Raw genomic sequence first — 72089 nt, 5'->3', positions numbered from 1 at the left:
CATTAGGTTTAAGATGAGTTGATATTATAAAAGCATCGATCCTCAATAACACACACACACACACACACACACACACACACACACACACACACACACATATATTATATATACATATATATCTACATATATATACATACATACATATACATATACATATACATATATATATATTATAATGACATAACATAAATAAATATATTATTTAATATATATAATAATTTACAATTCTTCTTAAATTTAAGTATACTATTCATATAAAGAAATAATATAATAAAGAGATAATGTATAACACATTCCCTAAGCCAATAATTAATTATATTACTACTAACTATTACTTACATGATCCTAATAATAACTTCATAACCATATGTGATTTCAACTTATATCTACCAAATGCAAAAATAACTAACTACCACTAATCTCTACTCACTAACCACCAACTACCCTCATCCTTTCCTAACTTAAATCACAACAAATTAATCTAACCCAACTTTCCACTACCACCTTAAAATCATGTGACCGCTAACACACCTCCTCTCATGCAACTTTTTCTTAGACCAAGGGTTTCACTTTCCCACAAAGAGGGCACTTTCCCCAAGCCTATCACTATGCAAGTGCAAGTGGGGACCTCTTAGAACACCACCCCCCCTCCCCCCTAGCCCCCCCCCCCCCCCCCCCCCCATCCCCCATGCATGAGGCACTCATCTTTGTAGTGGAACATAGCATGTTGGGGACTGGTTGGGACCATCTCCCTCCCTCCAATGTATGCTTGCACTTGGAGTTGACGCCACATCAAATAGAGAACTTAATTAAAGTCCCCCCTCATTTTTTTAAAAATTAATTTTTGTTTTTGTTTATATGAAGAAAGTACTTCCTACTCACAAGTCTTCTCTTAAGGTATATTATTTTATAGCATTTTAATGTGAGGTAGACATGCTTTAGTTTCTTGCGTAGTTATTTGTGTTAATTTGTTTCTTGTCTCTTAGGTAGGAGTGATTATTTTATTAGTACCCTATAAAGAATATCCTAGGCATATTCCTTCTGAATATTATATTAGTCTGTAATAGACAGGGATTAATTTCTCATTCTCATACAATTTCTAGAGATGTAAAATATGCACCTAAATCATACTTTCTCATATGGATTTTAGACTATGTATTACATTGAAGTTAATTTCTTCTATTACTACTATGAAATTTAGAGGATTGGGTTTGTGATAAGTTGATGTTAGTCTAGTGATTTATTGGTATTAGCTAATTCAAATTTTAACACACTGATGTACAAGATCAATTATAAATGTTTTCTATAGATGACTTGAATTACATATAGAAATATTTATTATTGAAAACAAAATAAATAATTTCCCATTCATACATATGAACTATTGCAATGCAAGAACTTTTATTTCCATTACATCAAATACATAATAGAGAACCTTACAATGAAATCATTCAAGTTTACAATGAATAGTTATTACAATGACTGTCTTATATGAGAACTTCATAGGGTTTAGCTTTAAACTAAATGCATAAATCTTCATATGTACAAAACCTTGATCACCTAACTTCAACATGACTTTCCACAATAATGGATATTTCTTTACATGAACTATTCCTTTCCTTCCTAAGAAACAAAGAATGATACAATATTTCTCTTATAATGCCAACTACATGCATAGAATCAATCTCATTTTACATATTCATAATGGTATACACTCACATTTTAGAGAACATAAAAGTGGGGATTTGGCTATCATAACACATTACAAAATGACATGAAACGGGATGATATCTTCACAACACTTGATTCTTCAACAATGTCAAGGGAAAAAACCTAACTTCTTCATAGGGTGCATGCTCACAAAACTTGAAAAATAACATAAAACTAGTAACCATGGAGGCTCATCTCCCATCCTAGGTCTCCAAAAAGAACACCCATCGAGATGGGTAAACAAGGCCCAAATGGGATACACAAAAACATCTATTAATACATACAACCACACAACACAACACATTACAATCCCTCCCATGGCTTGCACATTGATTCACCATTGAAATCATGAATATATCAAGTGAAGGTGGACTCTTCAAAGAGGAGAATGACATATCCATAATACAAATATCAAATTACAATTGCATTTTTGTCTCTTCAAGGCTATCATAATTTCTCCTTCTCCTTACACAATCCCTTATACATCCCAAAAAACAAAAGGCATATGGCTTCAATGGAGCCCATACTCCATGAAAGAAAGAACAACTCCTCATCATGAGCTAAATTTTCTCAACTACAATGTTCAACCCAACTAACCCCTTCACCCAAGGCTTCTCTTCCCTCCCAAGGGTGAGTGAATCCTTCACACCCATGAATAATTTAAAATTCCCAAAAGAAAAAAATAATCAAGGAAGGATATGAAAGAAAATGCATGCAACAAAAATTATAATCACACCATCACTACACAAAACATGAATTCAAAATAATAATACATGCTTGCAACACCATTATACAAATGCAAAAGATGGTCATGGGTTAAGCACCAACCTTGGTCCAAGATAAAGGAAATGATAGTTGATGAAGAGCTCCCTTTTCCTAGGCCTCCTTTCCAAAACACTAATTGTCTCTAAACTTAGAGAGTGGGTGGATACTCCACTAGTTTGTCCAAGTCTCCTTAAAAAGGCTCTCTCACTATCTATTTTGGCAAAAACATCAAGCCATGATTTCTTACAACCTTGTCCCTTCCAAGTTGGCTATTTTTGAATTTGTGGAAATATGGGGGAGAACTCGTGGGACAACTCAATTTTTGAATTGGTGTAAGGATGCATTGGTTAAGGGCTCTATGGTCAAATTTAGGCACCTAAGATGTTATGCTAACATATGAGTGGCTCTTTTTCACATAAAAGGCACTTTGGGATCACATAATGTCCCTTTAAAATCATTATCAAGACTAAATTCGAATTTACCTTTGATGATGACTCATCCTATCCTCTATCAAGTGGGTTCTGCTTTATCTTTAGAAAGGTGATTAGTTTAAAGGTTAAATTGTACTATAACCAAAACCTTAGGTGACATGTCATTACTACACAACTACTACAATTATCAGGTGACACATTAAAACACATTACACATCACCATGACATGTCCCTAATTCATTTTTGAGATTAAATTTGCCACACACATGCAACCTTACATTTACGAAATAAAACACATCACAATGAGGCTTTTGAATCTTCCAAAGATTCACCTTGGCTAAAGCGCGTTCACATGAGTTTGGACTTTATTTCCCCAATAAATTTCCATGGTTCCACTTCCTACATGCTAAACTTGAACATTAGTAGTCCAATGAAAAGTCATATAAAATACATATTATAAGTGCATATAAATTACAATGTTGCTTAAACCACATTAACACATTCAATTAACTTTCCTTTCTTGATCATTTCATATGAAGCATTCAAAACATTAAAATATCAAAAATTTGAACTTCACATTTAATCTTAAATCAACATGATCAAATTAACATTCTTAATCACATCATAATCCATTTTCTATCCTAACATGGTGAAATGTTGCATTCGTACTTGTTAGATTATCCCATATGAAAAATTGGTTCTTAATACATATCATAGGTGAAAATCGCTACTATGAATACCAAAATAAAATAGATAATATAAGCCATTGTCTATATAAATCATGAATATATGTCAAAATATCCAAATCCAAATTATCAAAATGCAAGTAAAATATTTATGCTATGATGGGTTGCAGTGAGGCCTCACAATCATCCACATAGTCCTTCATGGCCTTATGCATCATATCATGAAAGATAGTCATCATAGCTCACTAATACATTGCTTTTGTGTTATTTTTACCAAAGGGCATAACATTCCAACATAATATCCCCCAAGAATAGGTAAACATTATTTTCTCTTGACCATCTAGTGTTATCTTTATCTAATTATATCTAAAGATCCCATCCATTAGTGAGTATGTCACATATCTAATGATCATATCAATTATCATGTCTATGTAAGGAATTGGAAAATCATCTTCAGGACACATCTGTTAGGAACCTGTGTGTTCCTTCTGTTTATTTTGTTAGAGTAGAGTTGTTGGACGCATATGCTTTGTAAGTCGTCCCGTGAGTTTATTTTATTATCCCACATGCATAGGTAGTATTACTTTTCTAGATCGTACCCAGTATATAAGAATAGGTTGAGGCCCTTGATGGGCACGGACGAATTTATTGTATTGAGCTTGCTCAAAGGAGGTTACCCCCTCGAAGTGGCCTGCGATCAGTAGATTTATTCTGAGTTCTGCTATCACTTTGTATTCTGTTATTTCGAGCATTCTCACGACATTGCTATAAGGAGGTTCTTCTCATCTGGTATCAGAGCACTCTCTTGGGCTCGCTGGGTGGAAATTACATCAAAAAAATTTTTCTGTTGTGGCCTTCAGGTTCCTCTCACTTCTAATATCTCTTGTTATTGCAATAACTCTTTTCAGTTGTTCTGTCTGTGAGTGAATTTTTCTAAGTCGACTGTTCAGAAAAAAAAAAAAAAAAAAAAAAAAAAAAAAAAAGTAAAAATTTTTCTATTTTTTAGTCGTAGCTTCCTTGTTTGCTTTCTGTTTCTGCTCATACTTCCGCAGAACGTCTGCAATATCATTTCGCATACTTCCTTCCTTGGCGACCCAACCCCAAATTTTACATATCAAAGCCCTAAATCCCTCATTTATCTAATTTTAGGGTTTGCCCTATCTTTTTCACCTCTCATCCAATCGCCACCAAACTGAGCCACAAGATTCAATTCCTCATTTTGCTCCCTTATCCCTCTTGGACTGTTCGCCTCATTTCGCCTCCCTACCCTTGAAACCCTCATTTTTCTTTTTCCCTTGTCCCTAGATAGTCTCCCACCACCCGTCGAACACCCATTTCCTATATGAGTTTTAACCAAATCCAAGTTTGCCGTAACTAAAAAAGTTTTTGTTTCTCATCTTCTACCCATTCCAAAAAAAAAAAAAAAAAAAAAAAAAAAAAAAAAAAAAAACCTTGTTTTATGGTTGTTACGCGTACAGGAGCAAAAATCATGGAAGAGGAAATTGCATCCCTCAAAACCAGACTTCAAGATCTGGATGACAAAATTCTGGGTCTTAACTTTCAGCAGTCAGCCATGAGCCGAAACCATTCAGGAGATACTGGGTCCTCTTCTGGCAATTTCCGTGGACCAAAGCTTGATTTTCCACGCTTCGATGGTTCTGATCCGACTGGATGGATCTATAGGGCAGAGCAGTATTTCAGCTTGCATAATACTTTGGATAACCACAAAGTCTCCCTTGCATCTTTTCATTTGGAACATGAAGCTCTTCAATGGTTCCGTTGGTACATCAAGGCTAATGTAGGCCCAACGTGGAGCGAATTGTGCACCCTCATTTTGGAGCGCTTTGGCCCTAGTTCCTTTGATGATTTCACAGGAGCACTCACTAAACTGCGTCAAACAGGCACTGTAAGAGAATACCAGACAGAGTTTGAAAAATTAGCTAATCACACAGAGGGCTTGTCTGATGAATTCTTCCGTAGTTGTTTTGTCAGTGGTCTGAAGGATGCACTTCGCTCAGAAGTCAAAATGTTTCGACCTACTACAATGATGGAAGCCCTTGGGTTGGCTAAGTTAGCGGAAGACAAGATTAGTGCTCTACAACGCTCCAGATCTAATTTTGTTCCATTCAGAAATACAGGTTCTCACAACCCTCCAGTCATACCAGCTCCCAGAACTACTCCGATCAAGCACTTGTCTGAAACAGAGATGCGAGTTAGGCGAGACAAAGGGCTTTGTTATAATTGTGATGAGAAATGGTCTCGGGGCCATAGATGTGTTCAGCAAAAGCTCTATCTCTTGGATGTGGATTCTCCACCGGAACTGGAAGAATATGTAGATGCTCAGGAAACAGTGGATGCTGAGGTTGAGCCTCACCAGCCTGAACCTCCTTCCCCAGAAGCTCCACCAGAGATATCTGTCCATGCTTTGGCAGGAGTCACTACTCCACAAACCATGCGGGTCCAGGGTTTCTTCAAGAAGATCCCTCTTACTATACTCATTGATTCTGGTAGCACTCATAACTTCATTGATCCACGAATAGCCAAACAGGCTGATTGCTTTATCCATCCCTACTCTAGCTTTGAAGTCATGATTGCCAATGGGGGCACTTTACCTTGTAAAGGGAAATGTCGCAATGTGCGTCTCTCTATTGGATATTATAACATGCGCTCTGACATGTTTGCCTTACCCTTAGGTGGCTATGATGTGGTTTTGGGTGCCCAATGGTTACGCACTCTTGGCCCCATTCTCTGGGATTTTGCTGAACTTTGGATGCAGTTTTCAGCCGAGGGGCACCAACACACTTTGAAAGGCTTACAACCAGGGTCTCTCAGCATCATCAGTTCACACCGTATGGAAAAACTTCTTAAGAAGAATTCACATGGTGTCATCGCTCAGCTCCATTCCATTCAGATGCAGCCATCAGCAGTCTCTAGCACTCCTGCCGATCTCCAACACATTTTGGACAAGTATTCTGGTATATTTGCTGAACCTGTGGGATTACCTCCTTCTCGTCCAGAGGACCACCGTATTTAGCTCCTTCCTGGCAGTGTTCCGCCCAACATCAGGCCCTACCGCTACCCATTTCATCAGAAGACCGAAATCGAGATACTTGTCCGTGACTTACTGAAGCAAGGTATTATTCGCCCTAGTACCAGTTCCTTTTCTTCTCCAGTTCTGCTTGTTCGCAAAAAAGATGGGTCATGGCGACTCTGCATTGATTTCCGAGCACTTAATCATCTCACTATAAAGGACAAGTTTCCCATTCCAGTTGTTGATGAACTTCTTGATGAACTTCATGGGGCTCATTTTTTCTCCAAGTTAGATCTTCGTTCTGGGTATCATCAAATTCGGGTTAATGAGGAGGATATACCTAAAACTGCCTTCCGCACACATGATGGTCACTATGAATTTTTAGTTATGCCCTTTGGCCTCACGAATGCTCCTTCAACATTTCAGGCAGTGATGAATAACATATTTCGACCATACCTCCGGAAATTCATTCTAGTCTTCTTTGATGATATCCTCATATATAGCAAAACTTGGGCTGAGCATCTCCATCATCTGGAGCTTGTCTTGCAACTTCTCTCTGATCATCAACTCTGTGCAAAACTATCTAAATGTGTGTTTGGCCAAGAGGAAGTGGAGTATCTCGGGCATATTGTTGCACACCATGGAGTGCGGGTGGATCCTACAAAAATAGATGCCATGAAAACTTGGCCGCATCCTAAAACTCTCAAGAGCCTTCGGGGTTTTTTGGGGTTGACTGGCTACTACCGCAAGTTTGTCAAAGATTACGGGAAAATTGCAGCACCATTGACAGCTCTGTTAAAAAAGGATGCCTTCTCCTGGACCCCTGTTGCTGAGACTGCATTTGAACAACTGAAACAGGCTATGTGCAGTACACCGGTTCTCGCGATGCCAGATTTTTCCAAACCCTTCACTATTGAGAGTGATGCTTGCGGCAATGGATTGGGTGCTGTTCTCCTGCAAGATGACCATCCTATTGCGTTCACTAGCAAAGCCCTCTCTGGTAAGAATCTAGCCCTCTCTACTTATGAAAAAGAAATGATGGCTATTTTGCATGCTGTACAGAAGTGGCGGCCATACCTCTTAGGGAGTCATTTTTGCATCAGAACCGATCACCAAAGTCTGAAATACTTCCTGGAACAACGGGTATCCTCTCCTACACAACAGAAATGGGTCAGCAAACTCATGGGGTATGATTATGAGATCACCTACAAGAAGGGTAAGGAGAATATTGTGGCAGATGCTCTTTCTCGCACATTTGATAATCAAGCTTCCCTTTCCGCTATTTCTAAGCCCATTCCCAATTGGTTAGCGTCTGTTCAGCAGGGCTATGATAGTGACTCTTCTTTATCTCAAATCATTCACCAGCTAGCCAATAATCCTTCTGCTATACCACATTACTCTTGGGATGGTGCTTCTCTTCGATACAAGGGTCGGCTAGTGCTTCCTCAGAACCCAGCTCTACATCAGGCTATTTTTTATGAACTCCATGCTTCTCCTTCAGCAGGGCACTCAGGCTTCCTCAAAACTTATGAGCGAGCAAGGAGAAACTTCTTTTGGAAAGGAATGAAACAGACGATTCAACAGATGGTGGCTGAATGTGATACTTGCCAACGCCACAAGGGTGAAACGACCCTCCTTCCTGGCTTGCTCGAACCATTGCCCATCCCTACACGGATTTGGACTGATATTTCTATGGATTTCATTGAAGGGCTTCCTAAATCCGGTGGCAAGACAGTGATCTTGGTTGTGGTTGATCGTCTCTCGAAATATAGTCATTTTTGTGCCCTCAGCCACCCCTATACTGCCTCCTCTGTTGCACAAATCTTCATGGACCAGATATTTCGTCTTCATGGACTCCCTTCTTCCATTGTCTCTGATCGTGATGCAACTTTTACCAGTCATTTTTGGACTGAACTGTTTCAGAAAACTGGCACCAAACTGAAGATGAGTTCGGGCTATCACCCACAAACTGATGGTCAAACGGAAATTGTCAATAAATGCTTGGAAACTTATCTTCGTTGCTTCACTTCTGAACAGCAACATCAGTGGGCCAAGTGGCTCCCTTTAGCTGAATGGTGGTACAATACCTCTTACCACACTGCCTCTAAAATGACTCCATATGAAGCAGTCTATGGTCAGGCACCTCCAGTGCTCCTTCCCTACACTCCCAACAGCTCACCAGTCCAGGCAGTTGACATAGTTCTCCGCAGCAGGGATCAGATTCTTCGTACCTTACAGGATAATCTTCACATGGCCCGTAATCGGATGAAACAACAAGCAGATCAACACCGTTCTGAGTGCTCATTTCAAGTTGGGGATATGGTTTTTCTTCGTCTACAGCCATACAAACAATCCTCCCTAAAGCTGAAAGGGCGTCATAAGCTGGCCCCAAAATTTTATGGGCCTTATCAGGTTCTGCAGAAGATTGGTTCAGTTGCTTATAAACTGGAACTTCCTCCTTCTTCCCGCATTCATCCAGTCTTTCATGTTTCTTGTCTAAAGAAAGTTCTGGGTACCACTGTCAGAGCACAAACTACTCTCCCTGAAATGGATATGGAAGGATCCATTCTCCTGGAGCCGGTGGCAATCATTGACCAGCGCACTCGCCAGCTTCACTCTCGCTCCATCTCTGAGGTCTTGATTCAGTGGCATGGCATGCAACCAGAGGATGCTACCTGGGAACCCCTTCTTCAGATTCAACAACAATTTCCACACCTTAAGCTTTGAGGACAAAGCTTTTTTTCTAAGGGAGAGGGGATGTTAGGAACCTGTGTGTTCCTTCTGTTTATTTTGTTAGAGTAGAGTTGTTGGACGCATATGCTTTGTAAGTCGTCCCGTGAGTTTATTTTATTATCCCACATGCATAGGTAGTATTACTTTTCTAGATCGTACCCAGTATATAAGAATAGGTTGAGGCCCTTGATGGGCACGGACGAATTTATTGTATTGAGCTTGCTCAAAGGAGGTTACCCCCTCGAAGTGGCCTGCGATCAGTAGATTTATTCTGAGTTCTGCTATCACTTTGTATTCTGTTATTTCGAGCATTCTCACGACATTGCTATAAGGAGGTTCTTCTCAACATCTTATTCACATCTCATAAATCTATGTAGACCCATATTGATTTTTGGGTTTAGATATAAACACTAATTAGATATCCACTCACCATAGTTAATTGCTTTAATGAAAAATACATTTAGTAATTGTAGATTTTTCCATCACACCAAAAGTATGTACTAATGGTGGAAAGGCATCTCATCGGGGATATAGTTGCTATGCCAACAACCCCCACTTGATGGAGTCAGATACAACCATTTATCATGTGGGATTTGCACCCACTACATACCATGTTGATAATCCAAGTCTATGCAGGAAAAAGGGTCAAAGGGCTTTAGGGACTCAAACCGATGATGTGTGCTCTGATACCATGAAGGATTTGAGCAATAAAAATCCATAAAACTCAAAGAACACCTGCATGCAAGAACCTATCACAGAGAAGAAAAGACAAAGAAGAGGTAAGGGTTTGGCTCTGAAAATATGGAAAAATATATTATCAAACTGAAAATAATAAATGAAATTTACAATTGATCAATGCTTATAGAAGGAGATCATAAAACCTAAAAGGGAAACCCTAAGAGGTAAATGACATTTAATTATTAATATTTAATAATTAAATGGAAATACATGTGAATAAAGTGTAATATTAAGAAGGGAGTAAAGGTAATTTAATAAATAAAACTAAATTAACCCTTTACTCTAACAATAACTTTTCTAATTTATCTTTGATCAATAATGCTACATGAGGGTATATCTTCCTTATCTTTTGTGTCACAAGTTTTACTTGAGATTCAATAGATAAATTATGCATGATTAGATCATGGTCAAGAATTGACATATTAGAATATGTCCATGAAAAATTAATATTCTTTTCTTTAAAGAAAACTATGAATTCTTTCTTTTCTTCCTCTAAAAGGGATTGAGCTAAGTGTATGATTTGTGGATTCTCTTTAGTCCCAAGATTTACTAGTTGTGTTTATTCTATCAAAACTCATGAGAGCTCTTGGAAGTGACTTAGGATAACATCAAATATCCCATCTTCATGTGACTCAATAAGATTTGCACCCTTAGTTGTGTCCTTTGTTTTTACTATTTTCAATTTTGACATTGCCACCATGTAGTTTTTCTCATCAAAATGCTTACTATTTTTCTTTTATATTTTGAGATAGATATATTTGATGTTCACCTCTATGATATTCACACTTGATTCACTAGTGGAAGACATTATAGGTTTGACAATATTAAGGTAATAGGATAGAGCATGATCATCTTGGAACATAGGGACTTCAATGGATGTTTCATTTGAGTTCAATCAATTAGCTCAGGATGCATGATGGGAAGTGAATCAACTAGTTTAAATGTGTTCACAATAAGATCATAAAAAAGAACAGACTAAAAAGTGATATCATCCAAAGGTGTGTTAAAATCACTATAAGAACTAACATCATTAGAGATGGACATGTTAACCTAAGTTGAATAAAACTCATTTTCCCTAACACCAGACCCTTCTCCTACTTTTATTTGGTTTTCATAGCTATGAACCATGTCTATATCCTTTTCTATAGTAGTTTTATATGCCATATGTACCCATTCTTATGGGGTGTATGTTAAAATACTCTCCTACAATCATAGGTACCCATTCTCTACTTTCAATATCTTCTTGATCTTGTTTAATTCCTTTCATTGTTTGAGATTGACTAGATTTACCTTTTTAAAATTATGGAGGCATATAAAATTCTCAATGATACTCTCGATTAATCATCTATATAGTCCTTAGTTGTTCATAGGTCATTTGATTTATTAGAGTTGATTAATTAGAATCACAATCCCTTTTAGTTGTGTTTACTTGTAGAGCTTTCTCCTCATGAGTATGAAGCATATTTGATATTGATTCTAGGAAGGCAAAAATATATTTTTCTTCCTCTTCATCCTCAAGAGAGATAGTTGATTTTATAAAGGTACCATCATGAATAATGTTTCCTTGAAGTTTAGATGTTTTAGATCCTTGGAAGCTCTACCGTAATAACAAGAAGATGGAGGAAGTGATGTCAATGGCAACACTGGTTCTAGTTTGTACTACCCCATTCCTATCTATATCTTTTATCTTTAGAGACTTTTCAATGTCCTTAATTTTAGTAGTATGATTCTCAATAGCTTACCTATTGTGTGTCACAAACATGTTAGCAAATTGTTTCAATGCATTATAAGCATAACTTGAGTTTGTAGGTACAAACACATCTACTCTATTATAGGGAAATTTTATGCATTGATAGTGCATAAAAGGTACATCTTTCATCTCATACATCCAAGGCCTACTCCATAGGATATTTTATTATAGTGGTAGATCTATCACTTGTAAAATTACATCTCTCTCTATAGGTCCAACTTTGATAGGGAGCACAACTAGTCCTTTTGAAGAGCTCTTTTCTTCATCATGATCTTTGATAGTGATTTTATTTTGAGGGTCAATAGAATGTTTATAAAAACCAAGTTGTGTTATAAGATTGTAGGTACAAATATTAAGACCATCTCCTCTATCTATCAATATACATTTAACATGTGACTTATGGATCATGACCTTAATATGCAATGCTTGATTATGTAGGTGACTCAGGGAGTTATCATCTTCTTTAAAAAAGGATATGTAGTGTAGTGAGGTGAAGTGGCCTATTATAGATTGAAATTGGTCAAAGTCTAAGTATATATGTGTGTTTTCTTTAGTAAGAGCTTTGTTTAATATTTCTCTATATTTAGTGATATTTTGAGTAGTTCAAAGGTCGTATTTTGAGCATTGGTACATTGTAGTTGTCCAAGAATATTATACTGGGTTGAAGTAGATAAAGATGTTTACTTCTTAGTTATAACCACTATGGTCTATTTAGCATGGGTTATTGTTGATCAATTGATGAAGGTTTGATTCATTTAAGAATAATCTTAGCTTGTGATTCGGTTATAGCATTTGTTGATCAAAGTCCTCGTCTTTCATCTTCACAATGATTATGTTACAATATTCTATCTCACCTAGTTCTATCATATTAATCACATTATCATCATTGGAGTACATGTAGTTCACTTTATTTTTTTTCTTAGATTTAGATATTTCCCCATTTTCATAATTGGGAAATTGTTTTTTGAATCTAGAATCTATGAGATCTTGGATTTTCTGTTTAATTTTCATGTAATTTCTTGCTTTATGACCTTTATTCTAATAGATATCATAGTAATCATTATCTTTCCATCACTTCATTTTTACTACTGGTTCATATCCAGTAAGGTGATGATGTTATTTTGCAATAAATTTTTAAAACCTATTTCAAGAGGCTCTCTAAAGGGTGTAAGTTTACGTTTAGGTCTTGATACCCAAGGCTCATCTTTGAATATTTTTCCATTTGTTTTGGATGTCGATGTGTTCGTCTTAGTAACTTGCCTTTCTTATATGTTACCCATTAGATTGAAAATGGTTTTGGAAGTCTTAGGAGTCAAATTTTCTACCACTCCATCATTTACAATATCACGACCCTTATTCTAATAGTTATTCTTATCTTTTCTCAAATTAGATCCATGTTTAGTCTCTTGGTACAAGTACATCTCTCCTTTATTTTTTATGTCATCCTCTATCCTAATAGCACTTTTAACCATTTCATGGAATGAAGATGGTCCTTGTAGTTAGAGATTATAATTCAACATAGGACTAAGTTTGTTTACGAAGATATCCAATCTGTCAATTTTAGGGATCTATCAGGAGCATTTAGAATATACCCTTCTCCATCTCTAAAGGAAGGTCAAGAAAGGTCCTCCCATTTTCTATTTAATAGTGAAAAAATACATCATACTTTATGGATGTTGTATTTTATAGAAAAATTACAAGAATATATTAGAAAGGTTGGCAAATGTTTTTATTTCAGTATGTAACTTGTAAAACCATTCCATAGCTTGTCTACCCAAACTCTATAGAAACAAACACATAAGGTATGATTGATCATGCATGAAATCCATGGATAAAACACAAAACTATCTAATGTGGTATTGGGGATCAAAGGTACCTAATTACTTGTCATATTTTGACACTTCCATTCCTTTACACAAAGGAGGCATGTAGATGTTGTCAAAAGGGAATAGACAAATGGTTCCAAATGAATGCTTCACAAATGATTTGTCTTTCTCTTTTATTGTTTGTTGCATTTGTGTTTGCATATCTTGCATCTATTTTGTAAGAAGAGATATAAAAGTTTCTTCCTCCTTAGTAAGAATTGTTCCATGTGAAAAAGGGGTGGTAGTTTAGATCATTCAAGAGAAAGTTCAAGGAAGTACTTTTCCTTCTCTTATTTGATTAATAAGTCCATCCCTTTTTGTAAATCTTTTCTATTCTAACACTTTTCAATTTCAACAGGGTCAATCTCAAAGTTTCTCAATGAACCTCCAAGGATAGTATTGTCATTTTGATCCCTAGAGTTCCATTGACAATGATCTTCATGTTCTTTGTTGTATTCAGACATATTTTTATTTGGTTTTTGTACTGGTATATTAGTGTTGTTTCTAATTGTCCTTAGGTGTTTTTCTCCTAGCACTAAAGTCAAGTTCAAGAAATGAGTTTTCAAAGACTTTATCTATAGATTTTTCTTGGAACAACGGGTTTAAACCTCTCTTAAAGTTCTAGGAAAATATTTGTATCATGTAAGGATATTTTTTAGGTGATCAAGATTGTGACAAATCATCACTAGATGATGAGAAAGCTAAAATCTAAGTAGGAATATTACCCTTTCTAGATCTCTCAATAGATAGTTTTATGTTGCTTTTTGTCTCAATAGGCATCAAGATTTATGAAAATAGTATGATAAGTTTTGATCAAGATCATGTTCAAGTTTTTTCATTTTTGCATAAAGATGATAGTGGGGTGAAGCACAATAAGGTACAAGCCATCAAAGTAATGGCTAAATAGCCTAGATGGTGATTCTCACAGCAATAAGTGTTACGACATAGTAGATAGCAATAGATGGATAAGATACAAGACTTGTTTTCATGCAAATTAGGATTAAAATTAGGTTTCAATTGATAGTGTCAGATGTAGATATAATTGTTCAAGATGCAAGATAGCACATATATTACCCAAAAAGTGATCAAATCAGATAGAGGACTAGACTGGTAAATTTTTACTCTCTATTTTAAAATTTCCTACACAATCATATGACATATTTCTCTTCCAAATGACAAAATGCAAGTCTTGTATGATGAAATGCTATGCCAAATCATAGAATGCTAATCTTAGACAAAAGTTTGCAAATTTTGATTTTTTTTGTAGTTTTCCACATTTACTCATACAATAAATACCTAGTCATCATATAACAATATAAGGGTCACTAGGTTACAAAAGAGGGACAACAAGGCCCAAGATCTAGACTCTACAAGATTTGTCAATTGACATGACAAAAAAGAGAATATTTTTCAGATTTTGATAGTTTTTCACAAATTTCTAGAAAAAATTTAGCAATATAACATTGTAAATTGGATTTTGAGATGTTTAGAATAAAGGCTTCTCATCAAATTATGTAAAAATAGTAGTCAATAAATTCCACAAGGGACAAAGTAATCTCATGGCACACTCGTACAAATTAGAATTAGAAACTATACAAAACATTAGAAAACTCAATTACTCATACAATAAGGGATCAACAGTAGAGAAAAAATATCTACCATTAGATACTTGTACGACTCCCCTCTAGGGACCAGATGATTATTTTTAAAAAAAATTATAAATTGAATTTTTTTTTTAAAGATGAATTTTGATGCAAAACGGAGCTTTTTTTTTGGGCCTCATAGTCAGTGCCAAAAATGTGTGTGTGGATATTGGTTAATGTAGTTGCAACACAACACCTTAATAAGTTATTAGGTTCATGATTAGCAAAATCAAATAATCACACAAAATAAGAAAAACCATGATAAATCAACCTACGACTGTATTCAATATGAATATGGATTTCTCTGGGATTTTAAAATCTTTTTAGTGACAATAGACATTATTGAAATGAAGGATTTAGTATGAATACAATTTAATCTTCTTCTTTTTTGTATTTTGATGCAATAATATGATAATAATCTATATGAATAATATAAATGGACTCAATAAAGAAATTATCTTCCAAAAGTGATGCACAATATCTCTAGAGAAAATTAAGCATGATATCTTTATTCTTCAATTGCACATGAGAAATAAGGGTTTGGAGCCCTAGATTTATAGGTCTAAAGGTTTAGTTAAAACTGAGTTTGAAACCATCCACCTCTTGTTGATCCACCTTGGGTGGTGGAAGCACACTTCACTTTCATGACTTTGAGTAATTTTAGAGTATAAGGGAATTAACTAGCCCATCTTGTAACACCCTACCTTGGAAACCATGAGAAATTAACCTAACTTTCTACTATGTTGATGCAATATTTTTTTTCTTAAATGTTTAACATACATTACACATTACAAATCAAGTACTACTATAAGTTACAAAGACATCATTAACATATGATAAGACATTATATCAATGTTCTCTAAGACTAGTCGACTATCCCAAAGGTTCCAAGACATAATTAATTTTAACTACACTAACTATACTATAAGATCAACCATACATATTCATGTGATAAATTTAAAGTTCATTTTAGAACATAAATGATATATTTTCACTCCTTTAATTAGTTAGAATGAAATGAAAAAATATCAAGAAGTAGAATATAACATATACATGACATAGAAGAAACCAAGATACATTTAGCATATCCACATAAGCAATGTATAATCTATAAGATATAATGATACATCATCAAAGCTACAATAATCCATCTTCCACTACACTTATTGCAGGGGTAACAATAATGAATCAAGTCATGGTATAGTACAAATACACATCTCTTAAATGAATGTCACATAAAAATATGTCATAGAATACATGATAACATCTCATGATGAACAATATGAAAGTCTTCAAGAAATGAACAAGAAGATAGAAGTACCAAGGATCATCTAATGACAATAGCATGAACATCAAATCTCAATGGAAAAAGTATCACTACTACCTGACTATGTGGAAACCATAGGTCCACTCCCACTATGTTAAGGAGATAACACCAAGCCTCACACAAAGAAACAACCAAACAAGTAAGAGTAATGCAAATGGTACATCGTATAAAATGATAATAAATGTTTAAAAGGTTAAGAAGTATAAATGATTGAGATATAAATTAGGTGTACCAAATGCAATGTTGGAACCTAGAACACATATGGGGAACTGTTATCAAAAAAGTCAACTCTAAAATTACCATGATAGTCTCTCTAGACCCTAACCTCCTAGTGATGCTATGCAATATCAATAATCCTCTCATACAAACAAGGAAAAACAACTATAGAAGACCTCAATGAAACATCTTCTCCCACTCCCATCCTAGCTTGTACTAACACTCAAGGCATGGACAAGGAACAATATTATCTTATTAATATTTTATCCCAACAAAATGTGTGTTAAGTTATCACTTGTTAAGTCAAGTTACAATGAGCTACCCTGGTAGCCACTTAGGGCCTAGGCCCTCATTGCAAGCTACTTCCCCTCTATGCTCCTAGATAACCTACCCTAATGCTCTAACCAAAATAACTTAAAAGATGGAAAAATTAAAACCGTAAAATATTTCTCATTTATCATCAAGTTGTGAAAAGCACCAAAGTAAGTGTTAGACCATAATAAAGAACACATCATCCTATACAAGGATCCAAACTATCCCTCCCATAATGGACATCTTAATGATCAATACCAAATCATCATAATATCATATCATCAAAATCAATTATCATCAATAGCATCATTTAAGAGAGTCTCTCCAAACATGAAGCAAGACATAATCCAAAGATAATCAACCAAACAAACAAAAAATACAAAATAAGAATCAAGGTGGCCAAGAGATCAAATCAAAATTCAACATAGTAATAGTTGTCACATTTTGGGGTTATATAAAAATAATGACTGAGAACTCAGAGAACACATGACATTACTCATAGATGCACCCAAACCATACATGAACTAATCACATTATCAAAATGGTTATGAATTTTCTACAATACAATCCCCAATTTATAAGAAATATAAATCCATAAAATATACCAAGTCTTAAGAAAAAATCCCACCTAGGGTATGAATCTACCTATACAAACAATTACTTAGGATTAAAAAATAAGAAAGACATAAAGATGGTATGTGAAATATATTTGTTATCTTATTAAATATAGTTACATAAATTTAATAAAAGATTATCACCAAATATATTAAACACATGTTCATTATCTAATTAAATAATATTATAACATCATTAAATAATGTCCATCTCTACATCCGTCTTTAATTATAAACCCACATTCTTTAAATTGAATTTTAATGCTTTTAATTATATTTCTAATATGTTTTAATTTAAAATGCAATATAATTTCATCATAATAAATTTTAGTGTTCAAAACTAATTTAAATTACTATTTATTTATTTTATCAATAAGAAACCGAAGCCTTATATTATTAATAAAGATAAAACTACAAATATCTCTATTCAAACGGGCATTGGTAGGAAAGAATGGAGAAGAAAATCTCCAATCTTTCCTTGGACCTTAGTCCTTTACAAAGCACATAAATAAAAGGGGCACTCCCCAATTTTAGAGTTTGATTATCATATTACAACCTTTCTATGCTAAATTACTCCTTTATCTATGATTCAATAACTAATTTTCTTATACAATTTTACTTTGGAAGAGCATTCTTCCTATTCATCTTTTGTGGAATTGTTTTTTATAAATTTGCGAGTGTATATGATCAAGGTCATGATCATCCTTTTAAATCTATATTATACTTTATGCTCTATTGACAAAATATTTCTTACTGATTCTTTGCAAGCACAAACCACTCAACACTTGTTTTTTACATGTTAGTACCTTTTGTCAATAAATAATCTATTTCTAATTTTAAAAAATTGAATTCTAGATCTAATGCAAAAATTCTTTTAAACTTGATGTTGAAGAGCCAAGCCCATATTAAGTTAATTTAAGATTCCATTACTAAAAGATTGATATTTGTATACTAAGCTTTGACCTATCTTCTACATTTTTAAAATCAAAGGGTCTAATAGACTTGAATTAATTATTTTATCCTTATATTAGTTCTATAATTCTTACTAAATTATATTATATGGTCTTAGATATTATTCCTCACCACTTATAATCTAAAGACCTTCTACTAAATTTGAGAAGAAAGTATTCTTAAATTTCCACTTTAAAATAAATGACTAAATTTTTAGGTCGAATTTATTGATTTTTAAAGTTTATATTATGATTTGTTATCATTATATTTTCAAGTTCTTAATTATTTTAATTTTACTCTTTTTCCTCCTACTCTATTTACCTATTGATTGATTATGATCATACTAACAAGTGTCCTAATAAAGGAAGAAAGCTAGATTAATATATTTCTTTAAAGTGTATTTTGGATCATCATTAATCTACCATGATGGCAAAATCCTAACTTTGTTACCAAAATTTTTTCTTTCCTCAATTTTGATTGTAGATATCTTTATAGAGTTTAGGCATAACTCTATTAATCATCAATGAAGATCCTTGCCTCAAAATAGATGGCCCAGATGTACCAAGAATCTCCCAATGGAGGATTACAACACAATCGTCGATGTAGATCAGCTTTTTTTGTAGCAGACAATTGCAGTGTCACGAGGAGACTCCTCCCAGTGAAGGAAGTAGATAGCATGAAAGGTGGGGACCCCTGCCACATAGCACACTTTCAAGTCTCAAAGCCTTGTAAAAGCACTATGAAGTGAGGAAATGTCAAAAAAGTGATGCATGGAAGTAGGACATAATTTTTGGCTTCAAAGCATTAAAGGAACAATGCAACATGAGGAAATGATGCAATGGCAATGCATAGTAATATCATATATTTTGTTATTTGACAAATGCTAGTCATTGATGAAGACCTTCCTCTCAAAATAGACCACCCAAATGCATCGAGAATCTTCCAATGAAGGATTAAAATATAGTCATTGACATAGATGAGCTTTATTTCCAGTAGATGGTTGTGATGTCACAAGGAGGCTCCTTCTAGTGAAGGAAGCAAATAGCATGAAAGGTAGGGACCCCCGCCATGTGGTGCAATTTTGGGTCTCAGAGCCTTATAAAACTACTACAAAGTGAGGAGAAATTGGAAAGTCAGTATGTAGCAACATGCCACAATTATGAGCCTCAAAGCATTGAAGGAACAATGTAGTGTGAGGAAATATCAGAATAGCAACATCATATGTTTTGTCATTTAATAAAATGGATGATGATCTTTTAATATTTCATCAAATATTTGCCATCGATTTGCTCATGTGCATATTGAGTTAATCTAAGCACTAGAGATGGGACCCTCTGTCGCATGTGTAGACACTCAAAAATGGTTCACATCTACAATTTCATCACTTTTTTACACTAACTCATCCCATTTTCTCATGTCACTAATTCTGATCTTTTGGCCAACTTGATCATCATTAGAACATATATCAACAATATCCTTCATCATTCGTTCCCCCTTTCAAATCAATTGTAGATCGCTTCAAAACTGATTCTCATTTTTTCCAAACTTTCTAGGATCAACCCAAAATCACCCCAAATCAATCTTGAATCATCTCAATCAACTTGGAATCACCCTAAATCAACCCAAATGATCTCTAATCAACCTAGAATCACCCCAAATATACAATAATCAACATAAAATATGTCAAATATCTCAAATCAATCATCATATGTCAAACCCTATGCATTGGCATGTCTCTCAGTGCCTTGGAAACCTATCAAATATTATCAAACCTATCAAATCTGACCTTAGTATTGTCATTTCCCTCAATGCTAGTTCAAAATATAATTCTTATGATCTGATCTTTGACATTTTTAAGTCCCTCAATGTCAGATTGTGGCATCACCAAACCAATTTAATAACATTTGATACTGTCCCTCGATGTTATTATAATTAACCCTATCGAATCAATTTTGATCTTGCAGAGTTGATAATTTCTATTAAATGTTACATGCCCTTAATCCATGTCATTGGCATGTTATCAGTTATAATCAAACAGTGAATTTGATCATGGCTTTGATCTACCCATCATCATCCTAGTTGATCTGCATAATCATCGCATTTCATCAAAAAGGGTGTTATCATCATTTATTTCATCAAATTGGCCAATCATTTACTAATTTATCCTCTAGGATTAGATAACCCATAACCCAATCCTATGTTGGTTCAATCCTCTTCATCATGCATCATTGATTTTTCTTACTAACCAAATATTCTCAATTAATTGATTTTAATTAATTAATTGATTCATCATTCTCAAACTATGGGAATTCTCAATTTCCTAAGTTCTATTTTCCACCTCTAATTTCCATTTTTACTAATTTTCATTTGTGTGGATATATGAATTTTTAATTCAAAATATTCCACATAAGCTTGCCACATGGACATGACACATCATAGATTCTATCCTTGCACTTGGCTAAAATATGTCATATTGGATATATTTTATTCCTTACACATGTCTATAATAAGCATCCATCCTCATAGATTCTTGGCTATAAGTGGCTTTGAGGTGTCATATACACATCATAGATTATCCTCCACTTGTATCCCTGTTGACTCTCAAGTGTCATAGAATCCTACAAGTGGCTTTGAGGAGTCATATACATGTCATAGATTCTCTTCCACTTCTAGGCATGTTGACTTGCATGCATCATGGAATCTCACATTTGGCATCTTGCGTCATATGCATCATGGATATCCTAAGGAATATCATGCCAAGTTGTGCATTTACGTTGACAAGTTTCCACCCTCTTATACAATTCTCTCCTCTTGCATGTTGGCTATAAATTGAGCCTTCTTGTTCCATTTTTTGGTCCTTAACATTTTGTCTTCAACATCTTGATCCCTTCATATTCCTAGAGTCTTCATCTTTAGCATCCATTAGGCTTGAAATCAGTCTTCTAGTATTCTCAGTAGCATCATCTCATCAATAGGCTTTTGCTTTCAATTGTGTGCACTATAGGTAACTAGAGCTACATCAAATGGAGAAGAAAGAAGGACATGGGAGCTACAACTAAAAGATGGACTTTTACATATGTTTCTTTCTTTGTTTTAATTGGATTTTGTGGTAGATTAGAAGAGTATTAGCATATGTTTATTGAGTTTTGTGATTTCCCATTGTATGTTAGATATTAACACATGTTCTAGTCCTATAATTGGTGAACCTAATGTGAAGATCATGCTTAACTAACTTGGGTTTCTTTGTTTTGTGTTTGTAGGTGCAAGGAAGGAGCTCATTTGGAGGAGTATAATATCTATCTCCTCTTTCTTATCACACCTAGTTTAATTAGGATGCCTAGTAGCATGATTATAGCTTTCATTTATGCATTTTGGTAGCTTGTTGTCCTAGGGTGCACTTTGCTCTGTCAAGGCACACATGGGACCTTTAAGAATTTTTTTTAGGGGCCTAGGAGTGACCATAACCCCCATCTATTATTCAAACCTAAACAACTATCTTCCAAAACCACCAATTGTGCCCTTTTGGGCCCCAAGTTCACCATGGGCACACTTTTCATTGTCTAAGCACACTTGGTTGAGTAGGTTTCAAAATTTCACGTTCTTGGTATTATTTTCCACTCATTTCCCCATAGTCTACACCCACTCTTCCAACTAGCCTAGAAACAAACAATAGCACACAAACTAGCCCCAAGTGCACCATGGGTGTAGTTAGCACTAGTTGAGTGCACTTGGGGGCCTCTTGAGTCTTTCTAGCCTTCTAGGACATAATCTACTTATTTAGAGCATAGTTGGTTCATAGAAAGCACCTATTTTGATCAAAAACTACATCTAGGGTTTTAATTTCATTCTAGGACCTAGAATAGATATTTTTGTGTTACTAATGATCTAGTTGCATCATGTGGTGATCGTTGGGAGAAGACATATCAATTAAAAACTACTAATTCTTGTTTGTAGGATGTTGTTGAAGACCTGTGTGCTTGTCTAAACATTGTGAGTGGATTTCTTAGATTAGATAACGCTTTATTTGGTGTACTAAAAAGAATTTTCCTTTTGTGTCTGGTGTCCATGCATTATTTAGAACCCTAGGAGTTACATGGGCATATCCTCTCCCCTCACCATTTTTAGATCTTGGGTGCAAGAGAAATCTATGTAACTTCTTTAGAGAGGCCTTCCTTGGACCCAAGACTCACCACTTAGTGAGCCCCAAGGGTTAACCTTGAAGTGGTAACAGGAAAAAGCTAGGTCAACATTTCGATCACTTTAACAAAATCAATATAGTTAATTTTGTGTTAGCAATATTGTTGCATGGAAACTCTCCTCCAATACCTATGTGGTGTATCAAACCCCAGTTCTCGAGGCTAGGAGACCTTTTGAGGAAGTTTATCATTCACTTGCTAAATGAAATGCCCAAACTAAACACCTTGTCTTAGATGCCAAAAAAAAACCTTTGTATTCACTCGCTCAGGGAGTCACCCATGCCCATTGTTAGCCCCCATTTTTTTCTTGTCTATTACTAATGCTAATACTCAAAGATTTACCAAGTCAAAGTTGAAGTTGTACCTTATTTCCTTTATAATTAAACTTCTAGGTCAAGTCATTATCATTTGCAAAAGCCATAATATTTTCTTATATCTTCTCATCAGTCTAACATGTATTTTAGTAGGAAGAATTCAAAGTTGAAGCCAGAAAGTGAAACTTCAACTTCAACTTCATTTCTTTTTGTTTTAATGATTTTGCTTGTTTTCTTCTCGCAAGGATTTAGTTAAGGGAAACATGCACATTTTACTAAAAGGAGGCCCCACTTTCTTGCCATGTGTCAAAGATGTGAAAGGCAATAAATGTGTTAGCTAAGTGGCATGTGTCAAAGTACTAATTATTTCTAGGAAATTAAAAGTAATGATCATTTAGCATCATTAAAATGAGATCGTATGCTGATGTGGCTAAAGTAATTAATAGTAAATGACTGAGGAGTCTTGTCAAATAAATTCACAAACTGATGTTAATGATTTTGCACACTTCATTTATGTACATGATTTTTTGAAATCTCATCCCTTAAATTCTTCCTTCTCTAGTTTATTTGTCTATCTTATAATGTTGGACCCCAAAACATCAAGCCGGTAAGAGTAGAAATGGAGTACTTGACTTTGCTAAAACTGGTGAGTTCATATTTTGGCCTTCTCTCTCTATATATATTTTTTGCTCCTAGCTTTTGGTTAAGCTTTCTTTTTAGCATTTGAGTTTGTGATTCCCCTTCAAAGAGGCCATGACTCTTTTCCATCCTAAACCTAAGAAGCCTTGTTAAGCTCTTTATCTAAGATACATGATACTTTCATAGTCAATGTAGACTTAACCCAATTGGTAGAAAGAGTTTGGAATGCAAAAGCTAGACCCATATATAAAAAACTCACCAGTAGTGGTTTGATAGAAGTCGTTGCTTTTCTAACTGCCATAAGATGTCCAATATTGATAGTTGAATGTGTAAATCATTAGGACCCTCATACTAGATGTATAAAGAAGGTCACATGTGAAATTTTAGCTAGAATTGATAGGGTTATAGTCAGCTCTTCCCTAAAGATACCTCATAAAGAACCTTATGAGCCATAGACATTTAACGAATCTAGATGCTTGTATGGGAGAAACAAGAAGGATTATGAATCTATTGTGGCACAAACCTGGCTTTTGAGATTACTGCTAGGAGGCTCAAGGTTACCCAAACCACAAACTTTTGAGAATTCGATTAAAGAGATCACTAACATAGTTTTTCTACTCAATAGAGTAAAGGGAAATGAGTAGCCCTTTCACTAGGATGATTGGATGTATTTGTTCATTTAGAAAGTTATTAAGGGATATAAATTCATTGACTGGGTAGATTTGATGGCTAAAGGGTTATGCGTAGGCCTTTTAAGTTTGAATAACTTTGGCCCTTTCTTCATACCCTCCTTTTTTTTAACATGTTGGTTGCATCAAAGGAATGGGAAGGTCTCCCACATGAGCCTTGGATAGAAGACATGACCATTTATCAGTATTATAGAAACTTGCAAGCAAAAGTACCCTACAAAGAGTTTAGGGAGATTAGGATTTATGGTTGTTACTATATATATTTTCCTAGATTCAACTATATCAGAGTTGAGAATTTTGCTAGTGAACCTTTTAAATTGCCTGGCTATTGTCTTGATGATGTCATCCTTTTTGAAATCTATAGTCAACTCATTCATTTCACAAATTTGTCTAAAAATATTAGGAAGACTTGTGTTGCTCTGTTTCTTATAGAAATTGGCCACTATAAATGTCCTAATATCAAACAAGCTATATTGATAAATTCAGTAATGTCCAAGCTATGTCTCAAGTCATATTTTGCTAGAGGAAACTTTGTTTATGTGGGTTTTTCCAGAGAAAACCTAAAACATGCATCCTCCCTTAGGCACATTCCTCACCTAGAAGACTACTGGGCCAATTTCTTTGATGAGTTTGAAGTTAGAAAAAGATTATGGTCAAGATTGACCATAAGTCAAATACAAGCATTTAAAGTTCAACTTGATATCAACACGTAAGAGGAAAATGATAATGAGGAGGTGGTTGATCCCCTATATATTAAATAGATTGAATGTTTCCCTATTCTCGAACTAGACTAGAACAAGAAAGAAGAAAATGATTTGTATTCTTGCATGACAAGTATTTTGAAGAGGATAGAAAATTGGTTGACTAAAAAGATGAATTGAGTGTCAATTCAAGAAAAGCCCAAAAAATACTCAAGAGCTAGAAAAGAGAAGCTTCAAGAAAACTAATTGTGCCCTCTAATGATGCCATTGGTAATTCTATTGTAGGTCAAAAGAAAGCTTAAGTTGAAGCATCTATCACTCCCATTCAACTTTAAGTTCAACTTCAAATAGTAAGAACTAAAAGAACTACTCTTTCATACACCCAAAGCAAGAAGGTTGTGCAAAATAGAGCAAAGAGTGGCACAATAAACTTGGATTCCCTAGAAACCAAAGTGATAATAGAATAGATCATTGCTCCTAATATGTCTAACTCAAAGGCCAACAAAATATAGAAAAAGGAGATAATGGATCAATGAGTACTCTAGCCCTGATCAACAACAGTACCACACCTAAAAAGGAGCCCACAACACCTAAGTGGTTAGAGACTTCTATAGAAAATAAATGAAGCATGTTACCACTCTCCATGCCAATGGATGACTTGGTGAGTAAATGCCTTGGAAGGTCTTCTAAAGTTAAGAAAGAAAAAATAGAGTCTCAAATCAATTTTGACAAGGACACATGAGAGTGGTTGGAAAAAATTGCTAAACATCCACAAAATAAACTTCAAGAAGAACTCACACCTCAAGATTATCATGTATCAAAAGTAGACTTGGGTAAAGGTAGTAGAGCCATGGACATGAAAATATTTGAGGTGTCTAACAAGAAGATTGCAGACTGGGTGTGGAAAGATTCTAAAGATAAGAAAAATATGAAGGAAACTATGGAAACATGGCCCAATATATCAATGCAATTCTACATCCTGAACCAAAGCTAATCAATGAAATTTCAGCCATTTTTGATGTCAAGTCTCTAGCCAATCAATAGTTCTTTTATAATTTACAAAAGTGTAAAGCTGCTGCTAAGATATTTGAAGAATGGGTTCAGACTATGCAAAATGAAGCAATAATGCAAGTAAATCTCTTGAGTGATACATAGAAAGAAACTTCAACTATTACTAAGAAGGTTGAGTCAAACATTTGAAGGATATGAGAGAGAGAAAAGTAATTGGATGAAAGAGGTACTATGGATTGATGAAATATAGGGGTATGGTCTGCAAAAATTTCTTTTTGAATGCCTTATAGCTGGCTTTGATGATAAAACTTTCTATATAATCTGAGAATGTATCAAATGGAGAAATGAGGCAATTGCACAAGGTGTAGCTAAGATCAAAGAAACACTATCAGGCCTCGAAGTCATAGATGACATAATCCTTAGGGACCTAAAGTGGTTTAATAAATAGTGTGCAATAAGGGAAGGCAACGTTGTCACACTTACAAAAGATATCATCAGATAGATACAGAAGAAATTCTTAAACTTTAGGAATAGAAAATACCCATGAGACAAGACTTTTGTAACATTGTCCATGTCGAAGCCATGTTGATTATCAACCAAAAGCACCTGGAGATGCATGAGGGAAAAATAGTGGAGTTGAAGAAAGAAAAAGAAGTCTGGAAATAGAAGATCACTTTTCATAGCTTACCACATCAATCAATTATCTCATCCTTTACTGTTGCATATAAAAGCTAGAAAGCTAGAAGGATTGCTACTAGCATGAACACAGCCTTGTGACACTTGGAATCTCATAGTTGGATGCTTGCTAGATTTTATGTTTTTTCTACTTTATTTTATTTTTAGGCAATTAGCATGGTTAAGTAACCAAAGAACTATTCTACTCCTAGCGGGGTAATTTTGGATTCTGTTATCCAACCCCAAAGGGTATATATATGAATAACTGATTTCAAAGAGGGGTCTCTAGGTGGATTTGAAACTAGAAATATTTTTGATTTGGTATCTGCATTTTGAAAGAAAACTTTGATGCAAATTTTGGCTGTGATAAGGAAATATAAGATTCTACAGTTTTATATTTTGAACCTTTTTTGGATAGATATTATTGTTTGTTCTATAATGATTTATGTGCTTGAGGAGATTGGTCATTTGTGAAAAGGTTTACATTGTCTTATTACAATTTAAAATCTTGTTATTGAGGTTGAGAGAATTCAAAGAGATAATAGAAAAATGAACTTTAAATCATTTTCATCTATCAAGATTTATCATGTGGATGGTCATGGATATTGAGTTTTTCAATTTGCACATTCTTTTCATTTTTATGAATTCATTGTTTAAGCTTTTCAATATTTTCTTTTGAGAATACTCATTGGGAAGGTTTTCCCTCAAAAGAGGAATTAATGAATATCTTTTCAAATTCATTGTTACACCTAATGGTATTGTAAAATGATACTAAGTAGAGAATTCCTTGCATTTTTGGGAATCTCAAATCTATTAGTTTATTAAGAATTTTCCCTATTTGAGGTTTAAAATTAAGGTAGAAAATTATTTACTAACACCTGTGAAGACATCTTAGTAGAGGTAATAGTCCCTTGGGAAGTGATGACCCTTGAGATTTGGATCTTGGTAGCCCTTAGAAGTGAGTACACTCTAAGGGGGAGTTATGGTGCCAAGATCACTCCACTCTGGATAAACATTGTTGAACTTCAATTCAAATAGGAATTTAGTGGATACAGTCTTAAAGCATAGGTTGTGGTGTGTCTTTTCAGTTTAACAAAAACTATTCTTGATTATTGTGTCTTGTGTGTGTGAACAAAATTAATCAAGATAAAGCCAAATTTGAAAATTTACACCTACACACATGTGAATCTTGGTTACTATCACACATTATCAAAATGTTACACCTCTTGTCAAAACATTGCAAACTTTGTCCAAATGCTTGAAACTTGGAAAACATTGCAACTTGTCGCCTTAGGAGTGCTTGACATGACTTAGATTCCACCTTTGCATAGCATCCTCTAGGTCTCATTTTTCATTCTATTAGTCCTCATTTTTCATCCCTCATCATTCATATTGTATTACTTAGGCTTCATGGTACATCCCTTAGTCTTTGCATTCCAGCCCTAAATCTATATCTTGCATCTCCCAACTCGCATTCTTGAACACCCACCCTTTATTTTACATGTCTTAACCCTCATTACATGTGTCCAAGCCCTCATTTTTCATCATTCATTATGATCTTAGAACTATCCTCTATCATTTGGCTCTCTAGAACAATAGTTTGGAAGTCACCAAGCCCAAAAATCACCTTAGTTTCAAACCACTTTACCAATTGTGCTCTAAAACTACCAACTACACTCTAAATGGCCCCAACTACACCATGGGAATATGTAGCTCTATTTGAGCACAATTGGTAGCTAGAACACCTAGTTTAGACTTCCAAATAGTATTTTTGGATCCTTAAGTTGTCACTAGGTTCCTAGATAGGTCCCCCTTTCTCAACATATCTTGAACTTCACTCTGCATGTCATAACCTTCATTGTGCACACTTTAAGCTTCATTCCTTAGGTCATAATCCTCATTCTATATTTTTAATCTAATCATAATATCATCCCTAGCAACCTAGCTCTCTGATATAACCTAACAACCACCTAGTCCAAAATCAACAAGCTTTTAAACCAATCTCCCAACTATGCCATGAAACTACCAACTATGCTCAAACTAGCCCCAAGTGCACCATAGGTGTATTTGGTGTTGTAATAGCACACTTGGTGTTTTCATAGCACACTTGGTGACTAGTAAGACCATTTTGAGCCTCCAAACTACATTTTGGGACCCTAAAACAACATCCACAAGCCCTTGTAAGCCCTCATTCTAAACATAACCCAGAACATTATTTTACACCCCAAAAATCATTTTACATCCTATGATCTTTGAATATTGCATATCCAATCAGTATAACCATCATTTTGATCCCTCTAAACCTCATGAACTTAGTCAAAAATTAGAACAAAGTGTGAGTCCTAGAGTATCTCCTAATGTTGATGGATGATGGATCTTGACTATAGTTTTTTTGTCATTTTTATCATTTTATTTGGTCTAAATCTATCTATGTTTTGATGGATTTGACCTTGTCATTTTTTATCAAGTTGATCTTTTTCAATTTTTGTCTCTTTTTGGTCAAGATCCAAAGTCCATCTTCACAAGGTTAAACTCTTAGATTAATACTTTCCAAATATTTGATCCTAAGTTCAAAACCTTTTGTACACCCTTGTCATAGCATTATCATATTCCTCACTAAACTTCATTTTGACTTACCCTAGTTGCATAATCACTTCATCTTGCATAGTTCAAAACCCTAGCATCTCTTCCAATATCAAAGACCATCAACTTGTTTAAATCAACTTGTCTTGATCTCATATCCCCATTTTTTTGCATATCCTAGATGTCATTATCAACCTTAACATACCTCCCTTTTCATAATCCAACTTTCATACATCAACCTCAAACATCATTTCCAAGTCCAAAGTCCAATCCTAATCTTCATTTTGCATATCATAGAGTCATTTTCATACCCATTAATCAAAACCCAAAACGACACTTGCATTTGCATTTGCATCATTTCCTTAAGACATTTGCATCTTGCATATCAAATACCTAAGTCATTTTTCACTTCCATGGATTTCATAACATACCTAAACCCTTAAAATCCAAAAAATACTCATATCTTGCATACCCACTTTAGATTATCAAGTTTTTCTCTACTTTACCAATTGCACTCCTGTTTTACCAACTACACACTTCAAGTGCATAGTTGGTAGTTTTGGAGTGCAGTTAGTAATTATGAATTTAATGTTAGGTTCCATAACCCTAAATTGCATTCTCATAGCTTGCATTGCATCTTGAAACCCTAGAAAACACCTAAAAACACTCAAATCATTCACATTTTTCATATTTGTCAACCTAACACACATATTTTTACCAACTACACACCTTATGGTTACCAACTAGTAACCTTTAGGGCTCCAAGTGCACCAAGGGTGCACTTGGTACTATTAGAGCACACTTGGTAGTTTAGGTACGCACTTGGGAGGCAGAGTGTCCATTTAAGGTTTTCTCCATTCTATGTGCATCCTTAGGTATCGTGCCAACACTTACAAGGACAAAATCAGCCTAAAGACCAAAAATGCTATATCCAACCTTGTTTTCTAAGGTAAAAACACAATCCAAAGCACAACCTAAAGCTCATCCAAGAAAAAAGAAGAGAAAAAAACCCCAACAAACATTTGACAAGGACCAAACTAAACCATCAACCTTTACTTGTGGACCCATTAAGCATGTATCTGCAAGATCCTAACAATTAAGAAATGGTGCAACCAACCCTAAACAACATATCTACTATGGGGTTTCCTTTAAACACTTCTCCTACACATGGAATGGTTCAATGGACTCCTAATTTTGAACCCATATTCACACCTATACAACCCATATGTGGAAGTGTACCTACAAATCCTGAGGATGAAAAAAAACCACTCATTCAAATTCACTAAACCTAGCACAAGTACCTTCAACACCTCAAACATATAAGGTACTTTACACCCAAGCACTAATTCTAACATGGATTATGGTATCATAGATGAAGAAATGAATAGGGATTGTCGAGAATACTTTTTGAAAGAACTTTAAACTTTTGGCATCCCAAGATATTGTCAAATTTAATCCAAATTTGGAAGGACCTAAGTCCAAATATCAAGACACCCCAACATTTCAAAACATATAACCCATGATTAATTTGGACTTGGACAAGGGAAAACAATCTTTGGAATTTTCAAACACAATGATGACACCTATGAGGGGTCTCACCAAGAATCAACCATTGAAATCCTCCAAAGTACTCTTGAACACATTAACTTCAATCCCTTATTTGAAAAACTTCCATCAATCAATGGGAAAAAGACTCTTCCAAAATATCCCAAGAATCAGATATTAAGAATTAACCTCAAATCAAATAATGCAACAACAAGACTTTCCTAGGTAACTTGCACTCTAGGGATGCCAAACATACCTCCTTTAGAGGGAAATAAAAAAAGTGCACCCTTGCTCCTAACTCTAGCAACTTTTATGACATCAAATGTTATGAGCCCCTTATGAGTATACCATATAAAACATCCATTGCAAAAACCCCTATTGACATACAAATAAAGAGCCTTATCAACATTTCAACCATTCGCCAAAGCAATACATCTCATTACCAAATCAATATGATGTCCCCAAGAGAAACATCTAACAAAAGTATCAAGACCCAAACATGATGTCCACCTATAAGGGACATAACCAATTTCCAAGACAACAACTTGTAGTGTTACAAGGACTTAACATCCCTAATGCACAACCAATTCAAAATCTACTTAACATGCATACAATGTATTGAAATTATCATCAACAACAACCTTAAGTGGTACAAGGACCTAATATCCTTAATGCACAACCTAGTTAAATCCACCTGACTTACATGCAATGTACTAGAAATAATTCCAACAACAACAAGTCATGTTTTCTAAACAACAAGAGCAACTAAAACAATAGTTGGAATACCAAAGATGCTAAGAGAAACAAATTGACTATCAACAAAAAAAATAGGCCCGAACAACCTCAACAAATGCCTTTACAACATCAGTCATATACATGGTCTCACATTCAATAAACAAAGGTATATCAACAATAATCACAAGAAATGGCACAACAACAACCACAACAAGTGATGCAACAAAAACCCATGGTACAAAAATCATAATCAATACCACAAAAAGTACAACAACAAGGACCATTTTGTCTCTAAGGTGCCAAGATACCTCCACCTCCTAGTGACACATCACTTGAGTCTTCAAATACAGAGATGTCAAAGCCAAGTAGACATAGTTCTCACCATAGCAAGAGATCTACTCGTACACATAAAAGACTCAAAGAAAGGACCATCATTCAAAAACCTAATGGGGATTTATTACATCAATTCAAACAACTATCTAAACAAGTTGAGGCATTAGGATTCCAAAAGAAGTATTCTCTTTACATAGAAAGGGATTTACGTCCTAATCCCTTTGACAAAAATCTGTATATGCCTCCATTCCCAAAATATTTTTAAGCATCAAGATTTGAAAAATATCAAGGAAAAGGAAACCCAGTTGATCACATCAAGGAATTATGTGCTTCTTATACTAAACTTAGTGATGAGCCCATATACCTCATGAGACTATTCCCTTGTTCTTTAGGTGGGCCCACACTCGAACGGTACTCCAAAGTTCCTAGTAACATTAAATCTTGGTTAGAATTAGTAGACAAATTCACCTCCCACTTTTCCTTCAACATTACAAATGAGGTGACACTTTCTGATTTGTGCTCAACTAAAAAAAGATAGAAGAGTCATTCATCACATTCTTATTACATTGGATAAACCTAGTCTTTCAATGTTTACTAAATATTCCTTGAAGAACAACAAGTTAATCTATGCATTGAAAGCCCAGTCCTCAACCTAATGTATGAACTCAAGATCAAAAGTCCAAGCATCATTTCCAAGTTGATGAAAAGGGAGAAAGCATTGAAGATGCCCTCATCCACAAAGGCATCCTCAAGAAAAACAAGGAAAACAAAAATACAAACTCATCTAATGACAAGGGAATTTTTTTCGTTAAGAACAAGAATATAACCAATGATGGTATTGTGGATGCATGAATACACATAGCACAACCTTAACTAACTCTAAAAGGTTTTTCAAACCCTAAAAATTCCCAAACTCCCAATCAAAAACTACCTCAATAATAGAAAATTGAGATGTCCATGTAGAACAGACCTTAAAGACATCCTAGAAACAAAGATAGGAAATTCACACCCTTGGGGATACCTCTTGAGATTGCACTTCAACAATTACTAAGTAATAACTTCTTACTATTACCCTCGATTAAAGATGAACCATTAACAAAGACCTCTTGGTAGGATGAAAAAAAATTCTATGGTTATCACTGCATGAAAGGAGATAAGACCTCTTCATGTTTTCATCTAAAACATGAAATACAAGACCTTATCAATGATGGTGTGATCACAGTTGATTTATCACTACTAGCATCCAATTCTGATCATATTATTTTTAAAGATCATTTGGGTAATCATGACAAAGGTAAAGCATCTAGTTCAAACTCTAACTCACTAGATAACTACACACACACTAGATATGACTACACCATCAACTCCTTTAATGAGTTTGACTCTTGCATATTCACATTCACCTTAAAAGTTGAAGACCCTCATTGTGATATCACTAGCCATCACACTCTAATTACCTTACCTAGAGCCCTAGTTAGACCTACCACCTCTACTAAACCTATGGTCCCTGGTAGACCCATTGATCCTACTTCTCCAAATTATAGCCTTGTGGACCAGCTTAGCAAAACCCCTAAGCAAATATCCATCCTAGATTTTCTATGTGCATCACCCCAGCATTAGAAGATCTTTGACCAAGCTTTAAAAGAGTCCATAGTACTAGATAACATTGATGTTTCCCAATTCCAAGCCATGGTTGGGAACCTATCTACATCACAACATATCACCTTTTCCCCTCAAGATATTCCTAAGGACAAAACCAACCACAATGACCCCCTTCATCTTGAAGTCTTTATCCATAATGTCAAGGTCAAACATGTCTTGAAATATGGAGGAGTGTGACTAAACATTTGTACCCTTAAAGTTATCAAGGGTCTAGATTACTCTAAAGAAGAGTCGATCCCTTTTATAGAATCAAAATAAAGGCCTATGATGATGGTGAATGCTTCTCCAAGGGCATTATCATATTACCAATAATATTTGGTCTAGCTACCAAGAATACATTATTCCAGGTCCTAGATATCAAAATGAATTGCAACATGATACTAGGACACCCTTGGATTCATGCTATGAAAGTAGTACCTTCTACATTCCATCAATGTCTGAAGTTTGCCTTCAATAATGTGGAGGTTAGCATCCATGGTGATCCAAATCCTTTCTAATTTTGTGCTAATATGAGATATTCCATTGCATACCAAGTCCCAACAAACAATAAAGCATAACCCATAGATTCCTCTAAATATGTGGACCCTGATATACTCCTTAGTAGGGTCAAGGAAAAGCTATAGATTGAAGACAAAGGGTGTGGAGAATACTTTGTCTCAAGTATTCCACATTAGGGAGTCACCACTTTCTCCCCAATCTTATGGTAAATCACAACTATTGCAAGCACAACATTCTAAGATTAGTACACAAAATGCCACTTCTATCAATTTAATTAGTGGAGGTGGCTTACATAAAGAACATGTCTATGAGAATACATTTTTCTATATTGAGAAAGAAAAAGAAGAACAAGCCCCACTTTGAAATCTCCTAGCAAGTATGGACCTGGGTTTACAATCATGTAGAAACAAGGATATGATGGATGTAGTGGTCTTGGATCTCAAAAATAAGGAATGATTGCACCTATCACTACAAATGGATGACCTCTTAGTTTGGGGCTTGGATTCAAACCATTATGAATAGGTCCTCCTAGTACTAAGGTACCCTCATGTAAAACTGCGGATGTTTAGAATGATGAAAATGCATCTAAGGATATCGAACCTAGACTCGATAATATTGAAAGTCCTTATGCACTTGACCATATCTTTGTTAACCATAATAGGCTACCCATGGAGAATAAATGTCTTACTATAACTCCACCTATCACTCAAACCAATCATACACCTTGGATCAATACATTATGGGATCCAAGTCCTCCAACTTCTAAGCATGACCCCAATGATACAAGTAAATCAAACATCCATATATACACCTTCAACCAGAGCCCATTCAACATTGATTATGACATCCCCTCAAGTTATCTTGAACTTTTTGATTGGGACCAATGTGGACCAGCGATTTTCGATCGATCGGATAATGATGAGACTCTTGTAATAGACTTTGAAATCTATGGAACCTTTATGATTAACAATCATAAAGAAGAAATTTCTCTTGAAGTGAACACATTGGCATATCTTGGGGAGTCAACCCCATATTCCAACTATAAAATTGGACACAAAGGAAAAAATAACAAGCATAGGTATCTTAATGAAAATTGAAAGGCACTATTAGACCATGAAAAATAAAAATCTAAGAAACTCCCAAGGATACAAAATGAAAAAGATGATGCCATGAATATCAATGTTCCAGTGTTCAACATGCCACAAAGTCTTTTGGAGCTCTCTCCATCATCCTTCATGTGGGAAGTTGTTGTTCTCAATCCTCCTAGCTCTTCCTTTTATCTAACTACTTATACCCAAGTTCTACTACCTAACTTGTCTAATAACCAAAATCAAACCTCTACCCAATAAGCCTTTAAATATGCCAATATCAATGACATCTTCTACAAAGAATCCATTGACCCAATTATCCTTAGATACATTGATTCATGAGAGGTAGACATTGTCTTACACATGGTACATGATAGTATATCTTAAGGCTATTCTAGTGGTTTGATTTTAGCTACAAAATGGGAACAAATCCTGTGTAGTTATAGTCACGTATGGGTTAAGAGATAATCAGCTAGTAGCATTGACAAAAAATTCATGTCTAGTATCTATTAGCAACATTCATGATTCCATCTAAAAGTCTTGAAAAATAGCAAAAAATGTCAAAAAGTCCTTACAAAATATCAAAAATGGAAAATGTCCCGAAAAAGAAACAAAAAAGTGAAAAAAGTCATTAAAATGGATGCCTTGATGAAAACCTGGAAAATAGGCATCTTGGCATAGAAATTTGAGTCAAGATAAAAATTATGTCCAAAAGTGAAAACCTGGCAAATAGGCACCATGCGTAATCACTTGTTGCTCCTCCATCTATTAGGATTCCATCTGGTTTTCCCCCCTTTTGTCATTCCCTGATTACATCCTGTATATTGCAAGACATCCCTAGTCCTTGATCATGGCCCATGAATTGTTTAATATTGCTTGTTATCTTATCCAAGTGTCACTAGTTTATACATACTCTATCTTTGGCCTTTGTACATAGTTTATATCTTGTCTGGGGGTATATCACCTACACAGTGCATAAGTTTGAACTTGAGCTGGGGGCATGTCTCTAAGCACATCTTATCCATGGCTTTATCGCATATCGAATTGGAGCTAACACTTGTGAGTCTTTTACCATCCCAAAAAAATCACTAAAAATCATACAATGTCTTGCACAAATCCATAAAAATCATAAAATGTCTTGAACAAATCACCAAAAATCATAAACATCCTGAACAAATCACTAAAAATCATAAAACATCCTAAACAAATTCATAAAAATCATAAATCATACAAAACAAATTCATAAAAATCATAAAATGTCTTGACCAAATCCATAAAAATCATAAAATATCCTGAACAAATCCATAAAAATCATAAAATGTCCTAAAAAAATCCATAAAAATCATAAAATATCTTGAACAAATTGATAAAAATCATATAAATGTTCTGAAAAACCCACTAAACATCATAAAATATCTTGAAATAAAACCTAAAAATCATAAAATGTCTTGAAGAAATGAGTAACACAAAAACATCAAATATCCTCAAAAAACCCTAAAAATCACAAGCCCACCAAAAATTTGCAATAAACCTTATAAATATTCACTGTGGATAATCACCCATTTTTCTTAAACACTCGCACTTTCATAAACTAAAACTCAAAGCATGACACTTTCATGACAATCACACTATTTGAGCAATGTGAACCAACAACCAATCCAACTTGTCGCTATCAACCAAACCAACAATCTAACCTATCACATTGTCAGTCTTTCAAACACTCTTTGAAGACCTAAAAACACTAAAAAAGCAAGTAATAATGGACAAGAATAGATGTTGGCTCACATTTTCTAGTGAGTGATTTATTTTGCTTTGTTTTTCTTTGATCATGTTCTTATGCCACTCGATGATATAAATTGATCAATAAGAGTAGTCAAGATGGTTCAAAATCATCTTTTATTTTGTCTATTAAATGTACCTTTGAGAGTCCGGGGCATATATATAACCCAAGAAGGAAGATGTCATATTCTATCTACATCATGCTTGTTTATGCAAAAGGTTTGCATTGTATTCCAACTACCATACCATGGTCTTGTACTTTGATATGCCAAAAGCATTGTCGTCCTACATTCTTGCATCTATCAAAAGTCTAGAAAAACCCAAAGCAATACATATATGCATAAACATGGAATTCATATCATTTTACATTTCATTTACATTCATTCCATATTATTTTACATTTCATTGGCATTCATTCACAAGAAAAACATGTGGAAAAAATAAAAATGTCATTTCCTAAGCATAGCATGTGATAAATCAACACATGATGTCATCAAATAAAGTCCACATAGAAAAGAATAAATGCATCCATATAAAGCATATAAAACACATGCTTAATCCATCTCATATAATCATCATAACATTGGTACATCTCATAAATATTTCACAAAAATATAAGAGTACATGGCCATGGTTTACATTAATACTAATTACCCATAGGTGTGAACCATGAAAGAGAATAACAAAAACAAAAGAAGCCCCTCTACACATGAGCATGTCTAAGTCAACTAGTACTATCCCTTGCCTCATCGCCCCTGTCTATCCTTGAGGATGATCCCTCCACTACCTATAGTGGCCTCATCGATTCCATCACCCCTACACTACTCTGTGTCCTTTGTGTCTATTGTGAATGAGATCTCAATGCACGATAGCTCTCTACCCTCTGCCCTAGTGGCATTACCATCTCATAATGATCCTTCTAGATTGGGTCTCTAGATGCACCCTATTCATAATTGTAGCCATCTCTCAAAAGGAAGTATCCTTAATGCTTATAATAAACTCATATGACTCTTACACTGCCCTCTCTACCCTACACATCATTGTATCCCTCTCTGCCATAGCCTGGTCCCTTGTCACCATCACTACCACATCTGTACCTATGTCCTCCTCATCATCTCTCCCCTTGACATCATCATCTCTCCCCTCACTATCATCATCTCTCCCCTCTCCATCATCCTCTCCCCCCTCACCATCCTCTCGCCCATCACCATCCCTACCCCTATTGTCCCCACCCTCCTCATCATCATCTCCCTTTTCCTCATCTCCCTCATCATCCTTATCGCCATCCTCATCATTATCACCATCCCTTGCATCATCATCATCATCTCCCACATGAACATCCCCCCTATCATCCTCTCTATCCTCCCCATCCCACTCCTCATCCTCCTTCTCATCACCCTCCTCACCTTGCTCTACCTATGATCTTGCTCATAGTACCAGCATTGCTGGATCTATTAATGGCCTTAGAAAATGCTAAGTAAACCACCTATCATATTTTGTTGGCATGCTTGCATGTACTATCTTCTACTTCTTCCAAAAACCTAGGCTACAACTCCTCAAATTATGCATAGGCCACCTGTGTCCTAATTAGTGCTCCCCACTCCCTAATCTCTACTCTAGACCATGCAAACAATGCAAGCCCTATTGGTACCTCCTATCTCTCCCCAAAATGTTGGTGTACATTCTCTTGAAGGTACATCTCAATCACCAAGTATTTGATCATAATGTACCCTATCAAATAGTGCTCATGTCTATAGTATAGGAGGTGGATCTCATTATTGTCTCACCTCAAAGAATCCATATATGGTCTCCATATGAATTTTGTCATGGTATCCAACTGATGTCTGAAGAATCAGGTGTATCCTAGTGGTCCTCATGCTAATATCCCTCTATAGTTATATGCATAAGGCATGTCCTCAACTAGCTCCCTCTCTACAATTGGTCTAAACACAACAATATGCTCATAGGCCCATATTTGTAGCAATGTAATGTCAGTCCACCTATGTACACTACCTAGATAATAGTATAGCATACCAAGCATACATGGCTCCTAGGAAAACATGATCCCATCCATAACCATCCTCTTGGTCATGACCTCATCTGATAGGAAATCCATGTCCTCACTTATTAGGTACCAAAAATCCACTCAAAACCCAACAAATAATTATAATGAGATGCTCATGTCATGCCACCAATATATCTCATCTGATCTCATAGTCTCATATCCTTAGCTCTACATCTCCACACCCAAACATTTGATGAAGTGTCACTTGCCCAGTCATCAGGTCATACACAACCAACTCTCCATGGATCAAAATTTGAAGGAAGCACCACACATCCTCTAGATTCATAGTAGCCTCTCCTATGGGAAGATGAAAAGAACTAGTCTTCCAATGCCACCTCTCCATTAGAGTTGTGCAAAGCATTGTTCCCTCTTACCTCTAGCATGAAGGTAATGTAGTACAATCCAAGACCTTCTAGGATCTCCCACTCACCAGAGGTTATCTAATGTCATAACAGTAAGCTCTGAGGCCTACGTCCTCCCATCTCCAATAGGGGAAAATCCTCCTACATAACCATATGGTCTATGTCAACCTTTTATGGCTTTCTACCAAGTTTAACCTATGTTTGACCTAAGTTTGACCTAGTTTGACCTTAGTTTGATTGCATTTGACTTTTTGAACATGTTTGACTAATTTGACCTATCTTTTGAACTCTTTCTAGAGTTTTAAACATGTCTACCAAGTTTTGGGTTATTTCAAGCTCATTTACATCATTTTGGCCCTCTACCTACCTATTCGTCAACTTTTTCTTCAATCTGAGCTAGGGTTGACTAAGGTTGACCATTTCTTACCATGTTTTCCTAGGTTGACTAATGTTTTGAACTCTTCCTAGACTTTTGAGCATGTACACCAAATTTTGGGTCATTCTAAGTTCATTTGAACTCTTTCCAACCCTTTATATCACTCTCTATCAGCATTTGACTAGGTTTGACCTAAATATGCCCTAAGTTTGAATAATTTTGACCACTTTGGCCATATTTTATTGAGTTACCCTATTTTTTAAATTTATCCTAGGGTCATGGTCAAGTGCTCCAATTTTCAAGCCGATTTAGGCCCATTTGGACCCTTTTTGGAGCCCTAGAGCATCTTGGGGTGCAGTTGGGGCCCCTAACTGTACCTAGGGTGCACTTGGGCATGCCATGTGTGCTCAGTGCACACTTGGTCATGTTTTGAGCATAGTTGGGGTGTTTGGATGCCCTAAACCACTTTTGGGACCCTGAATGGGCCCCGTTGACCTCTAACTAACTCCTAAATGCATGAAAAGCATAACATAGCATAAAAAACACAAAGATGGCCTAGATGTACTCACCAAAAGTCCTACATTTACCTGTCATTGTTAGGTATGCACTTGTTCACCACAATATTTCTTCCTAGGTAGCTGTTCCATCTTCCTTTCTCTATGTTGTGGTTTTACAATGCATGTCCATTTCTCCTAGAAATGGAAACCTTCTAGTAAATTTATTTGCTTTTTAAAACCCCTAGTCTAGGGCCTAAGTCATTTTTGGGACTCTACCTAGATTTTGGGTTAAGCCCTAGTCCTATTTGACAAAACCCAGATCTTAGAAACTGAGAATTTTGGAGGAAAAATGAGTTTTCTATGCTAAGGTGCTCACCTAGCACACCTAGTGCACATGTGCACCTATCCAAGGTGTGCAAGTGTGCTAGATGCACTAATGCACTCCTATCTCCCTTTGGAGATGTACACCAGTGTAAGTGTGCACCTCCAAAGAATGTACATCATCCCGAGCCTATAAAATTGTAGGACCACGATCCCCTTTTCTCATTATCTTCCTTCAAGCTTCCATGAGCGCACCTCCACACCTTCAAAGGTGTGCCAAACTCCTCCAACTTACACACACAAAATAAACAAGTTTAAAACCATAAAGGTCAGCACCTATCCAAGTTATGGATGTGCACACCTTTAATCACATTTGAAACCTTCAAAACATAAGAAAAACTTACCTAAGTAGAAGGTGCGCACATGCTCACCTATCCAAGGTGTGCATGTGCGCACCTTTCAAATAATCAACAAAAGAAACCTAAGGTAATGGTGCACACCTGTGCACCTTGTTAAGGTGCACATGTGTTCACCATTTTTTGACTCTTAACATGAAACATAAAGGGTGTGCACATGCGCACCCCCATCAAGGTGTGCATGTATGCACCTTTAACCTTGTAAAACTACTTAACCCCCCTCTTTGTACATGAAAGATGCATGTGCGCAGTAGTGAAGATGCACATGTATGCACTCCACAATGGTGTGCACCTATGTAGGTGCACAAATACACACTAAATAACCTTCCAAGGGTTATTTAGCTCACCTAGTGCACCTATTAAGGTGCACAAGGTGTGCTAAACTACATACCAGAGCTAAAAAAAGGGGGTTTTGAGTGGTTTTTCTAAGTTTTGGTGTTCTAGGTCTGGTTTCTTAGTAATTAAGATTTGTTTAGGCTTTAACTTTCAACTTTCTAGACTAATGTTTTCTATGTTTTATGTAGATAAAATGGCTTCCTTATTGTCCTCACTTATAGAGAAGATTTCTCCAAAAGTAGTTGTCTTCAAGTTTCAAGGTGTATTGAAGAAATCACACTTTCAAGATGGACATTCAAAGATTAGAGATATTGAGTTGGGACACATTGACTAGAGCACATTCTTGGTATTCTATAATAAACCTAAAGAGAGGTCCCCAATGGTCTCAACACTTATCAGATCAAGTTTGGTCAATGTGACATCACATCCAACATCAGTACAATCTTCAAAGCTTGTAATGACATTGGCTGAAAACTATGTGTTAGAAGAAAGAGTTGTCAAGAGTATCATAAGTGAGATAGTCCTAGACCTAAGACCAAGGAACATTGAGAGATTTTTCCATCTCCCAAGAGCTAATCAATATGTGAAGATAACCTATCATCAATTCAAAAGATGGTATAGGGATAATGAAAAGAAGGTTATAGAGATCATACAATCATCATTTTTGATTGATAGGACACCCTTGGGATGAAGAGCAGGAAAGGTAGATATGACTAGAGGATATATGAAGGATGACATCAAATACTCCATTGTACTTCTGAGTAGAGTCATGGGTCTATTGATGGTTGGGTATCTTTTAATATTTAGATGGTAAATTTCATAGAGACCATCAGAACAACCAAACTGCTAATTGATTAGACCACAATACTAAGTGAAAACTTAGATGAGTATTTGGCAGGAGTCAAAGCCAACCCCAAGTTTTACATGACATCATACTTGGTGTATTTACTGGTAGTAAGGACAAATGACTATCTAGGATTATTCAAGACGCGAAGCATGTAAATGCTAATGCATGGCCTTATGTGGTATACCCCCAATTGGTAAAGAAGAAGCTCTCAAATCAAAGCAAGGAATATGAGATAGTGAATGATGCCTTTATTTTTGCAATCATCTTATTCATAGAGGATGATTGTGCCAAAAGGATGTTAGTAGAGGCAGTAGCAAGGATTGCCAAAATTGACACCTACTACATCTAGTTAAAGACATTCACTTACCTAAGGGTAGCTAGTACAACTCTAAATCTTAAGAAACTCCTAAGATATCCATCATATATGATCATCTTGTTGGAGATTGCAAGACAACTCAATCTGCATATGACAAAGTGGTAAAATAGCATCAGAAGACATGGGTATGGCCTATTACTATATGTACATTTGAGGTGAAGTAGAAGTAGGATATCATTACTTTTGACTCAAAGTGGGATCAATATCCCTTAGAGGATTGCAACTCCCCTCACCCTTATTTTGACAATATTGGTAGAGTTCAACATTTGGCAAGAAATCACTTTGTTCATGAAGATGCAATAGATCATTGGGTGAATTCTATAGATAACTATGATATCTGAATAATGGATTATTGTAGGATGACTCTATATCTAGTAGGAAGTTACTTGAAAATAAAGGTCCCACTGAAGGTTGTCCAACAAGACACTCAAGATGTCTTAGATCCCTTGTACAATCATTACAAGATATTTGATATACCAATCATGAATGTGGAGATTAATAGGGATGAAATTGAAAATATAAACCATAGGGCTAGGCATATAATTTAGTTGACAAGGGACTAGATCAAGAAGCCTTTTAACCTTGACTCAATTCCACAAACTATCACCTTCCAAGCCAGAACATGCCCAGTAAAGGGTAAAGGTGCAAAAGTTATAGTGTCAACATTCCTAGCCCAATCTTCAGTTAGTTAGAAATGGTATATAAACATGATAGGGATGTTGGGTACTTTAGGGTGGAAAAAGGGAAAAATAAGAGAAAAAGAGATTCTCCAAAGCAAGTTGAGCCTGAAGCTGAAGAACCTCAACCTCAAGAGGTGGCTCAAGCACTTGAGAATCAAGAGCCTTAAAATGAAGAAGTAGCTCAAGCTTAGGATACTCCAAAAGTGTGTCTACTACAATAGCAACAAGAACAAGAACCAGAGTAGGAAGCACAAGAGGTGTCACCACTTGTACAAGAGGAAGAAGCCTCTTCTTTACCTGCTAAGAAAGCTAAGGTTGGAGCTACTGTTAGAAGGACTAGAAGATAAAAGATATAGAAAAAGGTTATATCTATTCCTCTAGTCCTAGAAACCATCCTTGAGGTGGAGGAAGAAGAAGAAGATGAAGAAGACAATGTCCCTTTGAATCAAAGGACACGCTTGGCTAGGGATGCCCAGGAAGAGAAAAAGAGAAGCTCCACCATTATGATGTCATCTATTCCTAGGTAACCTATTAAGGTTACAACTTCCAAAGGATGAGCAACAATAGTGGATGGATGAACAAGAGGGGCAGGGAACAAATATTTTCAACATACCCAATTTTTACTTTATGCCAATGGGAACTGAAATGGTGGGTGATAAAATATGATATATACCCATGAACCAACATTTGGGAGAGGATTGGAACCAAATTATACCTCTACTACAATGGATCTTTGGATACCTCACCACCATCATTTTAGGATTTGTCATCTTTGGACAAAAGCTTAGCTACTCCTCTCCCTTATGTTACTAAAGAAGAATGAGCAAGGCATGAAGAAGAGTTAGAACAAAGGTCAATCGATGAAGTATCAGAGGAAGACCAGATACCTAAAGTACCTTAGAAAACTCCTCACAATATAGAGGCAAGGACTTTGGATACTATAGATACACGAACATCGAATCTAGATCTCTCTCTAAAGGAGAAGACTCCAGAAAGGAGGGATAAGAGAAAAGGGTCTATAGGGAAAACCTCCTCTTCAACTAAATACATGTCTCCTATGGGCACTACTAAACCTGAATGAAGACAAGAGTATGGATGAACTAGTAGAAGCCATCAAGAGGCCTATGGGTGATGCATAATAGTTGACCTTCATAATGAAGAATAAAGATCACGATGTACGTTCTCATATAGCCATTCCTCCTCTAGATGTTGAGGCTAAAGATTTAACTCTTGAGGATTATTAGATTAAAGAAGTCCTATTAGGAAAGCCCATAGTAAACACAGCTAAAGTAATGATCACTATGAGTGTCAAAGAGGTGTTCAGGCATCTAGATGTAAATGAGAATGAATTGATAAAGCTACAAAAAGAGAATGAGCTTCTAAGAGGCTATTTGCATGGAATTGTAGGTCCATTAGATCACCCAAATGCTACTCTCACTGTAGCATTGGAAAGGAGAGATAAGGGGAGTGTCCAAGTTGTTTCATTTCTGGGAGCATGTCAGCAATGACATGACAATTTTAAACAGAAAGGTGTAGATATAATACAAGATAATTTAAACATGTTGCATAATGTTCATTCTAATGTGGAGAAGTTGGTATCTATAATAGACCAATATTTTGGGCTTATGGATGATACTTGGGGAAAAGACCTTCAAGAACTCCAAATAATAAAAGGTTAAAGGTTAAAGGTACCATACACTCACAGAAGTGTATATAATAGATGAGATTGATAAATTTGAGGACTAGATTAAAAAGATAGCTATCATAAATAAGGTCATGGAAGAGCTTCATGAAGATATTTAGAAGTTAAAAAGCAAGTCTCAAGAGAAAATTTTAGATGCAGATAGGTATTATGATGTTATTTCCCTTGATATTTTTGAAGATGAGTAAAAGAAGAATCTCAAGTCAGTGCAAGCAGTGGTTGAACAATTCCAATGATCTTTCGAGGATACTTTATCTGATGAAGATATTAGGAAAGAATTCAATATTGAAGAGGTATAGTTGACACTTGATAGTAGACTTGATGATTTTTTGGAAACTCGAATGGATATTAGTAATTATTTCAAATAGTCAAGCATAAATATGAGGCATTAGATTTATTGGAAGCTTCCCAAATCATGGATATTATAGAGAAATTCAAGAGAAAACATTCAAATATTGCTTTGGTATAAAAGGGAAGAAAACCCAAAAGCTAGAAATTCAGTTTTGAAACTAGGGAAAACTTTGAATTTTTTGAACCTACCACTAAGGTGCACAAGGTGTGCTACTCCAAAGGTGCAACATAAATTTTGAAGTAGTTAGAGGTGCATTGCTAGTTAACTGTCAACTCCAAATTTAGAGCTTTTCATGCACCAAAAATACATTCGGACGACAGTTTAACCTCTAGAAACATTCAAAGAAGGCCAAACTTCTATTTTTAGAGCTTCTTGTGACTCCTAGATCCTCTTACAACTTCCTTCTTCTTATCTACTACTTCTTTCTTTGTTTTAAGATATGTAAAGTTCATGCACCTATTAATTGATATAAATAAGGGTGAGTCCCACTTAGCACCATTTAGAGAGTCATTTTGTACATAATTAGATTTGTTTTATTAGTTTTAAGAATATGTTTACATTAAGAGATCTCTCATTCTCAGCACAAATTGAGGAGATGATTTCTTATAAATTTAGGAATGTAATATGTTTTCTAGGGAATTATTTTGATGCAATAATATGTGCTATTGGTCCTCTCATTCTGAGTGTAGTTATTCTTTCCAGAGTGTGTTATTTTTGTGGATTCTTATTCATGATAATAATGGATCCAATAGTTTTTTTTGTTGATTTTATTGTGCAATAATTTAGTTTTGGTGTTTGCCGCATGTTGGCAAATTTCATTGATGTGTTGAGTAGGAGAAGAGATCACCCTATTGTTCCTACATAGCTTCTCATTTCACATGAGCACACTTTTGGTGGCTTTGAAATTTGATAAGAAGTGAAACATCTTTTAGTTTTACTGAATTCCCATCAATGATTGCATTAGTGGATTTCAAGAAGTGTTTCTCCTACTTTCATTAGTTTCCTACCCAATCTTTTCGATGATTTAACTTGCAGATGTGTTGTTCCTATGGTTTGTGTTTATTGGGAATTTCCCTTTCATGTTATTTTATTTCATCTCTTGTTACCTTATCTTCATTATTTTCTTCACTAAAACTTGGTTAAATTAGGAACGCATATAGTTGCATTGTTAGATTGCATTCATAAAAAAATAGAAAATACTTAAAATATATCTCTTCCTATGGTTAATTTTGAAACAACAAGAAAATTGAACATCTTATCTAAAATTAGTTAGAACCAAAAAGTCCTTCTTGTAAACAAACACATTTATCTTCAACTGGGTGGATTTCAGTAGGTCACAAGATTGCTCAGAACCTTGCGGTTGACTCTAGATCAGCTTTGTAAGAGAGGAGTTTGAAAGGATTCCTACCATTAAGCATCGTGCAAAATGATAACTCAACACTCTAGAGCCTTTTATTCCAATTGAGAGGGTGAAAATAACCTCAAAACCCTCTCCAAGCACTTTTATAGGCCCATTACTACCTAGATGGATGTGCAAGAGTCATTTTCAATACTGGTCACCATGCCTTTTCCACTCCAAAGCCCATAACTTTCACATTTGAGATCTGATTTATGGTCTATCAATTGCTATGGCTTTTCCTTATCATTGTTGAAAAATTGACCTATCTTATGCCTATCCTGATCAATTTCTTGAGGGGGCACCCATATATACCACCCTTACTGGGCATGCTTTTATGGCTTTTTCATTAGGGTTCTTTGATACAATGCTCTATATCACATTGTATCAAAGAGGGGAAAAATATAGAAGCTCAAAAATGGTTTGCATCTATGGTTTCATCACTTTTTCATACTAACTCATCCCATTTTCTCATTTCATTAATTTTGATCTTTTGGCCAACTTGATCATCATTCGAGCATATTTTGACAATATCCTTCATCATTCATCCCTCCTTTTTTAAAATCAATTGCAGATCACTTTGAAACTGATTCCTATTTTATCTAAACTTTCCAGAATCAACCTGGAATCACCCCAAATCAACCTTGAACCATCCCAATCAACTCTAAATCACCCCAAATCAACCCAGAATCATCCCTAATCAATCCAAAATCACCTAAAACATGTCATATTCTCAAATCAATCATCATCTGTTAAACCCTAGGTATTGTCATGTCTCTCAGTGCCTTGGAAACCTATCAAATCTGAGCTTAGTACTATCATGTCCCTTAGTGCTAGGTCAAAATTTCATTCTTATCATCTAATCTTTGACATTGTCAAGTCCCTTAGTGTTAGATGGTGGCATCATCAAACTAATTTAATAAAATTTGACACTATCCTTAGATGTTATTATAATCAACCCTATCAATCAATTTCAATCCTATAGCATTTACAATGTCTATTAAATGTTACATGCCCTTAATCCATGTCATGTGTCCTTGGCATGTTATCAATTCTAATCAAACAATCAATTTGATCATGGCTTTGATCTACCCATCATCGTCCTACTCGATCTTCATAATCATCATGTTTCATCAAATTGGCCAACCATTTACTAATTTATCCTATAGGATTAGATAACCCATAACCTAATCCTATGTTGATTCAATCATCTTCATCATGCATCACACTAATTATTCTTGCTAACTAAACATTCTCAATTAATTCATTTTAAATAATTAATTGATTCATCATTCTCGAACTATGGGAGTTCTCAATTTCTTAAGTTCTAGTTCCACCTCTAATTTCCATTTTTACTAATTCTTATTTGTGTGGATATATGAATTTTTAATTCAAATATTCCACATAATATTTCTACATGGACATGACATGTCATAGATTCTATCCTTACACTTGGCTAAAATATGTCATATTGGATATATTTTATTCCTTACACATCTATAATAAGCCTCCATCATCGTAGATTCTTGGCTATAAGTCGGTTTGAGGTGTCATATGCATGTCATAGATTCTCCTCCACTTTTAGCCATGTTGACTCTCAAGCATCATAGAATCCTACAAGTGGCTTTGAGGTGTCATATACACATCATAGATTCTATCCTTACACTTGGCTAAAATATGTCATATTGGAAATATTTTATTCCTTACACATGTCTATAATAATCATCCGTCATCATAGATTCTTGGCAATAATTGGCTTTGAGGTGTCATATGCATGTCATAGATTCTCCTCCACTTTTAGCCATGTTGACTCTCAAGCATCATAGAATCCTACAAGTGGCTTTGAGGTGTCATATACACATCATAGATTCTCTTCCACTTTTAGGCATGTTGACTTTCATGCATCATAGAATCTCACAATTGGCATCTTGTGTCATATGTGTCATGGATATCCTAAGGAATAGTGTGCCAAGTTGCAGATTTGTGTTGACAAGTGTCCACCTTCTTATTCAATTCTCTCCTCTTTCATGTTGGCTATAAATTGAGATGGGACCCTCTCTCATGAGGCATAATTTTGGGTTTCAAATCCTTGAGGAAGCACTATAGCATGAAAAAATGTTGGGATGGTGATATGTGAAAGCATTTCGCGCTTTTGGGAAGATGGGTAGATAGCTTGCAAAAACATGAAAGTTGTTAGATCTCGTAGCATGAGTCAACCCAACCAAGAACAAACTAAGCCATTTGGGTCAATGAAGAAACTCAACCATCATGAAATGTTAGCCTCCAACTTTAGCAATGTTAACCCTCTACAAAGAACCTAGCCCATTGAAGGTCTCTCGAATGGAAAATCATTCATGGGTTGAATGGGAGGGGAGAAAATGGCCAACATGAACCTCCATTGCATGATATAAATAGATGGAAAATCCATTCTCTAATTCAAACACAAAACACCTAACAAGCTTTGACGAAAATGATAGAAAACCCAAAGTTTAATATAAAATATTTACCTTGGAGACCCTAGAGAGATCTGGAAGAACATAATACCATACGTCCTACTGATCATCATTAATAATTATGACTTTTGCTAAGTGTCTAGTACATAATTACAAGTCCAGATCTATATCATGATCTTAGTTATTAATGTGATTTTTATGTTATATTACTATGCTTTGTTAGATTTTAAAATGATCCTAACAATGCTTATACTTATGAAAAGGGAAACAAAACCACATTAATCTTATAGGCTATGAATTAACCTAACAATAAATTTATATATAACCCAAATAGTTCTATAAAATAATGACCATTGTCTAATGTTTAAAATATAATTAAAAGCTAGAGTCGGGGAAATATCAAAGAAGATTATCTAAAGCTTGAGTGATGAAGTCCTCTCCTTCTACACCTTTGTTTGCTAGAAGATCTACTTTTGTGTTTCCTTCCTGATAAATGTGTTGTATTCTAGTTTCTTCAAATTTATCATCGATGCTAAGAATATTCTCTAGCTTTGAGTTCATAATCCAATTAGGAGTTATTCTATTTCTTAGAGCATTTAGAATAATCTGTGAATCTCATTCTATGATTAGTCTCCTTATTCCAGATCGAAGACTCAACTTCAATCCTTCCTGTAAAGCTTCTAGTTTTGCCATATTAGTGGTTTCAATTTCTAATGGTTTGGCTCTCTTAATGAATTTAAATTACAAATTACCAAGTTTTTTTTTTTTTTAAACATTTTAAATTATAATAGATATTAGATTTCATTAAACCAATTTATATTCCTTGCTAACTTAAAATATTCCACCTGCTCTAATGGTGAAATATAAGGTCAGGGAAATCTTTTTTTAAATGTAAGTAAATTAATACAAAACAAAGTAGTAGGTTGGTCATTGAATAATATTAAAGAATAATTATTCCCTGAAAATATAGGAAGCTTATTTACATGGGTTGAAAAGACTTTTTTTTTTTTTGCTTTTAATTAAAATATTTATTTAAGGAGAAGATAAACTATGACCATAATTTTTTACATAGCCAATAAAAGAAACTTTATAAAGTTATTTATTTAATTTTAATTTTAGAAGATTAAGAAAATTATAATAGTAAAAGTTTATGTGGCAGGGTGTAACACACTATTTATAAAACAGATTTTTTTATTTTTTAAAAAAGAGAGTGAACCACTTATAAAGATAAATAAATATTATTTTATTTTTCTTGTGAATTTTTTCATTTTGTAAATTTTCTTTTCTTTTAGAATAAATAATAAAAATTAAAATATTTTTCGTTACCTTGTTTATTAAAGTAATTTATTTATTAATTTTACTTCCTCAAACAAATATCAATATTTTTTATAATATATAATTTACAAACAAATCCCTCTTTTCTCACTATTATATTTTACTTCCAAAATAAGAATTCTATTTTCTTTTTCCTAATAAAATGACATGCATGCTTCCCTATAAAATATATCTTTTTTATATTTTTATTTTTAACAAGTGATGTATTTTCTTCAATTATAGAATTTAATTTTTCAATTGCATGATAATATTGTGATCTTCAATTTGGTATAATCTCAACAATTTTCACCTAGATTTCTATTCAAAACCCTAGTTTGTAGAATTTTACAATTCCTAATTGTTTGTGTTTAATAACATTTTTTAAAAAGGAAAACCTAAGGTTTTAAATAACATGTGATTAAATATAATTTTCTCTAAAATGAATTCTATGGTTTCTATATCTATTTTTTTATGAGATTTTTTCACATGAAGGCATCAAACAATTTCACTCTCTCCAATTTCTTAGGAACACATAAAAGAAACACCAAATTAGTCATTTTCTTTGAATAATTTAGGAAAAGACCAAACTATAATTTCAACACCATAAACTCATGCACAACCTAGTAGGCATGATGAAGACAATCTTTTCAAAAGGAAAGATTACAAAGGGGTAACCCTAACTAATCTTTAACTTCAACAATCTAGAAAAAACATGTAGCGTGCTAAATGTGTCTCCCAAATTCTAGAAAAGTTCTTCCAATAGAAAAGAAAATCCCCCTAAACTAACATCCCCCACAAATATAAAGAGAACAAAAAACCTAGGGTTTTGGGATAGAGAACCCCTAAAAATAAAATAAATTAATTAGCTCAACTCGAAAAAACTCAGTTAAAATGATTTATTACTAATTTTTTAACTCAACTTGAGTTACTCAACTTAATTTTCTAATTAAAATTCAAAGATTCCCTTTATGAAAAATATGTGCACTCCAACACATGTTTTGATTTTCATTTAAATATAATAATATAATAGAAGTATGATTTAAAATATGCAACCCTTAAATATAAAATACATATTAAAGTAATATATTACTAATTAAAAAGGAAAGAGCTTACAATACATCGGTAACATGTGAGCCTCTCATGTGGGAGGTCTTGGGTTTGAATTCACTTAACGCATAAAAATAATTAATTACAATAATTAATCTAGGCTCCGATCATCTACTGATCCAAAAAAATTACTAATTAAATATCTAATATCAATTTTTATTTGATATTAATTAAATATTTAATTACTATTCTTTTATATTTATAATTTCATTAATTAATTAATATAGGTGTTTAATTAACATATATAAATTAAATAATTGTATGCCAATATTCTATTATTCAAGAATATTTAATTATTTAATATTAATGATGATCCTTCAATTATTATTTTAATAAATCTTTTACTAACATCACAACAACATACCACATGGGTCCACTTACATCAAGCACACCAAAATCTAACCTAAACAACATATGGAAAAATGTGCAACAACATAAGCATGCTCAAACAAGGGTTTACAAATTCATGTCACCTTGATGAATTCATAGAAGGTATTCAATCAAATACTTGTCTACCATTTTAGGACAAATGATAGGTTAGGTTAGGATGTGGGCCTGTATGTCATCTCCCCTTTCTTACCATTGAAATAATGTGATAGGGCATGCTCATCCTAACAATTCAGGGAAGTAAATGTCTGGTACCTGGAAACCTACATAAGAGATGAGCATGCATATGCACATATATATCTAAACTAAATAGTAAATGGTGAGGAGTGGTACATCGTATAGATCCTAACTCACATGTGACTACGACTCCCTCCCTCAACCATATTTGACAAAAATGTAAAACACACACACACACACACACACACACACCATACACATGTCAATATGGAATAAGTATAATAAATAAATCATGAGTATAAATGATATCATATGCTAACATAAACATCTCATCATCATGAATATAATAGTTAACCTTATTTGAAGACACACAATGCAACATCATCATGAAAGTAATCAAAATCACCAATTGGAAGCACATTGTATGTCATTCTTGTAAGCAATTAGTTATCACTATCCATACTATCATGATATAATCAAATAATTCATTTATCATAGTACTGCATTGATGTAGGAGCATCCTGGGTGTAAGAGAAATTTTGCATCATCCAAAAATATTTCCTTTCAATTATTTCAATAAGGTTTGTCTTAATGAAGAGTTGTAGTCTCTGGAGGCTTGCTACTTAGTAATTTAGTCATATGAGCTCAAAATGTTATAATTTCAAAGGTGAAGGTTCATTTTAGATATATCAACTTGTCGATGGAGTTTCATGGCCAAATTGTATGTATTTGTAAAGTTATTGCAGAATTTTGGTTTGCAGTTTTGGTATATAAACTTCAAGCTCACCATTGGAGGCCTCAAAGTTCTTAGATAAGGTTTGAAAACTCAATGGATGGGTGCTTTCACACATATGAGCCTATAGATCATGAGCTAAGGTTTCTAAAAAGTGGTTATAATAGCTAATCAGAGCAACAGTTCAAGAGTTATGGTCTTCTGAAGTTTGTCTAACCAAAATATCTAAAATAAATGTCAAAGGTGTATTTGGCTGACTTTATATGTACTGTTAGGGTCTGTCAGCCCTAGGTATTAAGTTTCAGTGCCTAAAACCTTCTCAAGTGGTGTGAAATTGCCTATTTAAGAAATGCCCAAACATTGTCTAAGACAACTCTAGGTGATAGTTCACAACTTTGTCTTGTAGACTACTGTAATTATGATATTATGTAATTATGAATTATGTAATTCTACACTTGCGGTGATAATAAGAAGCCCATATTTTGTTCTCACAATTTGAGTTGTTTCTTTGTTTATGGTATTAAGGGAGCACCCTTCATCAAGTGGTATCAGAGCTAGAGTTCCTAAGAAGAAGGGCATAGAGAATTTGAGTGTTCCCAATGCCAAGGAAGGACAAATCAAAGAGAAGAAGGTCAAGCCAGAGTTGCACATTTTGATAAAGATGCTAGATTATCACATTCTAAAGATGTTGAAAGGGGAGAAGTCCTAGTTAATAGAAAATTCTTTCTGAGTGGTGAGAATGAACCTGATCAAAGAAGGAGCTTGTTTCACACAAGGTGCAAATGTGAAGATAAGTGTTGTGATATGATCATTGATGGTGGAAGTACTAATAATCTAGTGTCAGAAATGATGGTCACAAAATTGAAGTTGAAGAGGTGGAAACATCGGTGTCTATATTGCATTTCTTGGGTACAAGATAAGCACAAGGTCATGGTCAGTAAGCAATGCTTAGTGAAGTTCAAGATTGGAAGCTACTAGGATGAAGTGCTTTGTAATATTATACGTATGGACATAGGTCATATGTTGTTGGGTAGGCCATGGAAATTTGACAAGCATGTTGTATATCATGGGAAAGCAAATACCTCACTCTGATAAAGGATGGATTGAAACATAAGTTGAAGCCGTTGAAGGAGAAAGAAGAAAAGGTATATAGTGCTACTAGAATATGTTTTGTTGATGGAAAGGAGTTTCTCCAAGGTATGAAGCATGAGAATATGGTATTTTTCTATAATCCCAAAAGATGATAAAGAATAAGTAGAGGAGGAACCTACAAATGTTGTAGATTTGTTGGGAAAGTTTCCTAATATTGTGTCAAATAATGTACTTGATCGATTACCCATAGTGAGGAAGATTAGTCACTAGATGGATTTGATTCCAGGACCCAGTTTTCCAAACAAGGTAGTGCATAGAATGACACCAGCAAAAATTGAAGAGTTGAATAGACAATTGCATGAGTTATTAAACAAGGGTTGAATGAATAGAAGACTACCTTCAAGAAAAGGGAAGGATTGTATGAGTGGTTCGTCATGTCTTTGGGTTAACCAATGCACCAAGTACTTTCATGAGGCTCGTGAATGAGGTACTAGTAATTTTCTAGGTAAGTTTTTCATTGTTTACCTAGATGATATATTAATCTTTAGTAAGATATTGGAGGAGCATTTGATGCATATTTGAAAGGTGTTTCATAAGTTGAGCAAAGAAAAGTTACTGATAAACCTAAAGAAATGTAGTCTTGTAAAGAAGGATTTGGTGTACCTAGGATTTTTAGTCTTAGCAAAAGGTCTAAAAATAGACCCAGAGAAAGTGAGGGCTATCCTTGAATGGCCTATTCCAAAGCATTCTATAGAGGTAAGATCTTTTCATAGATTGGCTAGTTTTCACAGAAAGTTCATAACAAGTTTTAGCAGTATTTGTGGACCTTTGATTGAAACAATGAGAGAGGATAAGAAAGAATCTAAGTGGACTATAGGAGCAGATAAGAGTTTTAATCTATTGAAATAGAAAGTTGTATAAAATCCTATTTTAGCACTTCCAAATTTTAACAAGTTGTTTCAAGTAGACTATGATGCTAGTGGTACTATAATAGGAGTTGTTTTCAGCCAAGAAGGTAGATTGTTTCTTACTTTAGTGAGAAATTGAATGAGATTCCAAAATAAAATTATTTAGTTTATGATTAGGAATTTTATTCTATAGTTCAAGCTTGAAGAAGTGGAGCCACTATCTTCTTCCTAAGGAGTTTATTTTGTAAACTGATCATCAAGATTTTCAATATTTGAAGTGGGTTGAGTTTTTGGAGAGTTGTACATTTGTTTTGAAACACAGGAGTGGGAAGTCTAATAGAGTTGCATACGGTCTTAGTAGAAGACAACTTTTACTAATAAAGATGTATATTGAGGTGGTTGGGTTCAAGAAACTTAGTAATTTGTATCTAGAGGATCTTAATTTTGGTAAAATGTGGAAGGCTTGTATAAAACATGTTACTCTTGACATGACAAAGTGGTTTGATTTCATAATCCAAGATGGTATGTTGTTCAAATAAAACCAGATATGCATTCCAATAAGTTCAATGAGAGAGAATCTCATCAAGAAGAAGAATAGTGGAGGATTGGCTGGACACTTTGGTAGAGATAAAACCATTGAATTGGTTGTTGAGAACTATTATTGGCCACAATTTTAGTAAGATGTGAAGAAGTTTGTACAGAGTTGTAGAGTATGTCAAATGGAAAAAGGAGTAAAATAGAATACAGGGTTGTACATATCATCCATTACCTATTCTAGAGAAGTCGTGGGAGGATGTTAGCATGGATTTTGTTCTTGAATTATCGTGGACTCAGTGAGGGCATGATTCTTATTTTGTGGTGGTTGAAATTTTTTCAAATATGGCACATTTCATTCCCTATAAGAAGACTAGTGATGTTGTTCATGTGGTAGAGTTGTTTTTCAGAGAAGTGGTGAGACTACATGGTCTGCGAAAGAGTATAGTTTCAGATCAAGATACCAAATTTGTTGGGTATTTATGGTATAAATTATGAAAAAAATTGAAGATAGATTTGAAGATTAGTTCATCACATCATCCATAGACTGGTGGGTAGACAAAAGTTGTGAATCACATTTTGGGAAACTTGCTAAGATGTTTGGTTGGTGGTAAACCAAAAGGTTGGGATCTAATTTTACCATAGGTAGAATTTGCATATAATAATGCTATCAATAGGAGTACTACTAAATCAACATTCTAAATTGTATATGGGAGTAGTCCCATAAATGTTTCTGAATTGAGGTAGTTGGATAAAGGATCAATAAGTAGTGCTAAAGTAGAAGAATTTGCTAAACATTTGAAGAACATCCATGAGGAGGTGAGGAAGCACATTATAAAGATGAATACATAGTACAAGGCTAAGGTAGATGTGAAAAGGAGGTATAAGGAATTTTAGATTGGAGATGAAGTCATGGTTTATTTGAGAAAGGAACATTTTCCAGTGGGTGCATATAATAAGCTAAAAATGAAGAAGTTTGGATAGTGCAAGATAGTAAAAAGGCATGATTTTGGAAATGCCTATGAGGTGGAGTTGCCTGCTGAATTGAATATTTCACTAGCATTCAACATTTTAGATTTGATAGAGTATTGTGAAGGAGGTGATGAGGATGAAGTTGTAGAAGCACAATGCAATATTCCAGTAGCTAATTCATCTACAAAGGAGATTGAGGAGATATTGGACAATCATGTTGGAAAAAGTACACTGAACAAAAATTATAAATAATACATTGTCAAATGGAAAGGGAGGCCAGTGGAAGATTCATCATGGCTAGCAAGGGAGGAGGTTAATCATCTTGATTTTCCTCTAAACACCTCAGACGTGATGGGGTCAATTCTCAAATTACCCCAGTTGTCTGATGCAAGAGCATCTTGGTGTAAGAGCAATCTTGCATCACCTAAAAATATTTCCTTTCAGTTGTTTCAATAAGGGTTGTTTTAATGTGAAGTTGTAGTCCATGGAGGCTTTTTACTTAGTAAATTAGTCATACAAGCTCAGAATATTCTAATTTCAAAGCTAAAGTTTCATTTTAGATATATCAATTTGTTAGTGGAGTTTCATGGCTAGATTGTATGTATTTGTGAAGTAATTGCAGAATTTTGGTTTGTAATTTTTGTATATAAACTTTAGGCTCATTGTTGGAGGCCTAAAAGTGCTAGGATGAGGCCCAAAAACTTGATAGATGGGTGTTTGCATAGATCCAAGCTTGTAGATCATGGGTTGAGGTTTCTGAAAAGTGATATAATAGCCAATTGAAGCAACAGTTTGAGAGTTATGGTCTTCCAAAGTTGAGTCAACCAAAACATCCAAAATAAATGTCAAATGTGTATTTGGCCAACTTTATATGTATTGTTAGGGTATGTTAGGCCTAGGTATTAAGTTTAGGTATCTAGAACCTTCTTGGGTGGCATAAAATTTTCTATTTAAGAAATGCCCAAACATTGTTTAGGATAGCTCTAGGTGATAGTTTGTAGCTTTATCTTGCAAATTATTATAATGAAGATGCCAATGTGGGTTAGCATATTGTAATTATGAATTCTATAATTTTGCACTTGTGCGATAATAAGAAGCCCATATTTTTCTCTCACAATTTGAGTTGTTTCTTTTTTTCTATTATGTGTTTATAGTATTAACAAGAGCACCCTTTATCACAAATCATCAATATAACTTGAGAACTAACATGCACATGGAAAGTGTATGGTAGATTTTGACACCATAATCTACAATAATAGCAAAAAGGTGGGGTATTACATCCTCCCCCACCTTAAATTAGGCTTACTCCTAGAAGCCAACGATTATGATTATGATGAATTGAAAGTCAAAATATACTATGTACAAATGTCAAACAAGGAATCATACAAATGGACAAAGAAAAATAAGTTTCGTAAATACTTGTATATATATAAATAACTACTAGGTGCTAAAACACGACTAGATTGGGCTAAACAACAAAAGTATAAATGACATTATTAACACTATGAGAATAACATACAAGTGAAATATATGGACATAACAAACACTCAATCACACTTCACATGAAAACTAATACAAATCATCTTATTTATCCATTCTCGCTAGAATTTGTATTTACATCTAATAGTGATTTAAAAAGGCTCATGTAATTTTAGTTAATGAGACACTTGTTCAGACATAAATGATACACAATATATCACTTTACAAAAAAATGCAATAAAAGTCTGTACAATGTCCTCCCTTACACGTACTATTAGAGGTCAAAAATGAACATGATAGAAATGATATTTATCACAACATTGAGCTAACAATATTAAACATGTAGACACCCAAGAAAATTCAAAAAGGAAGAACCCAAGCGGGGGAATCCCAAGTTCAACATTAAATCATAAGATGCTCAAACAATTTCAATAGTAAATAAAGTGTGAACAATATCACAAAATAGATAGCAAAAGGAGAGTTAGGTGACTAGTCTAGACATAAGAAATTTTTTAAAAAGTTAGCACTAGCCCAACACAACACAAAAAAATTCATCAATAACCAAAAATAAATAAATCTATTAATCATAACACATTTCACATAACAAAGTGACTATTACTAGCCATATTCAAGGGAGTAACTACTTCATGACATCGAAAGGTACCTCATGTTGGATGTTTTAGAGAATGTAGCGGAACACAATAGGTAGACATATATTTATGCTTTGTTATAAATATCTTTTATGTAATCATATGTGATTATAAGTTCTTCTTGCAAATATTTAGCACTTATTGAATGTTTCAAGCTTTATGACAATATGCATGATGCATTTAATGCAATGTAGTTGATAAGATATTTTAAAATGTCACAAATAGGCTATAAGTTATATGGTTCTCCTATGATTGCAATACACAACTAAATTTGGGACTTAGGTCCTTGACCCAATTATTCTACTATGACATGGCACACATCTAATTCTATATGTGCACATCCCATAATAAACAATAACTTATTTTATATTGATGCACAATGCATTCCAATGTAAATTAAAATGTTTTCAGTTAGTTTCTAGTTTTTTCAATTAACCTAATCCTTTCATATTTCATTACAACATCACACAATGTAATATGAAGGACTAAAATAAGATATAATCAAAAACTCAAAATTCTAGTCATTTTCTAACAATAAGATCATACCATACTACATATATGAGCAACGGGTTAAACAAGGAACATAGAAAGCTCAAGTAGGTAAGGATCATCAAATAATGATCTCTTAAACTAGGATAATCAACACCAAAAAGGATCGAGTAAATTCTAAACAATAACTCCAATCAAACATCGTGCTAATTCAAACTATAAAATCCAACTGTAATCACTAAAAATGTACACACACAAATCACACAAGGGATGCAAGAAGAAAGTTGACTAATCACCCATGAATAAAAAACATTCACATAAAGAGTAACCAATGCCATGGGCATTAATCTAAAAATTAATCCCATTATCATCTAACATAATATCCATTGATAGAGCAAGCCTCAGTAAGCACTTTTCTATAACAACCAATACACAAAACAACATCTTAAAGCCAAAGAAGAGAAATGAATACAAGAAAGCTTAGTTGTAATACAATAGTTTTCAAAAATATAAATTTATGTTTCTATGTTTTTGTTTCTAAGTTTCAAGTATCAGACAAATAATGGACACATAGATTTCGAAAGTTCCCAGTGTAGAAACTCGGGCTTTGATACTAGATGTAATAGCCTGCCCTGGAAACCATGAAAAATAACCTAAATTTCTACTATGTTGATGCAATAAATTTTTTTCTTCAATGTTTAACATATATTACACATACAAATATGGAAGAAAGTACTACTATAAGTTATGACAACATCATTAACATATGATGAGACATTATATCAATGTTCTCTGAGACTAGTTAACTATCTCAAAGGATCCAAGATGTAGTACATTTTAACCACACTAACTATACTATTAGATCAACCATACATATTCACATGATAAATTTAAAGTTCATTTTAGAACCCAAATGATATATTTGTACTCCATTAATTAGTTAGAATGAAATGAGAAAATATCAAGAAGTAGACTATAGCATATACATGACATAGAAGAAACCAAGATACATTTAGCATATCCACATAAGAAAAGAACAATTTATAAAATACAATGATACATCATGGGAGATACAATAATCCATCTTCCACTGCACTTATTGCAAGGATGACAATAATGAATCGAGTCATGGTAAAGTACAAATATACATATCATAACTTAATGTCACATAACAATATGTCATAGAATACATGATAACATCTCATGATGAACAATATGAAAGTCTTCAAGAAATAAACAAGAAGATAGAAGCACCAAGGATCATCTAATGGCAAAAGTATCACTACTACCTGACTACGTAGAAACGATAGGTCCACTCCCACCATGTTGAGGAGATAACACCAAGCCTCACACAAAGAAACAACCAAATAAGAAAGACTAATGCAAATGGTACATTGTATAAAATGATAATAAATGGTTTAAAGGTTAACAAGTATAAATGATCAAGATATAAATTAGGTGTACCAAATACAATGTAGCAACCTAGAATACATATGAGGAACTGTTATCACATAAGTCAACTCTTCAGTTACCCTAGTAGTCTCTCTAGACCTTGAGCCCCTAGTGATGCTATGTAGTAATCTTCTTATACAAACAAGGAAAAACCAATTATGGAAGACCTCAATGAAGCATCTTCTCCCACTCCCATACTAGCTTCTACTAGCACTCAAGGCATGGGTGAGGAACAATATTATCCTACTAATATTTTATACCAACAAAAAATTTCTTAAGTTATCACTTATTAAGTCAGCTTACAATGAATTACCCTAGCAACCACTTAAGGCCCAAGTGTAGTGGAATATGTGGTGTTGTATCTTCCATGATGTATCATTGTATCTCATAGATTGCACTTTTCTTATGTGTATATGTTAAATGCATCTTTATTTCTTCTATGTCATGTATATGCTACAATCTACTTCTTGATATTTTTTCTTTCATTCTAACTAATTAAAGGAGTAAAAATATATCATTTGGGTTCTAAAATGAACATTAAATTTATCATGTGAATGTGTATGGTTGATCTTATGGTATAGTTAGTGTAGTGGAAAGTAAATATGTCTTGGAACTTTTGAGATAGTTAACTAGTATTAAAGAACATTTTTTAAGTTGATGAAAGATCAATCCCACAACTCCCAAGAATCACCTTCATGCAAACATATATCACAAAAAAAGAGAAGCAAAAGCTATGGAAGTTGGAATTCTCAAGATGAAGCATTCTTGATGAGCAAAAAGATAGATTTCTATTATCAAAAGTAAATTAATAAGTTACAAAGATATCAATCCTTATAAAAGGAGATCAAAATCTTAACAAGTAACTAACCTAGTTTGCATGATAATAATTAATAAAATAATTTATTATTATATGTCCAAAGTTTAGCTTATGTAAACTAGAGATAATAAGTGACCTAATAATTAAATAAATATAATTTAATTAATAATAAAATAATTTCTTACTCTAACACCCCCCCTTTAAGATAAACTTAGGGAGTGGCTAAAAACCTAGAACTACTACTACAAGTAAATTTGGGTCCTACCATCAAGGCTTGATGAAGTACCTATTATCACAAAAGTTTGTACCCTTGCCTAAAGTTTGACCTAAATGCAACCTTGTGACACACGAAAACAATCTCCAAGTTGTGGGACTTGAACAATGAGATTGAGTCTCCAAACAAGGTTGGCTTCCTTACTATTAGATGAACCTAACTACTTCTTGAGAGGAAAAGGGAGAAGGAAATGCATGAAAATAAAATTTCCTAATCTAATCTAGAGGGGTGATACACCAAATAGTATGTTCAATCTTATCTCCACCTAGAAAAGCATAGTTCATCAATATAATCTCAAAATACGTAGATTCAATCATTGCTTAACTCAACAACCATATGTAGATAAGAAACCATAGGAATGCTATAAGGAAGGGGATTCACTCTATATCATTCAAAGGCTAAATAGATACAATCATATAGTTAAAGAATGAAGGTAATACATTAATAGAAGGCAAGAAGGTTTTGTGCATGTATTAATGGAAGAAAGAGGTACAACAGAGAATTATATCAACTCAGAGGCAAAGGAAATTATAGTAGTAGAGTATGAAATACAAATGCTATAGAATTAGAGAAAAGATTGACCCTTGAGAGGGTTACAAAAATTTCTTTTATAGATTAAGCATAACTAAGAAAACTTCTATTGAAAGCCAAAATTCAACTATTACCTCTAAGTTGTAGCGAACAATCACTGCTAATCCTAAGAAAATTTAATCAAGTTTGCATCTACACACAAAAAAATCCTAATCCTTATGTGCAATTCCAACCCTGAAGAGATAGAAATGGAGGTCATAACTGCTCTAGCTGATTAGGTGGATAAACCAAGTAGCAAGAGGATAAAAGCTACATTTATCAGGCATGGAGAACATCAAAAAGTAGTTGCATATGATCAAATAGATATGTTTTCCATCAAAGAGCTACTCGATTCCATTTTCTTAATACACCAAGTCAGCTATGTCATCAAGTCAACTGGAATCAACTGACAAACTTTCCATGTGGCCCTATATCTTTCAAGCACTTTGCCACCTCACACAACTTTCAACTACTAGATTGACCTGCTGACTACACCTTTTTGTGGCTTTGCAAATCATTTTCCTCATTAATTGTTAGGCCTTGCAAAACTATGATTGCCTCATTTCATGTCTTGCAACTACTTTGCAGCTTGGAATCTCCTTGGTCTACTAGCTGCCGATCCTGCAATGACCTTTGAACTAGCCTCTCTGCATCCTCACAATGGTTAGGGTCTAAATATTGTTTAACTATACAATGTTGCAAAGTGGTCATCTTTTCCTTTATCACTCTATTGGAACCACCAAACATAAAGCTTTCTCTAACTGTGCAACATTGCGAACACTACCTTGGGCAATTATCGTCTCTTTTCACAATATCATAGCTAAAAACCATAACTATAGATGAATCCTTGTGATGTGTGCCTAGCCACTTGATCTTAACATTTCTTTGTTTTCAGTTTTGCGACTTGAGATCCGTGCTCATGACTTAAATGTGTGATGTTATGATAATCACTCAACTTGACTATTTTCCATTTATCATCATTTCATAACCTGTTACTAGGGGTTAGCATGTGAGAGAACATTCTATATCAATGCCACCTTAACTCCAGGTCAAACTTAATTACCTGCAATGAAGTGACAACCCTCTAGCTTGACCTTTCTTTGTTTGCTTGTAGCCTTGCAGCCTTGACCTTGGGTTGACATTAACTAAATGTGATACTTTGATGCCCTAAATCTTAACTGGAGATGAAACCCTTCATACCATAGTGACCGAAGCTCTTGACTCATCACCTAACCTCATGAGAGTACAACAAGGAAAATTTTCACTTCATTGCACAAACACTAGTCTATTCTTAATTGAGTGCGATGATGCGAACAAAGTATTTCGCAACCTCATGGCCTTAACTTTGGGTAACCTTTAACCATGTGTGATGATGCAAAAGTATTGAATTTGACTGTAGTTGTTTAACTTTGCAACTTGAAGCTTTGAAACTTTTGATGGAATGATATCGATTGAATTTATTTACTTTTATTTGATGAACAACTCCTTCAAAACTAATCATATTAAACTACCTCTTTACCCTTGCGACATTGTGATGAAGATGCCTATATGCACTTGGTTCCACCATGACACGTGTCTAATGATCATATTCCCTCTTTGGATAAACTTCACACATATTTGAAAAGTAGGAAAATGCCAACCAATGATCTACTAAAATCTAACAGCTGAGAAGATCACGAGCCCCTTGAGGTATTTCCTTAAGACAAAACTAACCTGCGATCATATGATTGATGGTGATTCGCTCCCTTGTGACCTAATCTTGAATGCTAGCACTAATGGATATGAAGCCATGCTAATAGTTATCTCAATTGTTTTGCACCCTTGCAACCTATCTAATGGTTAAGTGGTAAACTGGAGCGACAAAGTGATGAAGGGGAATCGCACCATCGTAACTTGAAATCTTTCATTTGATGTGAAGGATTTTAAAAGACTTAGGGATATAAAGGAAAGAATAAATTTTTTTACGTATCCCTAATATTCTTGCATGAAAAATATAAATAAGTGAATAATTCAAAGAAACGTAGTCATTTCTATCACCCTATGTTTTATGAGACTAGCAACGTTTGGAAAAAATGGGGGGGGGGGGGGGGGGGGGGGGGATGGCTAACATTTTTGGCGACTTGAGGGAGATGCTTGTCTACTAAGCATGAGATCAGTGGCCTTAGCAACCCATTGGGCTATAGAGTCACAAAAAATGATCGTTGCTTTGCAAATAACCCAAAAAACTACAACCTCTACAACCGGCAAAACTTCAAAACTGCTAACTCACAAAGAAATAGCTAGTGCCCATGCACTTATTGAAATAGGAAAACTACTCTATTATATACATAAAAATCAACCTTCTCTAGAATCAAGGCTTAAGGTAAATTCCATTGACTCGAATTGGAAAAATATCACCATTACGTTTGGATAACTAGAAAGCATGGCCTCTTTATAGATGGTGATAACATATGGACCACTCCACATAAAATCAAACTTGGAGTTTCTACCTAGTTTAGCTCTATCTCCATCCCACTTGAGAATAAGATCTCCCTCCTTGAAAACCCTAGCTTTAGCCTTTCTATCAAAACTCTTTTTGACTTGTTGCTGATGTGTCTCAAGTGTGTGCATAGCCTGCTATCTTTTTTCTTCTAGTTCCATCAATTTTGTCATCCTAACTATCATGGAATTATCTTCAATTAGCTCCAATTAATGAGCTAATTTGAGTGAGTGGAACTCTAATGAAATGGGAAGCAATATACTAGCATGAAGGGTGAGTTCCCGATTGCTCTCTTAGGTGTAATACTATCAGCCCAAAGAGCTATTCTTAACTTTGAATGTCAATACCTCTTATTGTTCTCAATTGTCCTCTTGATAATCTTGATTAGGTTCTTGTTGGAGGATTCAACCAAGCCATTCCCTTGGGGATAGTAATTTGAGGAAGTTCTCAAATAGATACCATGGTCAACTTCCCATGAGCAAATTTGAGTCCCAACAAAGGATTTGACATTATCTAATATTATTGTTGAAGGGACACTAAACTTGGTAGCAATTTCATCAAGGAATTCCACTATTGAAGTCTTTGTGGCATACTTCAATGCTACTACTTCTATCCACCTTGTAAAGTAGTCTATTATAGCTAAGATCCACTTGTGACTAGAGTTGGAAGGTGAATTGATTGGACTATAAAATCTAGTCCTCAATGGGCAAATGGTTGATCAATCTGATTAGGATGAAGGGGAAGAGTTGCTAACCTTTGTTTACCTGATAAGAAAGAAACTTCTTACATTTTCTCGCATGTTTATGAAAATCATTAAACAGACTTGGCCAATAATAACCATCTCTCATTATCTTCATGGTTGTTCTAGTAGAGAAGTGGCCACCATCAAAACCATCATGGAACTCTTTGATCATTCTATTTGTTTGATCCAGGCTAATGTACCTTAATATGGCTCCACTGAGTTCCTTCCTAAAAACAATCCCATCCATGAGGATAAAAGGAATAGCCTATAATCTGAATTGTCTTCTTTTAGCTCTATCTAATCCTTGTGGATATCCTCCTCCCAACAAGAAGGTTGTCATATCATAAATCCAACTATTTAGATTTTCATCCCTTGCTAACCGTTCCTCAACTATTAGAGAAACTTCTTTAGTTATCACTTGGAATGAAATCATCTGCTCACACGATCCTTTACTTCTCACAAGATTTGTGATCTTGATATCAACATCATATTCCATAACCTCAATGATCCATCCAAGTCTTTTTTCATTAATATCTTTGTTCAAGAGGAAATCCTTCACACTTGCATGTGGAACTAGGAGCTGGAACTTATTATGTGAAAGTAGATGTCTAAATTTATTCAAAGATCTTATGACAACAAGAACTTTAATTTCCACATAATTGTATTTATCTTTATAATTCTTTATCCTTTCACTGAAAATGGCTATACGTTGTTCTTCATCTACATCATTCGACTATGTCAAGATAGTTGATATGCTTGACTCACCCCAAGGGTATAAAGAATGAAATCCTTATCAAATTTGGGGTTGATAAAGGTAGGAGCTGATGTTATTGCTACTTTGATCTCTTCAAAATTGGATCTCCCTTCCTTTTTCCAAGTGAAAACCATATTCTTCTTTAACATTGTTGTAAGGGGCTTAACCATGGTACCAAGATTAGGAATGAATATTCTTACAAAGTTAATCCTTCTAAGGAAGCTTTCCAACCCCTTCTTATGACTAGGGAGTAGAAGAGAAAGGATTTCTTTTATTCTCTCTAGATCAATGGTTAAGCCATCTTTGGACACTATGTCCTAGCAACCTTCCCTAACTAGTGGCAAACACACAATTTCTTGGGTTTAAGGATACACCATATTCCCTGCATTTGATGACCACTTGCCTTAGGTGACCAAAGTGATTTGCCACATTATTTGAGTAGAGTATTATGTCATCAAGGTAGACCAGCACAAAATTCTCAATTATTCTCTTGAAAGCCATCTCCATTTCTTTTTGGAAGGTATCACCAACATTGGTTAGTCCAAAAGGCATTTTTCTATATGCATAAGTGCCCCATTTAATAGTGAAGGTTGTCTTGCATCTATCAGACTCCTGGACTAACACTTGGTTGTAACCCAAAAAACCATCTAAGAAAGAAAATATTTTAGAGCCACTGACCTTGGATAAGATTTGTTCCATGGAAGGGAGAGGATGGTGATCTTTGAGAGAGGCCCTATTTAGATCTCTAAAATCTACACATAATCCAATTTCCCCATTTTTCTTACTAACAGGAACAAGGTTGGCTACACAAGAGGAATGCTTAATAGGAAAAATAATGTTAGCTACTATGAGCTTGGACAGTTCCTTTCTCATCGTAGGCTCATTCTTAGGATTGATTAGTCTTTGCTTTTGTCTAATAGGTTTTGCATCACTACTTAAATCCATGGTATGTTGAAATAGACTTGGGTCAAAACCCTTTAAATCATCATATGTCCATGCAAATACATCATTGAATTCTTGACATAAATGAACAAAATTTTCTTGTTTGGCTTCAAAGCATACCTTTCCCAAACTAAGAACCTTTCCATCAGCAATGGCAACTGGTATGTTATGATCTTGATTTGCAGCTAGATTTAGACCCCTACTCCTTGATTGGTCATTAGGATTGAAAATACTCTCTAAGGTGATTAGACCCTTAGGAAACTTGTTGGAGTTGAGGTTCTTGATTTTATCACCATATTTTCTTTGTGACTTGGACTAATTCCTATCAGAGAATTCTGCCTCATTTTGTAGAAAGTTGACAATTTGCATATCAGAGTCAAAATCCTACCAATTCATATGGTTATCTAGAATTATGGGTCTTACAACTAATCTTATGTGTTCCTCACTTGTATCTTCAACATGCTCTAGTACATCATAGTGAGAACCTATTGTTTCAAGTCTATCAACATGTTTATTATCTCTTCTAAGAATACTTTGGATAGTGAATGCTTGGAAACCCTCAAGCAGATCCTCAACTCTATGTTTGTATGATTTGAGAAAATTATTCTTTGTAATATTTTGGCTCCTTACTTGGTTAACCACTAGCTCACTATCTCCAAAGACCTTTAAGGATTTGATTCCTCTTCTTTGTTCAAGTTGGAGGCCTTGAATCAGTGCTTCATATTTTTCTATGTTGTTGGTGCAACTGAATTAAAGTCTATAGGAGAAGTAAAACTTCTCCAGACTAGGGGAGACAAGCATCATACCAGCTCTTGAGCCATTCTTGTTCCTTAAACCATCAAAGAATATGCTACATAGTCCATCAATGTCCTCTTCTTCTTTTATAATATTAGGAATAGGGGCATCCTTTTCCAATATACATTATGTACCAAGGCCTATTTTTAGAGCTTCTTGTACTAGATCAAGTTGATAAGCAACATCCCACTCATCCAAAAGATAATCAAGCACCTCTATTAGTGAAGTGGTAGGTTCATGTCTCATGCCCTCATCATCTATCTCATGGATTGTACAATTCATGTTTACAGGACTAGGTGTATAGGTTTCTATGTGGTTAAGGGCCAAAGGTTCTACCCTTAAAGAAGCTTTTGTCCCATATGTTGTCCTAAAAAACATATAGGACCAATTTGATGCAATATAACCACCTATCTGGGTAGTGAAATCTCTAGAAAGATAGATGGAAAAATGTGGCTCAAACTTTGCTACTGACCTGTCTTAAGCAACAGTACAACCAAGGCATGCATGCAATGTGATTTCCACATTTTTTAGGATTCCTATTGTTTTGATAGAGCTACCATCTAACTGGAGCACATTTCTAACCATTTGTTCATATTTAATACCAAGGAGATTAGTTATACATTTAGACATCATAGAACTACTAGCTCTAGAGTCAATCACACAATTACAAACTATTTTGTCCCCTATAATCAAGGAGACATTAAAGGAGGCTTATTTTTCTTAATTTTGTCTCCTTCTTTTGTTGGTTGCACCAAACTTGTTGCATCATCCAAGGTGGCTGATTGATTTGATACTCATTAACCCCTTTTTTAGTAGCTCCATCTGTGATCGTATAGTGGCAACATCCCATAGAGAAATATTAGCAGTAGTCCTATTCATTTGATCTATTATGTTTAGAGGAGTGCTAACTGCTTTGACTAGAGCCTTGGGGCCTATAGGAACTAATGACTGAATTTGAGCATCCTAAGGTTTAGGAGATCTCTTGTCACTTATTTTTTTCTTCTATTGGGGAGCAGCATTTTATTGTGAATTTATAACTAGTACATGAGGAGTAGCACCTAAAGTTAAACCTTGGTTTGATGGAGAAAGTGTAGTATTTTCAATAGCTCTTCTTTTTCTTTTGGTACTTATGAGCTATAGCATCATAATTATCATGGTTTGCATGAAAATATTCCTATAGTTGATGGTTCATAAAAGAACAATCACCCTGTTGTTGTAGATAGGAAGCATCAGTAGATTAACTAGCACTATATTGTTGTCCTACTACTTGATTTTGTGTGGTTAGTGCTTGTAATGGTTCTACCCTTTGGCATATACAATACTCATATGAATAATTGCAAGAAGGACAAAAATCTGTCTCATGAGCAAGGTTGTTTTGAGGAACTAATGTCCTTGTTGGATTTGTGCTAGTATTTGCAGTAGAGGCATTACCCATAGGTCTACTTTGGTTCTGTGGAACATAACCCTAACCCTAATTTGGTGGTCTATTATATGTGGCAGTTTGAAAATGAGGCTATGTGGGGGTTTGAAAATGAGGTTGGAAAGGCCTATTGTTTTGATCTTGTTTCCTTTCTAAGGTTACCACCTTGTTGCTCATCCTTTACACTACTAAGAATTTATCTTCCAGCTTCTTTTTTTGATTGGAACCTTGATCTTGCAACCTTTTTTCCCAGATTAGAACCTTGTTCTTGCAACCTTTGATTACTTAACATCAAGGCCTGTATCATGTCATTCATCTCTCCTAACTCGTTAGATGATATAGAGCCTATTAGGGTTATAGCAAGAGGCTAGCTTGCGGATGTGGTAGGAATAGGGACCATTGTAGGCTAATGAGTAGGCAGGTTAGGGAAGAAAGGCATTGGAGGCCTTGGAGCTAACTTCCCTCCTTGAATCAAGATGTTTTATGCTTTTATGGAAATTTCATATGAAGCTAGTAAAGTATCCCCTCCCATGGCTTGTAAGGTAGTAGCAATATCACTATTGAAAGCTCCTAGGTAATGCAAGAAAGCATTACCAGGGGAAGGTATTACTACAATAGGTATTATTTCCCATGTCTTTTGAAATCTGTTTTGTCATATATTCATGCAGTGCTCTCTTAATGGTAGTTAGCTACTCTAAAAGTGATAGATTGTCACTTTTATCTTCAAAATGTTTACAAAGATTTTCTCCTAACTCATCCCAGTTATTGATGGAGTTATATCATAATCCCCTATACCATTGTAAATCATTTTCCTTTAATGATGAGGCTAAGAGTCTAACACCATCATCATCCTTTGTAATACCATGTATATTGTAGATATTTTATAGTTCTTGAATATGTTGTATTGGGGAAATAGAAGTTTCACCAGTGAAATTAGATAGGCTTTTAAGAGGAGATACTAGGATATCATGTTGAGGAGCTAAACATGGCTAACAGTACCCAAGCACAACCAAATCTCTAAAAAAGAGGAGAAATGGAGAAAACCACATGGGAAAAACCCTACTCCAAGAAGAGATAGAAAAAATAGTAAAGAACTAGTGAAGGACTAAAGAAGCCTCCAAACTAGAGAATGTCCCAGAAAATAGGAACAAAAGATGATCATGAAGAACACCACTAGAGCATGAAGCTGCAAACACTACCAAAATGTTGATATGGAAAACCTCCATATAGAACATGACCAGGTAGAGAAGACTACGTTTGAAGAGCTAATCAATCAATGATTGAAGGTATCTTCATGGCCTCTAAAAATAGGAATGAAAGAATGTATATATGGTAAATAATTCATCTCACTGAAATGCATAGGTATCTAGCCACTACAATCGCCTAGTACATAGGATCAAATACTGAATACATAGCTCACTCAATCAAACCAAGAAATTAGTAGAACCAACATAACCCCCCTATAATACTAAGAGGTAAGATATGAACACTGAAATTGAATGCAATATCTCCTATAGAAAGAAGAACTAGGAACATTGAGAGTGCAAAAGAAGTATAAACACCTATAATGGCACATGTCATCGACACATCATGAGGCTAATTTTGTGGAAGGAACACTCACATAACAAAGGAAGATGGTGAATATGGCCAACATGAAACCCCCAAGGCACTTTTTAATGTAGTGCAACTAAACACAAAGCTGTCCAAGATCCCTAAATGTAATAGAGTGGCACTTTTTCTTAGTGTGTTTGCAAAAATACTACAAAATGATGTAAAAAAAGATCAAATGAGACAAAAGGGTGATACAAGAGATAGGAAAACCCATGAAAAATCATCTAAAGAAACAAAATCAATCTCCAAACCTAAAACAACCAAGATATCCACTAAAATGAAAAAAAGAAAATAACTGAATGGGATGTGCCTAGAGCAAAATTTGAAAAATAGAGTGTCTAAAGATATGTCTCCCAGAGTGCAAAATAGAACCTCTAACTTTGACTACATAAATTGGCAACCAAACAACATCAACAATCTAAATAAATTGCACCATCATGATGGGCTTGTAACCAACTTTTTAGTGATATCTCATTTGTGAAAAATGAAGTCTGGATGAGCAAGTTATGGCCAAAAAACTACACATGGGTCAAAAAGCACTACCTCGAGATCTGTGCCAAATGTTTCATGAAGCATGCCCAACAGCACCAAAAATTACCTTAGGATTCATGCCAAACACTTTAATTTTTTACCAAACTATCTCAATTTACGTGCAAAAAATCTTGATTTTTGCACTAAAAATCTCAAATTTGCATGCCAAAAAAATCTCAAGATGTGTGCCAAAAATCTTGATTTGCATGCCAAAAATCTCAATTTTCATGCCAAAAAATTCTCAATTTTCATACCAAAAATCTCGATTTATGTGCCAAAAAATAGAAACTATGTGCCTCAGGAAACGTGCCAAATCTAGAAGCAATATTTTTCTGCCTTGAATTCTGACTATGTCCAAATTGGAAAATTTTTATATGAAAATAGGGATTTTTGGGTGCTCTAAGCTCAATGGTGATATCCATTTGGGCTCAAAGTGCACCAAAAAATGGTGACCCCCCAGA

This window comes from Cupressus sempervirens, chromosome 10 (assembly GCF_028749045.1).
Source record: "Cupressus sempervirens isolate cs-2001-9-10 chromosome 10, ASM2874904v1, whole genome shotgun sequence".
Taxonomy (NCBI): Eukaryota; Viridiplantae; Streptophyta; class Pinopsida; order Cupressales; family Cupressaceae; genus Cupressus; species Cupressus sempervirens.
The sequence above is the reverse complement of the archived record's forward strand: the minus strand, read 5'-3'. Positions refer to the sequence as shown.